We start from the raw sequence: 60,948 nt of genomic DNA on the forward strand, positions 1-60,948 counted from the left end.
ATATATAGACTTGTTCAGAAACATTCACAAAAGCCTCGGACAAGGACTGATAACTTGGCACGACATCAGCAAAAGAAAATGGACATGAGATTTGGAACATGGAATATTAGAAGTCTTTATAGGGCAGGCGCGTTAAAATCTGTAACGAGTGAGTTAGAGAAATACAGGATGGACTTAGTAGGAGTTCAGGAAGTTAGGTGGGAAGGAAATGGATCTGAGAATTCCGGAAATTTTACGTTCTTTTACGGGGAAGGAAATAAAAATCACCAGTTAGGAACAGGGTTTTTCGTTCACAAACGAATATTACCAGCAATTAAACGGGTTGAATTTGTTACTGACAGACTTTCTTTTATTACTCTTAAGGGACGGTGGTGTGATATTATTGTTTTAAATGTACATGCTCCAACTGAAGATAAGGGTGACGATATAAAAGATAGTTTTTACGAAGAAGTGGAACGGATATTTGACCAACTCCCGCGATACCATATGAAGATTCTATTAGGGGATTTCAATGCGAAGGTAGGACGAGAGGATATTTTCAAACCGATTATAGGGAACGAAAGTTTGCATAAGGAAAGTAATGACAACGGTGTTAGACTCGTGAACTTTGCAACATCCAAAAACCTAATCGTGAAGAGTACAAAATTCCCACATCGCGACGTTCATAAATACACTTGGACATCACCAGACGGAAAAACACATAATCAAATTGATCACGTTTTAGTAGATAGAAGAAGACAATCTAGCATAATTGACGTCCGGTCGTTTAGAGGGGCTGATTGTGACACTGATCACTACCTGGTAGCAGCGATAATACGGGAGAGATTATCGTTGAATAAAGGTAATACTCAATGTCCGAAAACGAAGAGATTTAATTTAAAGAAATTAGAAGAGAGCCAGGTAAGAGAGGAATACCAGATTGAAGTTTCGAATAGATTCTCGGTTTTAGAAGACTCGGAGTGCACTAGTGTTGAGGATACTTGGATTGAAATTAGAGATAGCATTAAAAGTTCAGCAATAGAAAAACTGGGACACGCGGAAATACGTAGGAACAAACCATGGTTCGACCAAGAATGCATTAAACTAGTAGAGAAGAGAAAACAGGCAAAATTACGGTGGCTACAAAATCCGAATGAAATAACTACACAAAATTTCGCAGATATCAGGCGGGAAACTTCCAAAACTTTTAGAACAAAGAAACGGGATTTTTTGAAAGCTAAAATTAAGGAACTTGAAGATAACAGTAAAAATAAAAATATTCGGGACATGTATAAGGGGATCAGCGAATTTAAGAAAGGCTATCAACCTCGTGCTTATATATTAAAGAAATCTGACGGAACAGTTCTCACTGATACGGATAGCCTCTTAAATAGATGGAAAGATTTCTTTGACGATTTGCTGAACACGCAGCCAAAAACTAATGTGCGTGTAGAAAAGGAGATACACACCGCAGAACCGTATATTCCAGAACCCAATCGAATAGAAGTGGAAGCCGCTATAAAGAAATTAAAGAAACACAAATCTCCGGGTGTAGATGAAATTCCGGCTGAGTTAATTTTAGCTGGAGGCGAAAAATTGTGGAACAAGATACACAAACTCATTCTCCTTATCTGGAACAAGGAAGAATTGCCACAAGAGTGGAAAGAGTCAATCATTGTTCCAATACACAAGAAAGGCGACAAAACTGACTGTAATAATTATCGAGGCATTTCTCTTCTGTCAACATCCTATAAAATCCTTTCAAATATTCTGTTAGCAAGATTGACCCCATACGCAGATGAAATTATTGGAGATTATCAGTGCGGATTTAGACGAAATCGATCAACTATCGACCAAATATTTACCATTCGCCAAATACTCGAAAAGAAGTGGGAATACAATACCCCGGTACATCAACTATTTATTGATTTTAGAAAGGCTTACGACTCGGTTAGGAGAGAAACATTATACAACGTTCTTACAGAGCTTGGAATACCGAGAAAGCTAATTAGCTTAATTAAGATATGTTTAAGTGAATCCCAAAGTAAAGTCCGGGTAGGAAAATTTTTGTCCACGAGCTTCCACGTCGAAAATGGCCTGAAACAAGGAGATGCGTTGTCGCCATTATTATTTAACTTTGTGCTGGAATACGCCATAAGGAAAATCAAAGATAGCAACCAGGGCCTAGAGTTGAACGGCATTCACCAGGTTATGGCATATGCTGATGATGTAAATTTAATAGGGGATGATAGGAGAACAGTAGAAATAAATGCAGAGATATTATTAAACGCTTGCAGGGACATGGGTTTAGAAGTAAATGCAGAGAAAACTAAATACATGGAAGTGCGTCGGGACCGTAATACGGCAAATTGTGGAGGCGTTAAAATATTAAATAATACTTTTGATAAAGTGGATACTTTCAAATATTTAGGATCAATATTAACAGACGAAAATCATATTCACGAAGAAATTAAATGTCGACTAAAAGCAGGGAATTCGTGTTACTATTCGGTTCAAAATCTCTTGTCGTCGCGAATTCTGTCGAGGAATTTGAAGCTTAAAATATATAAAACGATAATCATGCCTGTTGTTCTGTATGGTTGCGAAACATGGTCGCTTACTCTGAGGGAAGAACATAGACTGAAAGTATTTGAGAACAGGATGCTGAGAAGAATATTCGGACCCAAGAGGAACGAGAATGGGGAATGGCGGAAGCTTCATAACGAGGAACTACATAGTTTATACGGTTTACCCAACATTGTTAGGGTCGTCAAGTCTAGGAGGCTTAGGTGGGCAGGTCATGTAGCTAGAATGGAAGAAAGTAGAAACGCTTTCAAAGTCTTGACTGGTAGACCCATAGGAAAACGACCATTAGGAAGACCTAGGCGCAGATGGGAGGATAATATTAAGATGGATCTCGCAGAGATAGGAATACAAAGTAGAAATTGGATCCAATTAGCTAAGGATAGAAGTCACTGGAGAGCTTTTGTGAACGCGGCACTGAACCTCCGGGTTCCATAGGCCATAGAGTTAGTTAGTTAGTTAGTTATATATATAGTGTTGTAAAAAAAACGATTTTTTTCTGTGAAGTTTTTTTCAATAAAAAACATTGTTCTTTTTCATGTTTTTTTTCAAATGTCTATTTTTTCTGGTAACTATTATTTATTGATTTATGTTGCAGAAATAATCAACAGAACTTGAGTCGAAGCCCTCGTAACTTACAAATCGTTTGTTTCTTTGTACCTATACGAGCAAAATTATGTGATTATTCCTTTCGGACCCAGGTCATTTTTGGCGTTTTCCTACATTTTCAGTTAGTGACTTATTCCTCAAAAACCATTCATTCGATTGATATGATTAAGGCCTTGTTTTTTAGAAAATGGATGTGGCTATGTGGCTAAGTTGCATTGCAGTGCTGCCAACGGGTGGAAAATTATTGAGGGAAATGTAAGGGTGAAAATTTCCCTTCTATTCTAACCGAATTCAAAAATTTTTTGTATCTAACACCACTGCTGCTATACGGATTCAAATCACCTAAAAATTTCTTTGGTATGTTGACAAGGTACAGTGAAATCCTGAACTCGCTGGTTTCCATTCAAAGAGGGAAAGAAAAAAATTCTCTGTCATCATACACACGAAATTTTGACACTTTTTACGCCTCAGAAGCAAAAATCAACAGATATGTCGGAGCTACAGCTTCTCTAATTATCCCATTGAAACTTTTTATGGTGCGTTCTGTAAAGCAAAGAGGAAGCTTTCAGATAGTGGTACGTTTGTTTCAATGTAGCTAGCAAGAGGGTAATAATAGAGGGGAAAAGAGAAATTTTCCGAAATTTTCACCTAAAATCGGGAATTAATTGTTTTGGCTAGAAACACTGCCATCAGACAGACGAAAACTATCTGAAAATAAGCCTTAGTACTCCAAGAATATATCCTACAAGAATCTTGACAATATCTAACAAAGTAAGCATAATTTTAAAAAAAATCTCATTCTACCTCAGAAATTTATCATTTTCTTACCATTTCCAGAACATAGTTTATTATAAACCTCAATTGTACTTCCCCTAATTATTCTAGTGAAACTTTTTATGGTGAGCTGTGTAGGCTAAGGACGAGGCTTTTTAGACACTGGTACGTTTGTTCGAATGTAGCCAACAAGAGGGAAATAATAGAAAAAAGGGATTTTTTTTTCAAAATTTGACCCTAAAATCTGGAATTAAAATTTTCTGTAACTGGCAACATTGCTATCAGACACACACACAAACTATCTTAAAATAAATTTTGGTATCCCTCTAATATATCCTACAAGTATTGTGACGATATCTAATAAAGTAAACATGTCAATAAAAAATATCTCATTCTACCTTTAAAAAATCACAGTTATCTTTCCAATTAGAGAACAAAGTCTACTGTAAACCTCAACTGTACTTCCCCTAATTATCCTATTGAAACTTTCTATAGTGCGTTGTGTAGGGCAAAGACGATACTTTAAGATACTGGTACGTTTGTTCCGATATAGCCAACAAGAGGGAAATAATAGAGACAAAACACATAATTTTCCCAAAATTTCCCCCTAAAATCTGGAATTTAAAATTTTCTGTAGCTAGCAACATGCTACCAGACAGACGCAAACTATCTTAAATTAAACATTGGCACACTACTAATATATCCTACAAGTATTATGGCGATATTTAAGGAACAAAGCTTCTAATTACCAAAAATATATTACGGTAAACAGAAAAGTAGGGAAAAACTAGAGAAATCAAGGGATAGAACCTAAATACGAATTTTTCGTGCGCCCCTAATTACCCTATTGTAACGATCTGTACTCGCGTTTGTTAAGTAAGGACAAATGTTCGATTGGCGTAAGTTGACTTGCACTCGGACGTATAGGTACGAATTTATAAACAAAAATTTCGAATTTTTTGCCCAAATTTAGGGAAATTTTAATTTCCTTCACTGGCAACACTGCGTGCAGGCCAGTCCAATTGATGTCAACAGTTAGGTGTGCATTCGAGGTATCTACCGGGCAAGTCTTAAGGAGGTCTTTCTACTGCGAAGGAAGCTACAAGGAAGAAAGAAGTAAAGGAAATTCGAAATTAGAAAATTCTCGAATTTTTGACTGGGGTGAAATTTGAGAAGGAAATTCGACACTAGAAGAAAAAGAAATTAATATGATAACTATGGTCGAACCATATTTGGCAAGAATAATATCCCGATATCTTAATTAGTGTTCACACAGGAGCGGATTTAAAAAGTGACACACCCGTGTGTGCCACTTTGGCCAACTGGGCCACCGAGTGTACCTTTGATTACATTTCTTGACTACTAATCCGTGTTGTTGTTGTAGTTATAGTCTCGACTAATAATAATATCGTTGTTGTAAAGTTATTACTTTATAAGGAAAATTTTCTCTCCTTTTTACATCTTAGTTCCAACACTGTTGGTGAGAAATGCAGGGTGGTTCAAAAGGAATATCAGGATTTAAGTCTTTGTAGTACTTATTATATTTTACGTACAATTATAAGCAAGGCATCAAGTAAAAGAGCACTTCAAACAGTCTTTGCTACAAGTGTTCGATGTGAGATTCATTCGTCACACGACGCACATCTAGTCGATAGGCGAGAAAGGTCCATAAACTTTCCGCCATATGGAACAAAACACATTCAATTTAGGAGAATCTCGTTTCAACTGTACCATCTCCTGAGGATTTGCTGACCGCCAGGTACAAACATTGTGAGTGTTCACATTAGCTCTTAGGTGAAATGTCGATTTATCACTGAAGACGACACGATCCAGAAAATCTTCATTGTTATGCAGCAATATTTCACTTGCAAAATAGGCACGTAAACCGTAATCTGTAGGCTTTAGACTGTAACAACTGCAAACGATAAGGACATAGTTGCAAGCGTATCCTTAATATTCTTCACCCAGACGGTTGCACTGTAACTGCAGATTCAGTCTTTATTAAAACACAAAAAGCTTTCTGCTCTCTAGTCTCCATCTTTGCTACTTGCTCTTTCTAACGGCAGACAGAAGAAACAATGCATGTGCATGCGTGCGTACAAAACTGTTTGAGTTGCTCTTCCATTTGATATAATATTTATAATTGTAAGTTAATTGTAATAGATACTACAAAGTTTCACAACCCTAATATTCATTTTGAAACACCCTGCATTACTTCAAATTGTGTCATCCTATAGTCATGTCTTGTATATACATATCATCAGAGCCGGCCCTAGGCAATTTGTCGCCCCGTGTAATGACATAATTTGCCGCCTCCCCCTTTCTCCAGAAAGAACAAATCTTAAAAGTTATGATTTTAAGTATGGTACTCCAGCATGAACAACGAAGGGGAGGGTAAGTGCAGTTGCACTCAGAAAGGCTTAAATACTTACCAAAAACGCAATCCCGTTGTGTCGGTTTTCTCTTTAAATATTAATCTATTATGTTAGTGAAAGATAAAACAAACACACCTGCAGAGGAAACATGGTAATCCTTTTAATAGAATTCAATATCGAGCTTCAATCTCAATGTATCAGTTTGCAATTCCAGTGCAAGTAGCTCTTTCATCTTTATTTCTTGATTTTTCTTCTATATCTGTTAACATTTTTTTTTTTAAAAAAACTTGTTTCTATCTTCAATGATAAGGAACCTGTTTCTGATAAAAACATGACTAGTTGTCATATCAAAACTATGATAACTTACTAAATGAAACAGATATTCGCTACTATTCGAGAATTGAATTCTTGCATTTGACAACAATCAAGCAATTTATGCTTGGATTTATTCGACCATTTGCTTTAGCATTGTTCATGTGATCTTAAACTAATGCAACCTAAACATAATTTATGAATGTAGTATTCAAATAGAAGGTCAGGTTAGTAAATGTAACTATCATCATCGTGAAGTCTGTTTCCAACAAGAAATATCTAATTTAAATAATATACTTATGACAGATTTTGCTGTACCCTCCAAACTTGCCACTCCACGCAAATGCACGTGTTGCATATATGGTAGAGCCGGCTATGCATATCATATATATCTAGTCGACAAATTATCTATATATGAGAGTTAAAAAATACTATTAGGCAAATTAGTATTAGTTTTTACCTTTAGACAAGTTATTTGAATTTTATACTGTTCGTGACATTATTTTCGTATTTATTAAAGGCCTGCTTTCACGAAAAAACAAAATTTCATTTCTACTTTTATTTCTTAGTTGATATTGATGAAAACTGCTGAAGCCCGAATTGTTAGTAGGTATGGTATTCATGTAAATTGTAAAATATTTGCAGCGTATCAGTATCTAGCGTTTAATTTATGTTGCATTTTACGGTGATTACACCTACATAAAAATATTTCATACTTAAATAGACGTAAGATGCATAACAAATGACTATTAAAAAAAACGAAATTTAGAAAAAAAACGAGAGGCAATGTATTTTTTCTAAAAAAACGTACATTTCTGAAAAAATACGAACGGTTTTTTTTCTATTTACAACACTATATATATATATATATATATATATATATATATATATATATATATATATATATATATATATATATATATTAATTTAGCAATAATTTCAATGCGACTACTCTCATACATATTTGATAAGTATAATTTATCAATCTTCTTTCCTTGAGATCTTACGCAAGTGAAAGAAATTCCTCGTAAAAGCAGTATTTTTGGTGTCACTTGTAAAAGTAAACGAAATTAGTTAGCAATATTGCTTCTCTGATCCGCAATGTTGACGTTTACAAATATATATATGATGCATAATACGTAGCTAATTCTGGTGATGTAAGGTCTGTAATGTGAGAATATGGATCTGTATCCACGTGAATGGATGAACACAGGTTATTGTGGACCTGACATGATCTGAATTCGAAGTAAATCGTATGACATTTGAGGAAATGTTGATGAGAATGGTGTCGCTCATATGATCGTGTGCTACATTATGGTCGGTGCTCTTCACTGTTATTTTTTGCCTAGAATACTTATAGCCATACTTTATTAAGCGTAACTGGTCAATGTCAATGTAACGTTGGAGACGAATCGATACATATTCTCCCTGTGTTTGTATGACAAATGTGAATGAAGGCGATATCGATTGTATACTGAAGAAAGTAGTGCAGTAAACTATAGCAGAACATGTAACTCTAATTACTTGCTTGTAGTTGTATTGCCTTCTGTAAGGTTTAAATCTTCCAGGCGTAAAGAGTCGAGCACATATTTTAATGCATATTATTGATCCTAACATTTTCTAACAAGCTTGAAATAATTTTATTTTTACTCTTTGTTCCAGCTAGGAAAGTACGAATAGTAGCTGTGTGAAACACAAAATTATAAGAAAGAAAGCTGATTAATTATATTCTAGCAAAAGCTTCTACTGCTATATCATACGAAATGGAATCAAGCACTATCCGTCTTTCTATCCTTTAAACAAACTTTTCTTCAACCTAAAAATTACATTATAATCAGTTTCAAACAGTAATTAATTGGTGGGTAATCAAGAATACATTGTGTGTGATTATCTTAAGGGCACTCTGTTTTGTAGTTCATTCATTTATAGTGGGAAGTGCTTCTCATTGGCTTTGAAATGGACTTGAATTTCAGTGACTTCATTTTATTGCTTTTTCCTTAAAAATCTTTAATGCTGCTTGCCTTATCAAAATAAAATTACAATATTTAAAATGTTAATATCTAATGAGCAAGTTTTAATTTAAGTAAGATTTAAAATGTACTTGTATATAAACGCAAAGGTATTTTGACAACTGGGATATAAATAAATTTGAGGAAGAAATCAGTAAAATGAAAGCATTAAGATCTCTGTCCTTTCAAAGCAAAAGTAAATACTTTTCCACATAAATTAACAACTAAAACACACAGAAGATGCAGCTGCTTAGCTGCAAAGAAGATAGTTTGTAATCAAGTTACAAATCAGATTCGAATTTTTGTATTCACCTTTTGGTTTCACTGTTATGTCGAAAGGAAGTTGGTTAAGCACAAGGATAACACTAGCGACTCAGTCGAGGATAATTAGCTTGATTGGCAGAGGTGACACGGGAAGCCACAGCTTCTCTTAGCGCTAGCTATTTATCCAACACTATGGCTTAAATAATATGTAGTTTCACTGCCACAGACATTAAACTTGAATTTTATATTCTGTTAAACAGATCCAGTCAAGACAGCTGATTATCAACTATGCATAAGTTTCTGCTTTGTGTTATCCTAGCTACTAATTGTTGGTCGACCCAAATGTCTCTTTTTCTCTATGCAACTCAAACATATTGTCCATTGAGCGATGCGTTCTGCCCAGTGTTGAATTCAGACATTTTTACCCGGGGGAATGTGAACTCCTCGGTGGGGGGAGGGTTGTTTTTCTGTATTTTTGCAAGAAAGCATCATATTTAACAATTCCATTCACATGCACATCTTAGCTAATATTGAGACTAATTGCTGATAAATATTCAATGTGAGATTATAATAAAAAACACACAATCGTTTAATTTTATCTAAAACATTAAATAAAGACTGGCAAAAATATTTTAGACTAAACTTTAACTGCTATTTACAGTAGCTATTTTAGTTATTTTTTCCTATATTCAGTAGTTACTGTTTGTTACTAATGTAGAGGTTTTTAAAAAAGATTTAAATTAACTCAAATATTTTTTGTCCTAAAACAAACATACATAGGAATATCTTAACAAAAAGTGATCATTCTTTCTCACATTTCTGATTCTAAATCAAGTATATTAGCCTTGGTTTCTTCACTGCATACACATCAATAGTTTAGTTTACAAAATCTTCAGTAGGATTAGTGCTGTGTGGTGGAAAATCAGCGCTTGGGGCGAGAGTATACCTATACGACAACACCTCCGTACATACGAGTGAGGTCGACAGACCAGCTGTGAAAGGTGAGAAAATTTTAAAAAGTAAACCCTGCTTTTCCTTGATTTTGAGCACTTTTTATTACTTTTTCCTTTCATTTTATATATGTGCATGTGTTTCATTCCTCTCTTTTCTCTTTCCTTCTTTTCTTTTCTTTTTTCCTCCAGAATCGTGCGCCCCTTACTTCGGTGCCCGGGGCCGACGCCCTGCTTGCCCCTCCTTCGTCACCTTCAATAGCAATCTTTCACTTATATACTATTATTATATTGATAAATTCTATATAAATCTCTAACCCAGGAGGGATAACTGTTCCTCCCTGATCCTCTAAATGACGCCCTCTGAATCTCACCCTTTAACTGACTTATTTTTAACAATCGTAAAATTTAATACTTTAACAATCATAAAACACATTTACGTCTGTTACTTCCGATGCGAGAAATGGGATTTAGGCGCTCTATTTCAAATAATGCAAGAACTGTACATTGTCAAGAACTGAAGTCTGCTGACATCAGAGATCATATGAAATGATCAAAAGATCTTCTCTATCTTTCCTTTCCTATCTCAATCTGTGCTAGTGCTTCCTACTAATATATAATATAGGGCTAGAGTATAGTACCGACTAAAATACAAACCTTTCTTCAACAGTTGACAATTTCATGTTCTGCCAAACTCGGTCATAGCGTTAAGAAATACAGGTTTTATTGACTATTTTGGTATTCTGTCTTATTGATATCTACATGTTTAATATTTATATAGAATGGATCTGCGTCATTTATATGCATATTGAGAGATCGGATTTCGTCTGCACGTGCATGGAAAGAAAAACAAATAATTGGGTGAAGTAATTTCCACATTTTGTGACTGAAATTTCGGGAGTTTTTCCGGGGGAAATGAATTTTCTTCGGGGGGAGATTCCCCCCGGGCTACCCCCTGAATTCATCCCTGGTTCTGCCCAACTTAGACATCTCCACTATATTATTCGCATTTCTTCGATATTCGTCGCGAATATACCTGTAAAAAAATGCTCATAATAGTAATACCAATTTCCACCATTCATATATTTTTATTAGGATCGCATTGTGGAACTTGTCAGATTATGCTGCTAACATGTCTGTTCGTCCATTACTCCAATCCCAATTTTGAACGAAAACGAATTCTGTTTATTCCTTTCGAGCGACGATAGAAGAGAAGAAAGTGTGGTGAGCGAGAAAAATATAATAATTTGATTCCTACTTCTAAAATCAAGAGCAGTTTACTGAAGGGGCAGCATTAAAAATTGCAATTTACTCAAAAACAGTTCTAACGATTTTGTCTAAATTTCAGGCATCAATATTTCATTAACATCCGCATACTATAGTATGAGTCATTTCTTTGAGGAAAATCCACAAGCGGTGGTTTGCTCTTAAGGATAAGTTCTTTTTGATGATTTTTATCGTATTTCATTAATAACCCCATAATGTGGCATAGGCGATTTCTCCTGCAAAACCCACAATGAATAATTATTCTTGGGTTGAGTTTTCTCTAGGTGATTCTCTCAAAAGCGAATTGATTTATTTTATTCATACTTCATAAATAAATGTTTCATTAATTTATTTTTTTATTTATTTAACAATCACCAGATACAGTTCAGAGGCCATTTTATAATGCATATCTAACAATAACAACATTAGCAATGGAAAGGATTTGGGAAGGTATCGGCCAGGGCCGGTTTAGTAGGTACCATCCTGGCATTTGCCTGATAGGACAGAGGAAAACCCCGGAAAACATCAGTCAGGATGGTCGGTATCGGGAATGGAACACACGACTTCCCAAATGCGAGGTCAACGCTCTACCACTTGGGCTACCTAATACAGAAACGGTATAACTCATTGTCATGAAAAAGTCCACAGAATGTAGTTTACTCTTAGGGATTTTTACGGGTTATTTTCTCAAAAAAGAATCTCAGTCATTTTTTTTTTTTTTTTTCAAATTTCTTAAATATAAATGTTTTACTATTGACCTCAAAATGCAGGATACGTAATTTCCCATGAAACAGTCAACATGGGCTAGTTTATTCTTAGGAGTAAGTTCTTTTTCAGACTTATTTTTTCAAAACTACTCAGACAACTTTCTCATTTCTCAAATATTTCATTAATAACCTATAATATTGCGTATATTACTTCTTATGAAATAATCTCAAGAAACACTTTACTTCTGAGGTGAGTATGCTTTCGAAGAAGTTTCCCGAATATTTTACAAATAAATGTTTCAGTTATAGCTGCAGCATAACTTGATTTAACTTAAGAATTTGAGGGGGTCAGGATGTCTCAGTGGAACTGCGCTTACCTCTGGTGCATGGGTTTCCCTTGTTCGATCTCTGGACAAATAAGTTTGTGGTTTACGACATCGTGTCCGGTGGTGTTCTCGAGCTACTCTCGTTTCCTCCCACATTATCAATCCACTAATTGTTCCATCATTCACTTACCTTAATCATCCGTCTCCCTTAGCCTAAAGAACGTAATCATGAGGTGTTAAACTGAAAGAAAAGTATTTGAGGGGAAAGGTTAGTACAGTAGTCCATACCTTATGTTTAATAGTTCAATCTCTAGGAGAGACACTTCCCAACCCAAATCGCTACAGTGTATGTTTCACTGTTCTTTTCCTCGCTTTCCACGTATTCTATATAGTTAAAAGCAATCAAAATATCACTACCATCTACCTAGAACATTTCCGTGATAATTTAAGATTATCACATCTCCATCCTAAACAAGATGCAATCTAAGCTTTCTTTCTAAAAACACTGTTCTCTGTTTCCGAAGTCAAATCACCTCGGTCATCTTCATTTCATGCAAAAACGCCATTTTTGTTCGGTTAAACTGTTTGTAATAATCTTTTTTTTTTTTTTTTTTCATATTTTGCACATTTTTACATGTTATTAAGTCTTTGGAATTTTTATGATAAATTTTGGAAAAATAATAAAAGTAACAATTAAGGATGATCCAGGATTTACGTTCCCACATCAAATTTGATCCACGTGGTTTACCTGACCACAAGCTACTGATCTATTTAAACTCTCTTTCACATGCAATCGAACGGATGTACAAATGGGATTTAGATATTGCTTTTAGGTTATGTTGTAGGAAGAATAAAAAAGTATCTTTCCACATTATGTATATTTTCATACATCATACCTTCGATTTAAAAATATTTTCAAGCTGAAAAATGACTTGCTCTGTGTTCGAACCCGGAGACGATCTATAGGGAATCGCAGAAGATTCTTAACATTGAAAGGAAATTATTTCTACAGATTTTGTGAAGTGCATGACTACACCAATGAACTTCTTTGAGGACGATTGTGGGCGATCTCAGGAATTTGTTATTTCATCTATTTGTTAACGCTACACGACGTCATATATATATACACAGAGATGATCTCAGGGGTAACCCGGGGACGAAATTCTCTCTTGTCGGAACCACATCTCTATCCTAGTGGGTCTACCTAAGAGCAATGGGGATTTCAGATTACCTCAGGGGGAACTTCCAATAGAGATACGGTTTCGGCGAGAGGAATTTTCGTCCCTGGGCTACCTCTGAGATCATCTCTGTATTGGGGTGACTTAGTACATACAATGCCGGATTTTATTTCACATGATAATAGAATTATAATTATTTGTAATCTCTTCTGGTAGAAGTTTCAGTAGTTTTTGCCACTCAGTTTCGGAACTCTAATCTAAAAAAAAAAAAAAAAAAAAAAAAAAAATACAACATGAAGAATCTTGAGGATTTGCTTGAGAATGTCAAAGGTTCTGTCATAGAATGCCTACCAGCGATACGACTTTACTGTGACGTATGTTTGGTTACGGCGTATCTTTTCATGCTTTCAAATGCTCCGGACGGCTTTGTAAGAATATGGGGAAATGTCCTCTTTTTGGAGATAAAAACAACTGCCCATAATTTTTATTCTATGAAATGAAATGAAATCTTCCCGTTTAACGTCCCACGATTATGCCCTTTAGGTTAAGGGAGACGATGATTAAGGCAAGTGAATGAAAATGGAAGAATTGGTGGAATGAGAAAGCGGGAGGAAACGAGAGTGCCCCGAGAAAACCCACCAGCATGTTGTCCACCACAAGCTAACTTGGCCGAGGATCGAACTAAGGACCCAACGCACCAAAGGTAAGCCCTCTACTACTAAGCCAAGTTTTTATTCTATATTATTGAAGTAAAAAATAATTAAATGAAAGTAATTAAATAGATGAATGAATAAATGAATAATTAAAGGAATGATATAATTATATTACATTTAAACTTTAGTTGAAAATTATACAACAGATACTGACCTAATACGCTACATTACATTATGTAAATAAAAATTAATGTAACGATGTTTTATCAGTTACTTCTTCTTGACCACTCCACCGATTTTGATAATTCTTGGGATACCAGTGGGCACCAGCCTACTTAGCTTTTAGCTTATCTTCGACAAGGGATGGAACAGATAAGGGGAGCATTTAAAAATAATCAAGAACGACCAAAATTATTATCCAATCCATAGTTTAAGAGATGTCTGAGAGGAATAGTGACACAGACGATGACGTGTAAGTCCCAGAGAGATTTCCTTCTCTTTCAAAAATGTTTTTTTATATTTAGTTAATGTTCACCTTTACACACTAATATTTGCCAAAACTTACAATTTACTTCTTTCTTTTTTAATCTTTGCTAATGGATAGATTGCCTTACTAATCTCACTTTTGGTACTTTTAATAGGCCTAAAGCGGTATACAGTTGGTGCGTGCAATGCACAATTCCACCTTTTGGTCATTTTATAATACTAAATATTTAAGATCTCCTTTCAGAGCTGGGGCCGCGGTCGCTCAGTTGTAGAGCGTTCACCTCTGGTGCTAGGGGTCTCGGGTTCAAACCCTGCTCCCGCCAAGTGAACTTTGTGGTGGACAAACACCGTGTGCGTGGGTTTTCTCGGGGTTCTCCCATTTCCTTTCTCCACTTTCTTCATTCCACCATTTCATTCATTACTCATCATCACCGTCTCCTTTAGCCTAACCGGCATAAGCGTGGGACGTAAAACTCAAAAATTTCATTTCATTTTTCCTTTCAGAGCTTAAACGATTCATGTCCTAATACTATAAACAACTCTTTAAAAAAAGTGACACTTTTTTCTATCTATTTATGCGTAACGTAGAAACTTTATGTTTCTTTTCCTTGCAACCCTGGTAATTTGACTATGTTTTGTGCTCTCAATGTCCAACATGAAAAAGGAAAGTACGATACATTCCCTAACACAGGTACTTCTTTCTCTTCTCCTTCTCTTTTACCTTTAATTACTTAATGCTTACCCATAGAAACTGTAATCTTTGCCACATTTAGTATTTACCCCTTAGCAGGCGTGCACCTAGAAATTTTAGTTGTTAGGGGTCCAAGCTTTGGGTAGCGGAGCCAAGCCACTACGTCTATGTAGTATAAGACGGGTATCATTCTGCACCTGGAAAGACGATAAGTAATTGCAAAATATTTCCACCTATATTTCCAGAAAAAAAAGGGGGTTTTGATGTTGCTTTTATAAGGGAAAGAGTACAGATGAAGTGTATGATCAAATTTTCATGCTACATCAAACATTTCCCTGTTAAGCAAGTATAGTTTTATTGAGAAAGTGTACAAATGTATGTTGAGTTAGGAAGTTTTGGAGGAGCCCGGACTCGCTGGATCTCCTGTGAGGGCGCTCCGTCTCCTTAATTTTTCTACTTTTGTTAACCAGAAAGTATAACTTATCATTAAATAATAAATAAATTTCAATGATGTGTTATAAAATGAGTAAATATATTTCAGTTACAGTGTTAAAAAGACAAAATAATAATAATAATAATAATAATAATAATAATAATAATAATAATAATAATAATAATAATAATAATAATAATAATAATAATAATAATAATAATAATAATAATAATAATAATAATAATAATAATAATAATGAAAAATGTTTGTCAAAATAGCGCTTTAACAAGTACCCTCTACCACTGTCACATGTGGACCACGTGAAGAAGTTTAGTTTGTATTGCGTAATATTTTCTCAATTATTATTAAATCCGGAAGTGATAGTAAGTGTATACCATTTCCGGTTTTAATTAAGACATAAAAGTGGAGATGGAATATATTAATAGGAGATTTAATTGATTGTAGAAATCTACTTTTCGCTATCTATTGCCGTTTTCAATCTATAACGATCAACATTAACACCGGAAGCGGTTGATTTCTGCCACGTCCGATTTGAATAGAGGATTAATAGAGACGATTGTACATACCGGTATTCTTAGAACGTTAAATTAATTCCACGAAACTTCTTGTCATTATCTGTTATCATTTTCGTTCTGTGTGTATGAATATTGAAACCGGAAGTTGTAGTTGAGAAACTTACGGATGGAGATGTAATATATTCTTGAGACCACTGGCTCAAATCTCGTGACTATGAGAGGAAAATGTCCCCCAAATCTTCGAACTGGGAAGATTGACTCCCTATTAATCGGATTTAAAATATGGTTTTTGGGGGAGAAATGTGATGATTTGTATCGAATTGCCACAAAGGAAAGTGGATGAAATTGATGTCCCATCAGAATAAGCTTTGAATCTGCCCGCCTCCCAATGTTGAAGACAACTCTGCTCCCCTGATCCTCCATAGCATTGCTTTTCAACTTCATAAATATTTTGAACATCCCTTGAAAGAAATATGGGAATGGTCTTACCCCTCCCCTCCAATGTTGAAGGCAGATTTGCGCCGCTGCTTGAGACGCTGTTACAATTTATGATCTATAGTAACCATCGTTAAAACCGGAAATGGTTAACTTCTTAACCAATTAAAGCTTTAGCTTAGGTTGTAAAAGCGAACTCGATTACTAACTTTGGCATTCTACACTGTGATCAAATTTGGTGTCGATTAATGATGTACTTCTTGAGATTTTTGAATTCCCGGATGGAATAACTAACAAACAGAATAAATATATAAAGGAGATTTTGTACAACAATTTAAAAAAAAAACAGTTAGAGGTATAAGTTACGTCACATATATTCTATTTCACAAAGTTGCACAATTCTTGCGTGTAAATACATAGTGGTGGTACGCTTTACCAACAAAAAAAGGATTCATGTACTCTCGTTAAATAGACCTACATCGCTAACTAGAAAATCCATATCTTTTTATTATTATTATTATTATTATTGTTATTATTTGAAATCAATGTTTATTAAAAACAGAGAGAGAGAGAGAGGCAAAATTGTTCTTATTGAAACAAGACAATCATGTAAAAAATGCCAATCGAACACGAATCCTAATATGTATTCTTCCGCATTCGACACAAGCACTATTTTATGAATGCCATGCGTGATTATTGCCCCTTTTCTCTTCATAACTCGGAGCGATACACATCGGTAGTTAGTGTGCAAGGAAGAAGTTGTGTGGACATTGACTTTTTACTGAAATCAGTAAGTATTTATTTAACTATAATATATCTTGAATTATAATTGTTTGCATATTTTAAATAGGTGTGAACTGTATTGTAAACCCTAACTAGTTTGTAAAACTCGATCATTTCATATTAAATTTTCAAGGAGCGTTTCCTCGACCATTTTTTTTTTGTGTGTGAGAGTGTGTGTTACCTGACGTCCTGAAAAAAAATATCAGACTCTTTCATCTGCCCTCATCTTGATTTTAGGGTCAATCCAAATAAGATCAACCAATTTCCAGGTCAAAAGTTGCTGATTATTTATATTTTTAAATTTTTTTTACCTAACATTGTACCACATTCAGGGAGTTAAAAACGGGTATTAATTTATTTTTTAGCCGCGCAGGTTTGTTTGTAGCGGCCATTTTGTATAGGCGCGTGTTGCGTATTTTGCACTTTTCAGAGGATTCCGTTAAAAACGCTGTAACATTTTAGGTTTTACAGATAATGAGTTCGAACCAAAACCATATGAAACATAATGGAATGAACAACATTCTGTGTTCTGTGCACATTGAGAAGTACTTTAGAACGTCGAACCAAGAATTTTACGAATGATCAAAAAAATGCATCAAAACATTGCGTTCTTAACCAATGATTAGATCTTGGATTAGGGACCACAAAAGTTTGGAACGGCCCATAAATCGTGTTTTCGTACATTTTTACGGAATAAGTACATCATACTGAGTTAAGTGATACTTTGGATTTGGCTACATTATGTGTAGTACTCCAGATATAAGGCGCACAAGAAAAAGTTTGATTGCATGAAATATATTGAATTTTGTGGATAAGGGACCACAAAATTTTTGAACGGCCCCTAAATCGAGTTTTCGTATCTTTTACGGAATAAGCACATGATAATGAGTATATTGTTAGTTCTCGTTTGGCTAAACTATATGAATGTAGTTCTCAAAATATGGAGCGTACAAGAAAATGTTTGATTGTATGAAATATATTGAATTTTGTGGATCAGGGACCACAAAATTTTTGAACGGTCCCTAAATCGAGTTTTCGTATTTTTTACGGAATAAGCACATCATACTGAGTAAATTGTTAGTTTTCGTTTTTGTGTACTGTATGTAGTTCTCAAAGTATAGGGCGTACAAGAAAATGTTTGACTGTATGAAATAGATTGAATTTTGTGGATCAGGGGCCACAAAATTTTTGAATGGTCCTTAAATCGAGTTTTCATACCTTTCACGAAATAAGCACATCATACTGTGTAAATTGGTAGTTCTAGTTTGGCTATACTATATGTAGTTCTTAAAATATGGATCGTACAAGAAAATGTTTGGTTGTATAAAATATATTGAATTTTGTGGATCAAGGACCACAAACTTTTTGAGCGGACCTTAAATCGAGTTTTCGTTTTTTTTTCTTTTTTTTTCTTTTTTTTTTTTTTTTTTTTTTTACGGAATAAGCACATCATACTGAGTAAATTGTATGTTTTGGTTTGACTACACCGTATGTAGTTCTCGAGATACAAGGCCTGCAAGAAACTTTTTGGGTGTAATGTATTGAATCTTTTGATCCAAAAAGAAGCTTTGAACATTGAGGTTGGAAACCTAGAAATGACCATTTTGGAATGTACATTTTGAAACGAATAAATAAGACTCGCCTTCAATTCTTTGTTTACATAGAGACTATATAATAGACAACGTCCCAAACAGGTTTTAGATCTGAGAACTATATACTTGATTTTTTTGGAAATTTTTAAACGTTGCCAATTTTCGAAAATCATGTATTTTCATCATCAATTACCTCAGGAAGGACAGAAGTGAAAAAAATTAAATTTGCAGAAAATAGACGATAGTTGTGGAGTAACAAGTGGGTAAAATTGCATCACTGAGATTTGAGTAGATTTGAGTTATAAGTTGTTGGAGTGATGTGAAATTCGGAATTTTAAGAGCTAAACAGATTAACAGGTTTTTTTTGTTGATATAGTTTCTCAAGCATACAATTTATATAAGTTTCATCAGAAGAAGTGCAGTCAAACAGCAAGAAATTCGAGATTTGCTAGTTGTAAAAGTATTATCAATACCAGATTATATCATAAATTTGTACCTCTGACACAAACACAAATCAGATGTTATGAATAGTCACAATCAGATGAATTTACTGATTCCAGTACTTCAATATTCCAGAACATAGTATGTTGTCATTTGCACCTAATGATACCGTAGAATGTATTTATGACGAGAAATGGTGGATTGGTGGAATTGAAGACATGAGTTAAGAAAATCTTTTTGATCACTTTTTCCATCCCCATGGCCCAAGAACCTTTCTTAAACTATCTACGAATGGCAAAGTGTGGGTGCCAATCACTAAGGTTCTCCGGAAACACACATCCACAGAGTTCACTACTCCTACAGGTCGTACTTTCAATATCAGTGCCAAACTCTGTACACAGATTAGTCAACTATTTACCTCACTGATGTCTTAACAGGGACGCTACAGGCAGAAAAGAAATAACAGACGCATTTCGTTTTTAGTACAAACTGTGATTCTTAAATTATGCACATTTTATCTATTTAACATTACTGTCTTGTTATTTTTACTTTTGCTACAAAGTTTACATCCACGCCTAAGTCCCAGTATAGCAAACCCTTATAACTCAGAAACTACTTTAGTCTCAGTAATGCAACTTTATTCATTTGTTACTGCACAACTATCGTCTATTTTCTGCAAATTTGAGATTTTTCACTTCTGTTCTTCCTGAGATATTTAATGGTAAAAGTACACGATTTTCGAAAATTCGCAATGTTTAAAAATACCCAAAAAGTCAAGTATACGATTCTCAGATCTGAAACATGTTTGGGACGTTGTCTATTATGTAGTCTCTATGTCGACAAAGAATTGAAGGTGAGTCTTATTTATTTCGTTTCAAAATGTAAATTTCAAAATGGCCATTTCTAGGTTTCCAATCTCAATGTTCACAGCTTCTATTTTCAACGTTATAAAGTACGTCTCAATATGCACAGAACATAGAATATTGTCCATTCCATTATCTTTCATATGGTTTTGATTTGAACTCATTGGGCCTTATGCAGATTCATTCTGACGCGTGATTAGTATCATATTAAAGAGTTCGACTAACATATGTTTCATGCAGTAGTCAGGCCTTTAGCATTACGCTAATCATTCGTCAAAACGACTCTGCATAAGGCGGATTATCTTTAAAACTTAAAAAGTTACAGTGTTCAACGGAATCCTCTGAAAAGTGAAAAATACGCACACGCACCTATACAAAATGGTCGCTACAAGCAAACTTGCACGGCTAAAAAATGAGGACCCGTTTTCCTGAATGTGGTACAATCTTAGGTAAAAAAAATTAATAAAAAAACTAAATTTTGACAGCAACCATCATTGGTCGGTTTCATTTGGATTGCTCCTTTAGTCTCATTTTCCTTCACTGCCACACGTGAAAATAGGTGTTTTCATTTATGTAAAGAACAAGGTGCTGCAAGGTTACAACTAAAGATGGAAAGCTGCTGTTTTTAGAGTACATGTTTACTTTCGGCGCACCACTACAAAGCATTGTTAAAAAAAATATAATTATTTTACTAATTTCCTTCTTATTGTCCCCTAAAACGTTTCCACTGGGCGTCATGAAAATATCTCACTTAACATAGATAAAATTCAAGGGGGCCAGCAGAAGTAATTGTTGAAAAATTCCAATTATCTTACGATTTGCGTATAAATATGGATTTCAGATGTGTAGCATAACTATTACGGTGCAAAAAACACAAACCAATATGTACTAGGTGGGTACTAAAAGGCACGAATGCTATCTATGTGAGTCAGCACAGGCCGAAGCTGGTGGACCGGCATGATAATCCCGGTTGCATCCGAAGGGACGGGCGATGGTGGGCATGCGCGCAAAGCGGTAGTGTAAAGAAGTCTACGAGTTTCAATATAACGTGTCATGGTTTCATATTTTAACCCTAAACTTGTAAATATAAAATACAAGTTCTGTACACTGTGCAGAAATATGTTGTCGGTGGAAAATTTGCATACTGATTATCGGTCGAGTCTACTGGTTCACTGAAGAAGTGTAACATTTAACAAATTTATTTACATGCATAGCGCCATACCTCTAACTAAAGCAATATGACAGCCAAAATATAAATAAAATAAAGAGTTTGTTTGTTTGTGTGTATATGGTGTTGTGGTGTGTGTGTCTGTGTGTGTGCAGCCTGGGGACCGGCGTTTACCGAGACCGGCCTGGGAACCAGACAACTTGAGCGAGAGTTACCAAACTTTGGTCACGGATACCCTGGTCCAGGCCCCAGACCAAGGCTAAGAGTATTTGCCAAAATTCGAACCAGGAGGTCTCAAGGGGGTGCTTACCGGGACATGTAAAGGTAGTAGAAAATGACCGATATTAGTGTCGGATTCATAGTTTTCGCGGTCGCTAAGATCAATGGTGACACTTCCATTATCGATTACTTTCAAATTCAGCTTCCATTGCATCCAGGCCGGAAGTCACCGGGGGAGAGGATACCGAGACATGTAAAAGTAATTTAAATAGACCGATATTAGTGTCAAATCCATAGTTTTCGCGGTCGCTGAAATAAATAGTGATGTTCCCACAGGCGTTGACTTCCAAATACAGCCCCCATGCGAAGAATGGGTATATTCAGCTAGTATTAATATAAACATCATTACAATTAAATATATCGTATGGAATATAATTACAAACAAATTGAATTCTCTCATACCATTATCAGTTTGAACTTCCCAAACTATTTTAAACTCACATTTGCTATAAACAGTGTTTCCTAAGAACTTTCTGTGACCTGGCTCTGTTGATACATGCCTGCTCTCGTTCGCTATAACTTTCCTTAATTGACCGGCCGACATTATTTTTATATCTCTAACAAACCGAATTAGATGTTGAATGATACAAAATCTCTCTACTCTTGATGATGAAATAAAAGTGAAGATAGTATGTCTTTGTTCTGTAAGATATAAATGTCTTCATTTACTGACTACATCATAAGTGGCTATTAGATTATTTAAATCACATGCGGTGTTTGGTCTGTATAACTAGACACTGCGTTAAAATCTTCATCAAGAATACAGAGTGATTTATTAATGTACAATGTCTGAGCAAGGTCTGTTGCAACAAAATGATTCCGCGTATGAGAGCAGTCTGAATAGGCATAGACATCATATGTTGTAAATCTCCCCTTGTAATACTTTCATTTGGTCATTGTAAAGATTCAACAAACCCGAGATCACTGCGATGAATAATGGCCGTTCCTGATGCAGTTTCCATGAATCTAGTTATAGAAATATGATTGGGAATGTAATGGAAATTTGGTACTAAAACCTCCTGGACAAACAAAACATCATTATTTTCGTTTCTACGAGTAATAAATTCTCTGCTTACATAGAGTTTGAGTAAAGAACTCAACTTAATTAAATTTACAGTGACAAAATAAAAAGTAAACATAAACAATTATGTATGATAATAATAATAATAATAATAATAATAATAATAATAATAATAATAATAATTATAATAATAATAATAAACAAATACCGAATCATAAGAAATGAGTAGTTGCCCTCACTGCAAAAGTAACAATAATTGCAGGACAATTTTAAGTATACAACTCTCCTTCTGAACGAACAACGAATTTCACCTTCTAGTAAAAGCTTCTTTTTGCCTCGCACTCGTACCCGATGAGGTGTTTAAAGCACGGATTCTTGCACTGAAGACACTTTTTTTGACATTTTTGTTTTCGTAGTTTATGTTTATCACTGATAAGGATGTCAGAATTAGTCACTTACAGATTTACTAACTAGAGATTGTGTCTTTACATGCGTCTTATATAGCAGCAGATGAGAGGTCTTGTAAATCATGTAGATCACTGAGAAACTAGGAGAGGTTTGACGTTGTTTTTCAACTAAACCAGTATTAATTACCGTAGGAAGTTGCTGAAGGACTGGAGAAGAAACTGTCACGTTGGTTTGCATCAAGGGGACTTAGTCAGATTTAGGAACATGATTCTCATCTATCTCCATGATAACACTATGCACAGGACATCCTGAACACTCAACACAATGAATGGAGGGATCGACGGGCAGGGTTTTGGCTTCCTCCTGCAATGTTGAAGTAGATAATTTCGTCGTGATTGATGAAGCATCAAAGAAATACTGTAACTAGGATTTATTCCCGTTCTGCCTAACGGCCCTCCAGCATTCTGTAGAAAATACTTTAATGATCTTATCTTTAGGCAGAACGAGAATTCCCGTTGTGCATAATCTTTCGAGATGGGGAATTTTATGCGGGATGGATCTTTTAGGGAAATGCAGCACTGACATGCCTGACTCCAGCATTTTTTATGCAGATCGGAACTTATGTTTATAATGGCTGTAATAATAAAAGTGAGGACAAAATCCAAGAAATATTCTAACGAGACGGACAAAATCCAAGGGTCAGACTCATAGGAGTATTATATTGGATGTACCAGTGTATATGATTATTTTTTCTTCAATTGTCATATATTCTGTGATGTTATCTGTAATTTTTCAACGTACCGAATTATGTTTTCTTTTCTTTCTTTCTACTGGAAACCCAATAAAACGTAACAATGTTATAATAAAAGGTCAGATTGGCTTTAATTAGTTTCACACACACCCATATGAAAAGTTTTGGGTACTCCTATTTATTATACATTTAAATACGTGCAGCATATTACCGCAAGACCATTTATTTTAATTACGAAAAGCAACTGTGATGTTATTTAATTTTTTAAAATTTCATTCTTATGAGGTAACATATAGCAGTCTTTTATTTTGAGTGTTATATAAATAATTATTTATTTTAATTCTGAAATATTGATCATTTTTTTTTTCAGCAAAGATCAAGATATGAAATATATAGGGTCTACTTATTATAACAGTCTTGCATGTTTTATTGGGTTGTCAGTATTTTAAAAAAAAAGTATTTCAATAAAGTTAAGAATTACGGGCAATATTTTAGATGTACGACAATTGAAGAAAAAATAATTATATTTTTATTAGGCTGCTTCGACATCACTTTATCAGCGGATTTGTCTTCTCTAAGTATTAGCAATACAGTCACATATTACTTGTATGTTTTTGTAGAGTTTCAATCAAATCAATATGTCAGATAATCGGGGAAGGAAAGGGATTTGTAAGATGCTGTTTCAGTTTGCTACTTTTGAAGGTGATTACCTATTGAGTTCACCAGTAGCCAAGCAGCGTTCAGAACATGAAGCTTCCGTGTTAATAGTGGAGGTAGCCAGGGCCGTGCTGGGATACTAATGAGGGCGGTGGACAAGTCTACTAAAAGGGGCCCATACAAAAGGGAACACACACACACATATATATATATATATACAGTGAAACCTATCTTTAGCGGAATCGAGCTGGACTTGCAAAACTTTCCGTTAAAGTCAGGTTTCTTAGTAGAGGTAGACTTTTCCTCTTTTAAAAAAATACATGCTTATAAAGGGGCATACTGAGAAAATATATTGCTGTACGTACATTGTTCGATTACAGTACTTCTTTCTTCTACGAATAAATACACAAAAAAATAAAACGAATACAAATTATGCTATGCACACGTTTTCTTTATTTTTCTGATAGCCAAGCAGGGTTTTCTGTGTACATTGCTGCTTGGCTGCTTGACTTTCCGCATACACTTTAGCCTGAGAAATTATACTAAGTGAATCAGAATCATTTTTCGTAAGGCAAATTTTTGCAGTTCCTTTAAACTTCTGAGAGAATCTTGATATGTATTTATTATATACTCTTCTTGGAACTCGGTATCGTATTCCTCTTCTTCCTCTATCTCGTTTTCTTCTTTCCGACATTCCGTATGATTCTTGATTAAGTTGCGGTTATTAAGGACAATTTGTGGGGCTGAATATGAGTAGTGGTTGGGGAAGGTCAACACTGTCCAGAAATATTTAACAGAAGAACGAACATTTTATCGCAGACAGTGTAATGTATATGTCTCACAGAATGTCTAAACATCTTCTAAACGCCGTAGTCCGGAACTCAGAATTTTCCGTTAAATATTTATTTTTTTCTTTTCGTTGTCCGCGTAACACAGTTTCCGCTTAATGAAGGGAGTTTTACACGTTTTGTTCTCCAAAATTCATGGGGCCGTGAAATATTTTCGTTTAAGACAGTTTTCCGTTTAATAAAGGGTCCGTTGAGGACAGGTTTTACTGTATATATATATAGAGAGAGAGAGAGACAGAGAGAAAGAGAGACTTTGAATAAAGTATAAATGCCATTTTATATAAAATCACCACCAAATTTGCTTTAGTATTAGCGTAAATAGCTAACTTCGAATCGAAATTCTCTTTACTAGAGGAAAAACTTTTTAGTTCCTGTAATAACATTTCTGTCAAATAAAAAAAGGCTAAATGTATCAACAATTTAATATAGCTCTATGGCCTATGGCCGCAGAAGGTTCAGTGCCGCGTTTACAAAAGGTCTCCATTGATTTCTGTCCTTAACCAACTGGGCCCAGTTTCTACTTTATATTTCAATCTCTGCGAGAACCATTTTAATATTGTCATCCTATCTGCGCCTCGGTCTTCCTAACGGTCGTTTTCCTATTTGGATTTCCAGTTACAACTTTGAAAGCGTTTCTAATTTCTTCCATTCTGCCTATCTAACCTGCCCATTTGAGACTCCTAGACTTGGTGATCCTAACAATGTTTGGTAAACGGTATAAAATTATGCAGTTCCTCCTTATGAAGTTTCCGCCTTTCCCCATTTCCGTTCCTCTTACGGTTCGAATATTGGTTTAAGAATTTTGTTTTCAAATACTTTCGGTCTGCAATTTTTCCTCCGATTCAGTGACCATGTTTCGCAACCGTACAGCACAACAGGCGTGATTATAGTTTTATATTTTGAGCTACAAATCCCTCAACAGAATTCGCGACAACAAGAGATTTTTAACTGAATAATAACACGAAATCCCTGCTTTCAATGGACATCAAATTTTTTAGTGATTATGGTTTTGGTCTCTTAATAATGATCCTAGATATTTGAAAGTATCCACTTTGTCGAAAGAAAATATTATTTGGTATTTAACGCATCCATAAAATGCAGTATTATTATCCCGACAAACTTCCATTTATTTAGTTTTCTCGGCATTTACTTTTAAGCCTATATCCCTGCAAGCGTTAATTAAGATTTCTGCATTAGTTTCTATTGTTCTATCATTCCCTATTAAATTTACGTCATCAGCATACGCCATAACTTGGCAAATACAATTCAGCTCTAGGTCCTAATTGCTGTCTTTGATTTTCCTTATAGTGTTCTGCAGAACAAAGTTTAATAATAATGGCGACAACGCATCTCCTTATTTCAGGCCATTCTCAACGTGAAGCTCGTAAACAAGAATTTCTCTACTCGAACCTTATTTTGGGACTCATTTAAACATATCTTACTTAATCTACCTTTTTCGGTGTTGTAAATTCTGTAAGCATATTGCAAAATGTTTCCCCTCCTACCCGAGTCTAAAGTCAATAATTGATGTTTCAGGATATTGTGTTCTCATTTCTTTTCAAGTACTAGTCGAATGGTAAATATCTGGTCGATAGTTGATCGATTTTATCTATATCCGCTCTGATAATCTCCAACAATTAAATCTGCGTATGGAGTCAATCTTCTAAAGAGAATGTTCAAGAGAATTTATTGGATGTTGACAGAAAAGAAATGCCCCAATAATTATTATATCTGTTTTGTTGCTTTTCTTCTGAACTGGAACAATGATTGATTCTTTTCACTCTTGTGGTAATTTCTCCCTGTTCCAGATAAGGAGAATAGTTTGTGTATCTTGCTCTTCAATTTTTCCCCTCCAGCTAAAATTAAATGAACCAGAATTTCGTCTACACCCGGAGATGTGTTTCTTTAATTTTTTAAATAGCTATTCCTATTTCTGTCTGGTTAGGTTCTGGAATATACGGTTATGCTGCATGCATTTCACTTTCTCCACGCGCATTAGTTTTTGGCTATGTGTTAAGCAAATCGTCAAAGAAATCTTTCCATCTATTTAAGATGCTATCTGTATCAGTGAGAACTGTTCCTTTAGGTTTCTTTAATATATAAGCACGAAGTTGATAGCCTTTCTTAAATTCGTTGATGCATTTATACATGTCCTGAATGTTTTTGTTTTCACTATTATCTTCAAATTAATTGATTTTAACTTTCAAAAGTCGCGTTTCTTTGTTCTAAAAGCTTTGAAAGTTTTCTGCCAGATGACAATGAAATTTCACATAGTTATTTCGTTCGGATTTTGTAGCCAACGCTGTTTCTTCTGTTTTCTCTTCTCTGCTACTTTAGTGCATTCCTGGTTGAACCATGGTTTGTTCCTACGTATTTCTGCGTGCCCCAATATTTCTTTTTCTGAAATTTTGATGTTATTTCTAATTTTAACCAAGTATCCTGAACACTAGTGCACTCCGAACCTTCTAAAATCGAGATTCTATTCGACACTTCAATCTGTCTAACCTCTCACCTGGCTCTCCTCTATTTCTTTTTAATTAAACCGGTACGTTTTCACATATTGAATATTTCCTTTATTCAACGATAGTCTCTCTTACTGTCACAATCAACTCCTCTGAACGACTGAACATCAGTTGTGCTAGACTGTTTTCTTCTGTCTACTAAAACATGATCAGTCTGAATGTTTTTTTTTTTTTTTTTTTTTTCATCTGATGATGTCCAAGTATATTTATGAATGTCGCGATGCTGGAATTTTGTAATCTTCAGGATAAGGTTTCTGTGTGCTGCATAGTTCACGAGTCTAAGGCCAGAATTTTCATCTGGTATTGCAGGAGATGATCAAATACCCGTTCTATTCTTTCGTAAGACCTGCATGTTTTATCGCCTTCCTTATTTTCTGTTGGTGCATGCGCATTTAAAACAATAATGTGACACCATCGACCCCTAAGAGAAGTAAAAAAAATCTATCATTAACAAATTCAACCCATGTAATTGCTGATATTGCGTATTCGTTTGTAAACGAAAAGCCCTGTTCCTAGTTGGTAATTTTAAATTCGTTCCCCGTAAAAGAACGTAAAATTTCCCGACTTGACTCCTCCATTTCCTTCTCATCTAACTTCCTTATATCCCACTAGGCCCATCTTCTATTTCTAAACTCATTCTTTACAAATTTTAACGCGCCTGCCCTCTAGAGACTTCTTATATTCCATGTTCCAAATCTCATGTCGATTTTACTTTGCTGAGTTCGTGCCAAGTTATCAGTTTTGATCCGAGGATTCTGCGAACTTATCTGAACAATCCTTCTTTTTTTTCACAGGATGAGGTTGTTAGCCCCACACCAAATCCCCAAGTTGGAGAATCCGCCCTTTGTGTCCCCGACTGCTTATTCAGTACATTCACAGCTAACCTCTATATCCCAGAGGCCTTCTCCTCGATCCACACCCTGAGAACCCGCCTTGTCGTGGTGACAGGAATACCATATTTTACGGAAATTAATATAGATATATTTCAGAAATACAATCGGTACTGTTTATCCGAACACTGCTTTAAAACACACAGGAACAATCAATATGCTCAGATATATGGATGCATATTAAGACTGAAAGCTTCGATGCCGTAAAAATCTAAATTACAGATTAGTGTCAGTGTAGTATTACATAAATGCATCGTACGTTTCACTATCCGAACTATTCTTGATGTATCACATTGTTTCGTTTTATAGCTACATAACTTTATAATATTTTTGTAAGTGATTCTACTCTTTACCTGTTGTCTGCCAATAGCAACTGTATGCATTTATAATACAAAACTGAAATACAGAAGAATAAAATTTTAAAAAAATGTGATATTTCGCAGGGCATCTTATGTAAAGGGCGCCTTGTATTCTTCACAGGTTGTGTAATACCAGTCAGTATTTGAATTTATTAAACAAAGCTGGTATACAGGATAACTAAAACCACTTATCTATGATGTGATGCTTCGTAGGGCGCCTTATGTAAAGGGTGCACTCTACCTTTCACGGGTTCTTTACTAACAGTAACTATATGTATTTCTTGTACAGAACTGTGCTATACATAAGAGTAAACAAAATCATTCATCTTTGATATGGTCTCTCAAGGGTGCCTAATGTAAAGGGCGCACTGTGCCTTTCACGGGTTCTTTACCAATAAAACTGTAAGAATTTATTACTAAAAACTTGTACCTTTACTGTGATATTTGGGAGGGCGCACCGGGACACGTCCCGGTGTCCCGGTGGGCCAGCACGGGCCTGGAGGTAGCAAAGAAGTTGAAGGAACCAAAGCTTAAATATAAGTGAGCTGAACAGATAATCAAAATCATTGAAAAGGCTGGAATCATGTGTAATGGACTTGGTGGCTTACATAGATGAGGCTTCAATACTGTTTAGATTTAGAACAATGATGATGAGATTTTGTTTTAAATTGTATTGAGTGTATTGACGTAGAGTGGTATTTGGTAGTGTTATTTCCAGGCATAAATCTAAAATTGAAAAAATCTCATTTATCCGGAAGGCAGAATACTTAATAATAATAATAATAACAATAATAATATTTATATTGACAATGTAAATGTATATGACATAATTCAAGTAGTATAGAATCATGTATAGAAGACAAATCTTCTGATCAGGTTATGCCGAAAAAAGGAGTTGTAATGTAGAAGACAAAGTTTCTTTTTTGTTTTGTAGAAGACAAAGGCAAGGCCGCCTTATGCATTCTCTTGCATTGTTTGTTTAATATATATGGCCAAACATGTCTTGAAGATGTGTAGGTCTACTGTGGCACTTTTTAAGTACGGTACTGCTGGAGATAAACTACTGAAAACCCGAATAAAATTTTGCTGTGGAATGACTTGTTATTAGACCCAATTAAGTCTGTTCGTGTTCGTTTCAGTTACAATGTCAAACGACTTTCTTGCAACTGAGTCAATCAATTGGAGAAAGGAGATGTGATGTAGAAGACAAACTCTCTTTATTAAGAGCGTCTTATACATCCTCTTGCATTGTTTGTCTAATATGTGGCCAAACATGTCTTGAAGATGTGAACTGTGGCATCTTTTACGTACTGCGAGCCTAGGCATGTTGAAGGTGATCTACTGGAAAACTGAATAAAGTTTTGTTGTGAAATGACTTAATATTAGACCGAAGTAAGTTTATTTTATGTTTCTTTCAGTTACAGTGTCAAACAGATTTCTTGCAAATGAGTCAACCAATTTTCCATTTCTATGCAAGTATTTTTAAAAAATACGTACATTCATTTTTACTAAAATAAATGTGAACAATGCTGCTGATAATTTTTCTCACCATATCAATTAAATTCATAAAAAAGATATAAAGTGAGCTCGTAGTAGCTTACCAGCTTTGTCAATGGCTGGATTGTCTGGTTCATGCCTAAGAAGGTTTACCAGGAATTCCAGATCATTTCTAGGAGCAGATGCAGTAACTGGTGATAGGAACCGCGCTTTTACATGAACTTTAAAAAGGAACGTACACAAAGTAAACAATACTTTTTCTTCTTCATGAGTAAGTTTGAATTGCTCCCAAAATGGCTTTTTTTGAATACGTACAACGCCTTTGTCATCCACCTGGCGTGATGAATAGCTCTGGGTGCCGCAAATCTCACTCCACAGGGCGAGATTCTTCCTAGGAAGATAATAGTTCCAATAATTTACGATACTCGTTCTTCGGCTGGCTACATTGAAGATGGCTATGTGCGAAATCTATACGTTCATCCTTGATATTGGCCAAATCTATATTTCTTTCTGTTGAATCATAGAGTTTGATCCAAAGAGTTCCAAGTTACTTAAGAACGCTTAAATATTACTACATCTGGACCCGAAGATACACTTCCGCGCATACATTTCTTAAAAACTGCAGCCAAATCTATCTCCAGTTTGTTGTGACGATAAGCTAAATACAAAAGGCTTTTCGCGATTTCCCGCTCTGTTATTACACAAGCGCCGCTGTAGCGACCTATATTGCTGGCAGTTCTATCGAAACGCATTGCATTTACCTGGTCAATAATATTCAATGACCTCAATGCATCTAGCACGGCATCAACTTTAGCTTGTCCAGTTCCGGATTTCGGTTTTGGGCTCTGAGCAATTGAGTTTAGCCTATCCCAGATAGGATAGGTGATTACAGTTACTTAATCTACGGTTTCTTTTCCTGTTATGTCTGTCAGAATTCTGCTGGCTGGATTGTCTGGTTCATACCTAAGAAGGTTTTCCAGGAAATCGAGATCATTTCTAGGAGTAGATACAGCAACTGGCGATAGGAACCGCGCTTTTACATGAACTTTAACAAGGAACGAACCAAAGTAAACGACCCTTTCTCTTAATGATGAGTAAGTTTGAATTGGTCTCTAAAAAGCCTTAATTTAACTGCGTACAGCGCCTTTGCCATCCACCTGGCGTGATGAATAGTTCCGGGTGCCGCAAATCGCACTCCACGGGGCGAGATTCTTCCTAGGAAGATAATAATTCCAATAATTCACGATACTCGTTCTTCGGCTGGCTACATTGAAGATGGCTACGTGCGAAATCTATACGTTCATCCTTAATAATGACCAAAACCAAATTTCATTCTGTTGAATCATAGCGTGTGTTCCAAGGAGTTCCAAGTTTTTTTAAATCGCTTAAATATTACTAAATCGACACAGGAAGATACACTTCCGCGCATAAATATCTTAAAAACTGCAGCCAAACCTATCTCCATTATGTGGTGACGATAAGCTAAATACAAAAGGCTTTTAGCAATTTCCCGCTCTATTATTACACAAGCGCCGCTGTAGCGGCCCGTATTGCCAGCAGTTCTATCGAAACCCATTGTATTTACCTTGTCAATAATATCAAATGACCTCAATGCACCAAGCACGGTATTGGCTTGAGCTTGTCCAGTTCCAGATTTCAGTTTTGGGCTCCGAGCAATTCAGTTTTTCCTATTCCAGACACTATTACAAGTAAGCGATCTACGTTTTCCCTTCCTGTTATGTCTGGCAGAATTCTGCTATCCCAATGGGCAACATGGGCGCTTGTTGCTTGGAATTTGTTCTTTATGATGGCAGCTTTCTCAAGACGATTGCGCTTCCGAGCACGTTTCATAGATGAACGTCTGAGGATAACGTCATCCAGATTGTGGCCCAAACCATTAGCCGTTACTGCTATAATGAAAGTTGCTTCTCTGTCAGTTATTTTTGATCTATGTAATATAGAAGCAAGTTCGGGAGTGGCAAGTTTCGTCCGGGTTTTCCGCTTTCGTTTTGTGTCTGAGGACTTCTGCAGGGCATTTTTCTGCATGAGTTTGTATTCGTCATCATAGTGGTTTTTACTTTATTCCAAATTACTGCCACTGTCACTATCGCTCGAAGTAATCAACGTAACTCCGAGAGAGGCAGTGTTAGCGCCAGTACTTGTTTCAATCAATTCATGTTTTCGTTGCTTTTTGTTTCTAGTCTTGGCTTCCTTATGACCAAGAGTTCTGTCCACCGCCATACAACCACGTCGTCCCTCTTCTATCTGAAAAATGAGTAGGTCCTTGTTTTCCTTATTTCTTATTAACCTAAGAGCTTCCGCATGTGTTATATCAAATAATGTATCCAAACTATCCACAAACCTACCTTCATTCTCTTTGTGTGTGGTAGATTTTTGATTCTTGCTTTTCTTTAAATTTTCTCATTGGTCCTCTAATTTTTCGAGTTTCACAATTGCAGGATTTTCCTCACTTATTGCAATACGAGCCCTTTCCAAAAAATTTACATTTTCTCGTATAACATCTCAAGCACTATCATGAATTGTTTTTAAAGGTTGGACGATGATGGAAAATACACGGAAAATATCCTCATTTCTAGGTAGTTTACTTCCGGTCAGAGTTTCCTTATCTGTTCCTAGTAAAGAAAGTAATCTTATTTCTTGTGGTTTTTGCCATGGCCGTATTACAGTATTTATCAACTTCATCACAAACTCACCACCACACCAAAGTGCAAGTCAACACTGCATCACCACTCTTCTCTCTTTAGTTTTGGTAAAGAAACGGGAACAATAAGCCGCTAAAATTCGGTATTATCACCTTAATACCACCAAATGACTTACCGACTGCGGTGCTTCTGGATTATATTTCTGAAACAAATTAATACAAAATGCATGATAAATACATAATGCAATGAATGCATCAAAGGGAATGAAATACCATATAAAATGATAAAACAACCTTTGTTGATAATTGTTGGAAAAACATTTCCTATAATGGAGTAGTTGATTTGTAATAACTAATGGCATAAACTGAATATAGGAGAACAAATGCACAAAAGCAGAGTGTACCGAATTGTCAGTACAGCGACAATAAAGCACTAATGTTGTTAAATTTTAGGTCGATTGCTCAACCACTAAATACTGAGCTATTGATTTGAAATTTTACATGTATTATTTAATTGTAAGCGAGAACAAATTTACGGGGTGCCACGGTAACATTTCAACTTTTCGAAATTTTGGACCACAATAATACCTATTAATTATTATGGAAAGTGGCTTTGTGTCTACTTAGCGTATTTTCAAAAATACTATTGCCGACGAACCTTCTTCACTTTTGGAGACACTGGAGAGGCAAACCCATCACACAGATTTATAGGCACGGAGCTGCAGGTAGCCAATCAATATTTCTCTTTTGGTACCATATAAATAAAATTCAGAAAATACATATAAAGTGAGCTCGTAGTAGCTTACCAACATATATTTATGTTTACTTTTCTCAGTAGATAATGTCTGTGTTGTAAAATACGAGACCGGAGATACGGGATGTATTATTACATTACGATGTAGTCGAAGTAAAAAGGAAAATATGCTAAGATTTTCACTAATCGTAACCTAAAAATTTAAAACGATTTGTATAAACTGCAAACGAACTGGGTGTGTGATAAGCAGGGCCCGGATCTTGTTGACAAGTCAACTTTTTACTCTTACGCATAGGACATGGCGAGTTCAAATAAAAACGTTATCTGTCAACTCAAGGTTCTAAAAGTATATTTTTTAGGGTCAACGTTTGGTCACTTTTTGTTGTTTTGAAGTTTCAGGTCATTTTTTAAATATTTTAAGGTAACTTTCAGGTCACTTATGGTCTTTTTAGTCTTTTTCTTCTACAAAAGGAAATTTTAAAATGTTTACAAATTTGAAAAATACAAAATTAGATTATCTATTTTTCTGCTTTCTGACTATCGAGATGGAAAACTGCATTCCTAAAAAGCTAATGAACACTAAGCGGTAGCTGTAGCTGTAGCATAGAAGGCGGTATATCTAAAGCTTATAGCACAGTGGGGTAACGTCGAAATTAAAGTCCATGATAGATGGCTGGAGATAAGAGACAAGGAGACCTTCGTCCAGCAGTGAATTGGCAGTAGACTATGATGGTGATGATGATAACCTGAAAGGAATGATTTTGTTCTTGGCTATGATAATCTATGCTGTTATTGTGTAAGATAATACAAAATATTAAATAAATGTTAGCTTTCATTTGTTTTAATATATACCTAGAGACTCATGTTTGAATTTGCGTGGGTAAGATTGGCCATGCACCACAGGGAATAACGCGCAAGTATCGCTATTTCTCATCATATTCATTATCTTGTTCAAAGCTTCTCCTTTATCTATGAATAATGTTTATAAAACTTACTTTAAAACCATTGTAGAGAGTGTACTAAGTTAACAATAGAAGCCCCGTATATCAAGCAGGTATGTTTCTGGATCAACCTCATGCATTTGATCTCGTATTGGACAATTCTGACTCTTAGATTTCATCGAAGTTTTCTCAATTTTTTTCAATACACGAATTATATCTTTCTCATTCATTTCTCTATTGCTTTGTTTGTTGTAAAAGAGCTCCACCTCGGTTATATGTTTCATGCACGCCTCTTTGGCAATAGATACCAGGGTTTGATTCCCAGTGGAGACTTATGTATTTCGGATCTCACATTAAACTATATGTCCAAGTCTCACATAACGTCACTGCAGAAAATAACGCTAACTCAAGTCCTATCTACATTTTCAATAATAAAACAAGCAAGACACTGTAAAAATGGAAAGAAAATATTGTATCATGGATGTTTTTCTAGCAAACTCATTGCAGTTGACTGACGCAAAAGGGAAACCCTAGATGTGGTAAAAAAATGTACAGCCACAGATCACAAATGAATGAGGTATAGTTAGATGTGAATGGTAGGTATACATTTTAAATTAATGGATTTATCAATAGAAAAATGAAATGTTTAAAGTTGTATGAGTTGCTTTTAACTATCAAGGTTCAATGTGTATTGAGACAGATTAATCGGCTCTGTTCGTCTCTGTCATTTTACATATAAATATTATTGAAATATGAACTTACGTATGCTTTGACAGGCTGCAGATTGTCCGTTCATAGTAAGGTCCTGTCTTCCCATCAGGCTCCTGCCTATTAGAATATAAGGCGACTGACTTAAACGTGGAAGAGAATGGAGGTTATGACTCTATAAAGCAAGAAGGAGATGTCGACAACAAAACTTAGTCGATACCAATTAAATATCAGTAAGTATTTATTCATAATTATTATATTTCTGAAGTTATATATTTTGAAATAGTAGTAATTCATCAATTAAGAACTTATATATCGAATTTTACATCTGCAACTCAAGCAAACTCTAACATTGGTCTTTCCTTGAATAAGAAACGGAAATTTCAATATTTTATCATTTGCTCCCTTTATACTTGTAATCCAGGAATTTTCGTAAATACTAGGATTCAGTTACTTATAATAAGGAATTATATGTTGAGTTTCAGTTTCCTAACTCACGTATCCATGAGATACTACTTTCTTTTACAAAAATCGATCTGCTTTTCGTCTTACGATATGTACTAGCATTTCTTTCTATTTAACAGTTCTATGTGTGTATATGTGTATGTAACAGTTCATTTCTAGTCAGTTCTATATGTTGTTTGCATTCAATAAAAACAAAAGACACTGTTCCTTCCTGCAGCTTGCGTTACGCTAGTACAGCCACTTTATTCTTCAAATGCTAAAAATAACAAAAACAAAAATGCAATGTACTATACAACCTTCTCTATTCGGACTAATTGGGACCAAAGCCAATTCGGTAAATTGGGGTAATATGGGCAATAAGCAAAACAATTTCTTAAATAAGCAAAGTTACTGAGAATCCAAGGTCAACCAAAATCAGAGCTGTTAATAGCTGGTGAGTCAATACACTTCAACAGCCTGTGACACCGTGGTAAAGCTTTCTTAAACTCGACAAAAAGCATTTTATCTACAATATAAACATAATTTATTGTGCAATTTATGTAGGAACTGTAGATTTAATGTTTGCCGTACTTACGTTATTGTTATTATTTATGTGAACATTAAATCAAAAAGTATACAAATTTGAATCGGGGATAACTACAAACATTATGTTTATTTGTTCACTGCACTCTAAAATTATTAGGGGAGGTTACGCGGGGAATTTATAACAGTAGAAATTGTATTGTATTTGGGGCCTTTGTGCTTCCCACGGGGCCAAGTCGGAGTTGAATTTGTATATTCTGTGTCACTGTTATCATTTATATAAGGCACAAATATGTAACCACTAATTATTTCTTGATGAATTTTACAGTTATTAGGAAAAAGTATTTATAAAAGTTCTTGTACCATTCTTCAGTTCCAATTAGAATTACATAATCCGTATAAGCCCTTTACACTATTGCAACGTAAACATAACGAGTATTATTACGCATTAGCGTACTCTTATCTATTATGCTACAACTATTGAATTTTTGTAATATAATCTTAAAATGTTTTGCACCATTCTCTAATCCGGTTTAGAATAAGGAAATAAGTATTGTTCGTTCACTATACCTAGTACAACAATCTTCCGATAAAGAGCGTTATAATGGTACAACATATTATAAATATATAAAGCACAATTATGCAAGAACTATAAAGATAGCCAATAAAGTTCTGTCGTGTTTTCACCCACAACCTTCGAACTTTGATATGTCACCTAAGACCTACCTCGAAGATCAAAAATAGTCCCCGTCAGCATCGACGAAATTCTCCTAATGTTCTGGAAGGTCATGGATTTCATCTCGATTGAGATTGGGGGGCTGTGAACCGAAGAAGATATGAAGTGCATTTTGCATCTTCACTAGGGATTTGAACCGGCGTCCTCTGAGGTTATTGTTCAAGGAATGGAATAGGTGATAATCGGACGTTGCAACGTCTGGGGAGTATGGTGGATGCAATAGTCCTCAAAGCGTAGAATGGTCTGCCGGGTCATCCTAAACATGTGGGACTTCGTGCTGTCCTCTAACACGAGAACCCATTTGCGATTCAGATGTGCTGGCTCCAGACTTTTGAGTTTTTCTTGAACACGGCTCAACCGCTGACAGTACAGAGTTGCATTGATGCTCTGACCAGCTGGTAGCAGTTCCCGATACACGTTACCGCGAGCAGTCCACCAAACACACAGGAGGACTTTTTTCTGCTGCAGTGCTGGTTTCGGCTGTTTTGGAATCGATTTCAGGGATGCTACCAATTATGACAGCGCCGTCGAGCTTCGCACATGACCCACTTCTCATCACATGTGAACACCTTATCCAGAAATGGCTTCTTCCTCAGACGAGACAGCAAAGAAACAAACGTATCTGTTCTCGTTGCATTCTGGCTGGGAGTCAAATCATGTGGGACCCATCGACCCAACTTATAGTGCTTTGCTATTTGATGCAGTTGCTGCCGAATGGTTTTTCCACTCACACGTAATTGTAGTCCCAGTTCGTAACATGTCTGGGCACTGTTCCCCTCAATTGCTGCCTGAAGATCTTCATTTTGGACATGTGTTGGTCTTCCGGTTCGTAGTGCATCTTCGAGTATTTCGTCACCGTCCTTAAACTTGTTAAATTACCGCTGCACTGTCTGCGCAGTCAATACAACCTCACCAAATCCTGGCATATATTCCACTCCGCTGCAGCATCGTTTGACTCCAGTATGAACTCGTACAGCATACACATCCTTAAGGCGCTCTTTGAGGATCCCATGTTCCCTATGTCCTTATGCAACTTTACGGTGTAACTGAACTGCCACAACCAGGTATTATGTTGAATATACCCACACAAACAGCTAACCTTCGGCTTATGTCCATTTGCATTCAACTTACGTGTGAGGGCCAATTCAACACAGACCTTCACAAAAAGCGATAAACTTCCTCGGTTACTTTTATAAGTGTTTTTGTAATGCATTTTACGGTTATTAGCAAAACCATGTATAACATTTCTTACACCATTCTTCAGCACAAATTAGGATTAGAAAATAAATATAAGCAGTTGACACTAGGCAAGGTAAGCTTTGTTGCTAAGAAATAATTGTTGCATTATTATGTGTAATAGAATCCATTAGGTATCCTATACCATTATAAAGCTCGTTATGCAATATTGTAGTGGCGTGTTACACCTTATTATTAAAAAAATTTAAAAAATTAAGTATTATTTCTTAAATTTAACAATCATCAGTTTTTTAATTATGTAAGGCGTTTCATATCAAATAACGGCTCGTCTAAGGTGACGTTATTTAAGAAAAATGAATAATTTGATTTCCTCATTTAAGATGTATTGTATCATATGATTACCCTATTAGTCGTTGTTTTTAGTGATGATAATGTAAATACCAAACATTTTCCAAGTTAAAAATTATAACTTAAATTAAACGTTTATTACTTTCTCGCTATTTAAGATGTATCGTATCAAATAATGGCTCGTCAAAGATGAAGTTATTTCTTATTTGATGAGAAAATGAACGCTATGGTTAAAAGCTGAGCACTAAAAAGTAGAAATTGAATCGTATTTGAGGTCTTTTTGCTTTACATGGGACCACGTCGAAGTTGAGTTTGTATATTGTATTTATTGGCTATATATATCATTTTTTTAAAAATATATTCCTTTTTCATTCTAGCTCTGAATGTTTACACAGGGAACATAAATAGTATGTGACAAATATATGAACTGCAAAACAGAAAAGAAATTGCTCTCAACTTAGAGCTGAAATTGAAATAATGTTTTTTATTTTTGTTTGGGAAGATAAAGAAAGCAATTTTCATTTTTTGTATTCTGTGCCCTGAGGTTGACGATATATTAAACACATACACTTTTGTATTTTATAATCCTACCAATTCAGCGCTGCAGCTCATGTTAATGTCTCAGTGGTCACACTTATTTTTTGTGTCACTGAAGTCACATTTTTGTTTTATTTAATGTTTTAAATATAATTTTTGCATTTTTTGTTTTTCTATAAGATTCTATAAATTATTTTCCTCATTCGGAACATTTTTGTCGATCAACTTCAGTCCGTATGGTGGGCCCCTGGGGTACAGTGTCACATACATGTAGTATGTTTTAGCAGGAGACAGATAATACAATTTTTGCATTGAGGTGAACTGTATTATGACGCAAGTTACACCATCTATTTATAGTTATATACTGAAATAATTTTTATTTTATTTCCAGGCTGGTTGTTCTTGGTGCTGTTGTTAGCGGAAAAGAACGTTGAGGCTTATCGAAAAAAACTCCCAACCATTTTTATGTATAATCTATTAGCGAAAAAGGTTGTTTTCTATATTGTTAGGGTTGAAAAAAGGCACACACAGGCAGGCGCTCAATGGAGACATTTAATATAATTACTGAAGCAAGACAGTATTATAAACGATTTAAAGACAATGGTAGATTAATAACTATAGAAATAAAATCTCCATCCGATGGCAAAAACCCTATAGAATGGGTGGAGCGATGTATGCGTGATCTAGTAATGCATCTAATGGCGGAAGTAGTTCCCCACCATCAAGTAGGACTCACTTTCATTAACCAAAGCCATCCCGATAAACCGTTCTTTCTATCGTTTAGAGCAGCTAAAAACATGAATGCCGATAATGTCTGGAGCGCCCTCGAGAAAGTGATTCAATCAAACACCACATTTCTTTATCAAGATCGGTATGTGGTATATTTCCACCACGTTGAACTACCGACCGGTGAAGGACGTGTAAAGCAAAATTTTGCCACCACTTCCGAATATTTATCACGCAATAAAGGTATTGTGACTATTAAAAACCGCGATAGTAAATGTCTAGCTCATGCCTTGATTGTAGCAGTAGGTCTAATTGAAAATAGTAATAATAAGGAGGAGAAACAGAAGTATCGGGATCAATATCCCCTATTTATGGCCAGTAAAGTTCATGAATTATGTCAGAAAGCAGAAATAGATAGAACTCCTGGTGGGTGGGGCATTCCTGAAATGCGAAAATTTCAGGAGAAGCTACCCGAATATAAATTAACTGTTTACGATGGTTTAGCAGGGGATAACATAATTTTTGAAGGTCATGGCCCTGGAAAAAAACGAATTAATTTGCTATACAGCAATAACCACTATGATGTAATTACCAGCCTACCTGCGGCATTCTCTTGCGTTTACTACTGTGAAGAGTGCCACAAGAAATTCAACACAAAAGATAGGCATGCAGGAAAGTGCAAGTCTCTGTGTAGCAAATGTCGAAATAACCCCCCATGCACCGCCACCGACAAGCTAATTTATTGCAAAGAGTGTAACAGAGGTTTTTATGGAGAAGAGTGCTTTGACCATCATAAGCATAGTGCTTTATGCGACACTCTGCGCATTTGCAAGATGTGTTTAAAAGTTTATGTTGTGAAAAAGGGACGAAACTCTCACGTTTGCGGGGAAGTATTCTGCACGGTATGTTGGAATATTTTGCCCTTAGGACATTACTGTTACATACAGCCGAGTCGGATGAATATTCCCCGCAAATGGATAATAATATTTTATGATATTGAGTGTAGGCAGGAAAAAGATGTATCAGTAGCCGGAGTAAAGGAACACGAACCGAATCTGTTGGTGTCAGCAAATATGTTATAGTTGTAACAACGAGGGTGTCCAGTGTGCCGATTGTGCTACAAAACAGCAGATATTTTATGGTGATGAGTGTATTGAAGAATTTCTGAATTATTTATCTGAAAGAAGAGTCGGCATTAAAAGAATCATCTGTATTGCTCATAATGCCAAGGTCTACGACGCCAATTTTATCTTGCGGAGTATGATGGTTAAGAAAGAGTGGACACCCCGAGTAATTATGCAAGGGTGCAAAATTATAACCATGGAGTATCTCTATTTAAAGTTTATCGACAGTCTAAACTTTCTTCCCATGCCGTTGAGTGAACTAAGCGGGGCTTTTGACATACCTATGGCTAAGGGCCATTTCCCACATCTGTTTAACACCGCTGGTAATCAACAGTATTGTGGGTCGTTGCCCGGAATAGCTTATTATGATGTGGGGCACATGAAGAAAGAACAACAGGAAGAGTTTGAGCGATGGTATATGGAGGAGAAAGAGAGGCTGGGCGATAATGGATTCACATTTAAGGAACAGTTAATAAAATATTGCGTCGATGATGTGAATTTGCTTCGGAGAGCGTGTGTTAAATTCATGACCGAATTTCACGCACTAACTGGTGTGAATCCGTTCCTCGAGGCAATAAGTATTGCAAGTGCGTGCAACTTGGTGTTTCGCAAAAAGTTTCTGAAGTCGAATACAATTGGTATAATCCCCCACAATGGGTATCGGTGGCAGGATACCCAGTCTGTAGGAGCTGTACAGTGGTTGGTCCACGAGGAACGCAATTTAGATATTAAGATCCAACATGCCGGCATTGGCAGAGAAGTTGTGGTCCGCGGTGGGTTCAAAGTAGACGGATATGCTCAACACCAAGGAGTAGAGCATATCTGGGAATATGAGGGCTGTCTTTATCATGGGTGTCCCCGTTGTTACCCCACAGCGCGTGATAACCCGGTTAACAACGATCCCTTCAGCACTTTCAACACGCGTTATGAGAGTACTTGCGCTAAAATAGCGCGATTGAAAGAGCTAGGCTACATGGTGCACGAAATGTGGGAATGTCAGTGGCGGTACTACATTCGCGAAAACCCCGACGTGTATGAGTTTGTGCGATCCCACCCGGCGACAAAAAAATGCCCCATTAGGCCGCGGGATGCCCTGTACGGCGGCCGGGTAGATGCTACCAAGCTCTACTATAAAATAAAACCCGGGGAGAGAATAAAGTATACGGATATTATATCGCTTTACCCCTTCTGCTGTAAAGTGAAGAAATATCCCGTTGGCCACCCAAAAATTTACGTTGGCAATAATGAATGTCCCGAAATTAATGCATTTGAGGGAATAATAAAATGCACAGTATTACCGCCTGAAAAAGAATACCATCCAGTTCTCCCCTTCCGCACCGGCGGGAAATTATTATTTCCTCTGTGCAGAACGTGTGCGGAGACTCACAATTGTGATGAGGAATGTACACACACTGATGAGGAGCGATCTCTGACCGGTGTTTGGGTAGTCGATGAAGTGAGGAAAGCGGTGGAGAAAGGATATAGGGTTCTTGAGAAACACGAGGTATGGAAGTATGAGGTCATGATGTATGACCCAAATAAAAAAGAAGGTGGGCTCTTCACCGATTACATAAACCTCTTCATGAAAGTAAAAACGGAGTGCAATGGCTGGCCAACAGGGTGTGAGACAGACGAGCAGAAAGAAGCATTCATAAATGAGTACTATGCAAAGGAAGGGATCCGATTGGATCCCAGTAAAATAGCAAAGAATAATGCAAAAAAGAGTATAGCTAAACTAGCCCTAAACTCGTTATGGGGTAAATTCGCCCAGCGCGAAAACCTAGAACGCACCAGTATTATTAAGAGCCCTGAAGAATTTTTCGATAAATTAACCGACCCTAACGTTGAAGTCAAGTCATGCATTCCAATAGGTGATGTGATTCGTTTGTTGAACTGGAAAGTCGACGACATTGTTGGAGTATCGTCAAAAAACACTAACGTAATAATAGCTGCGTATACTACGGCCCACGCAAGGCTAGAACTATACAAATACTTGGAATTGCTCGGCGATCGCGTATTATACTATGATACGGACAGCATTATTTACATTCAACGGGATGGCGCTCCAGATTTAGATATCGGTGTTCATCTTGGCGAATGGAAGAATGAACTGGAGGCATACGGGCTCGACGCATATATTAGAGAGTTTTGCGCCGGAGGCCCTAAATGTTATGGTTATGATGTTTTGAACCCGGCTAATAATGAAAGTAAATATAGCTGTAAGGTTAAAGGTATAAGGTTGGATAATGAGACATTAAAACATATCAACTTTTGTGAAATGCGGGATATGGTCGTGAATAACCTTCCGGCAATTAATATTCCGACGGGGAGCCAAATTGCCCGCACCAAAGACCACCGGGTAATAACTAAGTGTGAGACGAGAAAAATATTCCAGGTTACGTCAAATAAAAGAAAACGTATCGCCAATTATGATACTCTTCCCTATGGATATAAAAGAAAACGTGTAGAATAAAATAGGGTATTGTGGTGAGTTATAGTTTTTATAATAGCGAGAGAGCAAAAAATGGATAGGCAAATTTTAAATCACTATTAATATTTTAATGAAATTGAAATAGTCCTCGTTCCCACTTCAGATGGTGGGGAAATTTTCTGTAGTTATTACTTTACATAATTACTACGCACGTATACACTTGTCTCTTAATGTCACTTCTTTAATATTAACAAAATTAATAATTCAAATCATGATCTAAAAGAATCGAGAACATGTCAGAATCCAACAATTTATTTCGTATTTTAACCTGAGTTCATATAATAATATACAAAAATTAAACTTAAGAACCTTAGATTTGGTTCTAGCGAATGTTATAGCATAACTCGTACAAGATGAGTCTCCCTTAGCACCTGAATATGTTAATCTTCCTAGTTTATCGATTTCAGTACCGTCAATCAAACATGCCTGTAAGGCAACACAAAGAATATATTATAATTATAGCAAAGCTAATTTTTACAAATTACATTGTATACTGCATTATTATTCCCGAAAAAACCTATATGATTTGGAAAGTGTTGCCTTAGCTTCGAACTTTCTACATAATTCATTATATAAATGTTTGGTAATTGTATACCAACATGTACGCAAGTTAGGAAGTCCGGATATCCTTCATGGTTTACCAAAGAAATAACTTAAACTATTTAAATTAAGAAAAAAATGCTAAAAAGAGTAAATTATCTAGATATCATGATAAAAGGTTTAGGAACTTAGCTGGATCTCATAATGAATACATAGAACTCCAAATAAATGTCAATGATAATATAAAACGATTTTGTCCATTCCTAAATATCAAACGGCAACACAACATAAGAACTCAAATGTACACTTTAAATAACGAGAACTTTTCCCAAAGCAGTATTTCAAATAGTTTTGCAAAATATTTTTCTTGGGTTTGCAGTGAAACAAGCATTAGTTATAAAATAAATTATCCTCTTGCAGGTTTTCCAATTATATATCACAAACGTGGTGTTTTGCATTTTAAGTATGTTACCACAGACGAGATTAAAAGTGCTATGGATCATCTCAAACCCAAACAATCTTGTGGCTCAGATGGAATTCCCTCTTACATTATTAAAGCATGTGGAGACGTCCTATCTCGACAAATTAAATTTATTAGTCATTGAAAACTAAAATCATTCCTCAAAATGGAAAGAAAAAAATAACTCCTATATTGAAATCAGGAAATTCAAATGTTATGACAAATTATAGACCAATTTCAATAATTAATTCAGTGTGTAAAGTATATTAATACCTAGTATATACTATACGTTAAGTTGTTTAATCATGAGAAAATTTTCATTGCTCCAAATCAATATGTTTTTTCGTAATTGATTGGCACTAACATGTTGGAACTTTCACAGAAGATTTACAATTGTTTGAAGAAAGGAATAAATGAATGTAATATATTTGGACTTTGCTAAGGCTTTTGACAAAATAGATAATGAAAAAATTAACCAAGTAACTTATAACATTTAGATTATCCAAAAATATATTTATGTTGTTTCCATTTTATTAACAAAATAGAAATCAATATGTAGGTTACAACAAGAAATTTGTTGTCAGATTGTAAGGTCATCTGGTGTTCCGCAAGGTTCCAATCTTGATTCCTTGTTGTTTCAGTTCTAATCAATGATTTGCCTGAAGGCGTAGAAAATTCCAATTGTTTGTTATTCTCCTACAATCTAAAGATTTATAAATCAATTATAGTTGAAGAAGATAATATAATTTTACAACAAGACTTGAATAAAATCATATTTTGGTGTGATTTACATAAACGGTAACTGAATATAAATTAGTCTAAATTGTAAACTTTAATAGAAGAAAAACAAATTTGTTAAATATGTATACAATATTAATAATATTCAAATAGAGACTGTTACATCGATTAGAGATCTTGATGTAATTTTTGGTTGTAAATTAACATTTGGTAATCAATTTAGATAATATTATAAACTCAGCAAATAGAGCCTTGGGCTTTGTTATCAGAAGTGCAAAACTATTTTCACAACTATCAGTACTTATTAAGTTATATGCAAGCCTCGTTAGAAGCGAAATAGAGTATATGTCAATAATCTGGATCCCCACTTTAAGAAAGACGTCAAATCATTAGTGATTCAAAAGAAATTTTTCAGGTATTTATATTATAAAACATTTTAATCAAATTCGACGAATAAATATATTGACAAATACAATTTATAATTCAACACTGTTACAAGATATTGTTTTCTATGTAACAAGATATCGCCCCAGAAATCAAAATATATTTACATAACTTTAGCATGTTGAAAAATTCAACTCTTGCACTTACCTGTGATACGAATGCTGAAAGTCTAACATAAATAATAGGATAGATCTATTTTCAAATGGGAATATTTAATTTGTTAAACTTTTGTACCAAATACTGAATAATGATCTCGTGTACTGATATAGGTATACCATTTTTCTCATGGTTCGATTGTACATTCTTTCCTTTTTATTTTTATTTTTTCCTTCTATCTTTGTTTCTTTCTTTCTTTCCATGTTTTAGTTTTTCTTTATTGTAAGATTCATGTTACCTTCAATTATGTATGTTAAGAAGGTATGATATGGGTGTATACCTTTCATATAATTAAATAAATAAATAAATAAGAGCGCTATAATTTTCTATCATATTTCCTATATATTGACGGCAATTTTAATTCAACTACATCGAGAGTGCTGCCCACCAAATTTTCTCCTAGCGCTAACTTTGATGTATTATCATCAGATCAGCAATGTTTTATTCTTTCATCAAACGATGACAATAATGGTAATGTAAATTTTAGTGTTTATACATAGAGAAAACTATATCTTTATCAGCCATGTATTCAATGTGCAATACCTCAATACGAAAGCGCAATAGAATATGTTCAAGAATGTTTAAAACAGACTCCTGAATTTACCACTTCTAGCACTACTAGTCTGTCTAATCAAATTGCACTGGAAGTATCGACATTTGTAAATCGTAATAATAATAACACTTTATAATATTCTTATTTTATAATATATTACAACACGGAGTTTCAAAATCATCTACGTGCATTGTCGCATGGGCCGACGGCATGTGGAAAGACTATTTTCTAAAAATATTTCTACATTATTATGCTGAAAAATGGAAAAATTTAGTATAGTATTATGGTGAGTGGCAGCCTTTGGACGATACTCTATCCTCATGTTGTAAATTTAAAGAAAGAATACCATAGTTAATGTATTTTTAGGACCCCATCTTGTAATTATATGCGATTTGGTGCGTGAATGTAATAATCGGGTTGTGGATATTTTCACAGCAAAGAAAACTTACTTACATAGATCTGCTCCCGAACTAATTCATGCATATAATTTTCGACCATATAGAGCGCATCAACTTCTCCCATCCACTCTATGAACCGAGATACATTTCAACAAATGCGGAATAATTAATAAAACACCATACTAATTTTAAAGTAGCAAAATATAAAGGTGATACTCTGTGTATTTCCATGGCAAGGCGACATTTTGAAAAAGTTACAAAAATGGACATTGGAAATGCTTAAAATAAAACAAATACAATGTAAGGAAAAGTGGTGTATGTGTTAAAAAAATTTAATGGTGATGTAATTGATGGTACATTTTATGAAGAGGAATTACAAGGAATGCCCTTGCCTAACTTTTATGAAAAAGACGAAATTTTAGAAGTTAAGAGTAAACGTGTACTATTTCGTTGGAGGGATTCCGTCCTTCATTTAATTCATGGATTCCTGTATCATATTTAAAGAGTAGTTAGCAACAATACCATATGATAGTCATGTTATATTTGGGTATATAGCAATAAAAATGAATGGTCCTATTTTCGATATTATTTTTATCAAACAGGTGGTGGCTATAATGTATATAGAAGTGCACCATACTAAGACGGATATGGTACTGTTAATTTTAGAAGGTTTATTTTGTATTGTATATCCATTATTAAAACAAGTGCTAGAACAGTAGGTAAAGAATTATTACATCAGGAATTAATGTAGCTGGAGATGTGTTGGATGATAATATATCTATTGATGAGGCTTTAAAATCATGATGTCAAGAACCAAAATTAATTAAAAAATGAAGCTCAAAATAAAATTATGTTTGTTTGTCTCCAGTTAGTTTGAACTGTGTGAATGTTAGCTAGTTTTGGGAAATGGTTCCCACACTGTTTAAAACCGCAGTCCGTCTGCTATATCTATGGTCATTTTCTTGAAAGTACCTTGCTGACAAGCTACAAGAAACAATCTTAAAATAAATAAATGGTCTGTTTCGTATCAGTCAAGGAATTGTCTATGTTAAAATTCCTCTCCAGTGTGGTAAAGATGCTACAGTCTAAAATTTCATGGAGAAACCACGAAACTTGCAAGCTTATTGCCTATTTTTTCTCGTGTGTGGCCGTAAATTAATGAGGACTATCTTCTTTCTATTTTTAAGGAGAAAAGAATTGGATGTATGCAGCCGTCTTGTTTATTTTTTAACTTTAATGAATGTAGTTAATTAATATATATAATTAAGCAATGAATGTAGCTAATTAATATATATATATATATATATATATATATATATATATAGGGTGGGCCATTTTAATTAATCCACGGAAATATCTGAAAAATGATAAAACATAGAAGAAACGTTTGAAGTACACGTTATATATTGCTAAGAGGGAAAACCAATTCCGCCAAAAGTACCCCTCCTCGCCTCCCGTAAATGGTGGTAACGGGGGGTAACTTTGAAATGTCAAATGGGAACATGGGTCGAGTAATACCTCGTTCGAAAGGTCTTGGAAAACTAAGTAACGCTGTACCAAAAGATGTTTCATATTGTGCACCAGTTTCAAAATGGCCGCCATGATATGGTTCGGAAACTCCAGTACCCGTAGTATGGAAACCATGGAAGGTAAATGAATGGAACAAAATTGAAATACGTAAATATCATAGGATGATCCATGTGATCCCAGTGGCCTCCCTGAAGGGCTCTTGGGAGCTAACTTCAAAATTTCAAATAGTAACATGAGTCGAGTGGTACCTCGTTCGATAAATCTTGCAAAATCAAACATCTTGCAGGAGAAAACGATTGAGGTGAAATGGCAGTGTTCTCAAAAGGCCGCTAATAGTTACTCAAAATGTAACTGTGGCCATCCGCATTAACTCAGTGCACCAATTCTCTATCCATGAAGTCTGCCTTCCAAACAGGATTGGGTAGGTCAAGCGTACGCCCGAACCGTTGTCCGGTCGGACATTGAAATTTTGAAGTTAGCCCCCAAGACCCCTTCAGGGAGGCCACTGGGATCACATGGATCATCCTATGATATTTACGTATTTCAATTTTGTTCCATTCATTTACCTTCCATGGTTTTCATACTACGGGTGCTGGAGTTTCCGAACCATATCATGGCGGCCAATTTGAAACTGGTGCACAATATGAAACATCTTTTGGTACAGCGTTACTTAGTTTTCCAAGACCTTTCGAACGAGGTATTACTCGACCCATGTTCCCATTTGACATTTCAAAGTTACCCCCCGTTACCCCCATTTACAGGGGGCGAGGAGGGGTACTTTTGGCGGAATTGGTTTTCCCCCTTAGCAATATATAACGTGTACTTCAAACATTTCTTCTATGTTTTATCATTTTTCAGATATTTCCGTGGATTAATTAAAATGGCCCACCCTGTATATATATATAATTATGCGTATTACACTGTTTATTAAGAAGGATGCATGTTTTTGTAAATCTGCGCATGCATTTGAAAGATCAAGAACTGTCATCTGTTCCAAAGGCTCAAGGAACTTACTGTAAAATATTGAAAAAAATGTAAAATACGCATTACGTTTCTTCACTACAAAAAAAATCTCGAATATTAATATGTGCCAAGTCAGTTTGTGTAGTTTCTAAATCTGTTGTTAATTTTTCCTTTCTAGTTTTTAAATGTGGTGTTAAAATAATAATAATAATAATAATAATAATAATAATAATAATAATAATAATAATAATAATAATAATAATAATAATAATAATAATTAGTTCTTCAAAATAAATGATTTAAAACTGCAACACTCAATTCGAAAAATAAACCTAACTATTAGAACTTCATTTTTTAAACTCCTATACTTCTCAATATTATTTTGTTACACAGTATAGAAGTTATTTAGAGAAAGATTTTTTTCATTTTTAAGATTTGTTTTATTACAACTGCTCGTATGATTATTACGTGAATAATACAAAACCAGTTAATGTTGAACGGAAGATACAGAAATGAAAAATGCGTAATTAGAAGCAGACGTAATTTGATGATTGAAATTTCTATCCTTTTTTATTTTGCATTCAAATTTATAGCAGTTTCATTTTGCTCCACTACAAACACGAAACTATATGACAATTTGGAAATATTCATATTATTAGGCGCAAGAAAAAAGTGTGTATACACAGTGCCGTACCGTAGGTAGTTGGGGCCCCGGAACTGATTAACAATATGGAGCCTCCTCTCATATTTTTGTCTATAAACAAATGACAAGAATCAACCATATACTAAAATAAAATGTCGTTTTTCCGGTGTCAGTGTTTACAATTAAAATGTGGCAATAATTTATTAAACTTTCAAAGTAGCTGCATGTAAAGACGTGATATCAGGGACGCGCAAGAGGTGGATCCTGGGGGGCCAAACTTCCTCTCCCTTGAAACCTTAGGGACGATTTTACAAATTTTAATAAATTTCTCTTCATATTGAATTTGGACTACTCCGAAAAGTTTTGAACCCCCTTCCGTGAAATAAATTTCTGCTTCCAGCTCTGCATGACACGATTGAAATTCTTTGGTTAACCAGAGCAAAATATATATATATATTTAATTTTTAAAACCTTTCTATACTTCACATAAGCTACTGCGAAAAATAGCATGAAGAGTTTAACAAGATATTTGCGAAAGAAAACAAATTCGTGTTTAGTCTTACTTTGTTGAGTAACAATAACTCTGTGGGCTCACAAAGCTGATTTCGTTGCCACCGAGGGGTGACATTTTTCCTGGCATATAAACAGATAGGTCTGCAGTATCCATAGCAATTTATTCAAATTATAGCACTAAATAGTTCAATTCCTTAGGTATTATCCTTTATACAGTTTTCAGAGTAGAGATGCACTGCCCCAGTTGCTCCTCCCTAATTACTGCACTGGATATATGCTTATGCAATGCATTGCGACCTTATGAACTTTATAAGAAACAGAATGTACTTAAAGTGAAACGTGAACTATGCGAAACATGGGACTTTGAATCTAACTTGCTTGGTGATCCAACCCAAGAGCACACATAGGAAAGATGAGTGTCGTAGCTCCCACCACAAGGTTCAAGAAGTTCGTGTTATAAAGTGTCAATTAAATACGGAGATGTGAAACGCTAATAAAGTATTTGATCTATTTAAAACAAAATATATTGTAGTAATAATTTACCCTATTTGTTAAGATAATGAACGTTATATTCTGTTTTTAAAATGACAGTCAAAGCAGAATGTATTGGATAATAAATACGAAATTGTAAAATTTCACAATAATCTTGAAGTTTGCTGGCGTCTACTATAAATCCAATGTTCTCGGGATTGCTGCCAGAGTGAATGTTGCTATCTTCAGAGCAATCCCGAGAATGTCGGATTAATGTAAAATTCCAGTTTCCGTACGATTAAATACAATAATGCTGCTATGTGTTGCGTTATCCGTTAGCAGGTATTGAACAATTCTGATTCAAAGGTAGAAAACAAACTAGTGTATAGTACTGGAGTTAATTTAATAGAGTTTAATTATATAGGCAGGAATGAGGTTATATGAGATAAAGTCAATTGCTGAAACTGAAATATAGGATACTATTGGGGTTTTATCACAGGTATGATATACAAACAGATAATTGAACCTGGAACACATACATGGAAATTATTAGCGCTAGCAATGAAGGGGTACACCATACCATAATTCTAAGTTAAGAATGAAGGCAAAAAATAAGAAGCGGAAACGACAGACTTACGATAATAATATTTTCCCAATTTCAACTTCACACTATTTCAAGACATTTGAGACGAGACTTAGACCGAGATCGAGACAAACATCTGTTGATCAAGACGAGACCAAGACAATGATTTTTGATTCGAAACGAGATCGAGATTGCCACTTTATCAACCGAAACGAGACCGAGACTGTACAAAATCTGGTCTCGATACCATTCCTTGTTATACTACAGCTTTCTTTATCCGTGAAACGGTAATAAATATTATTAGTATATTTGGAAATATTCTAAAATGAACTTGTATAATATACTTCAACAACAGCTGTATCTCACACACCTTTCCCTATCACAAGACTATGAGGTAGTATAACATGGCAAAATATTCCATAGAACTGGTCCTGGGTAATGTGGGATAAAAACTAGTAAACTGGTCTACATTTAATTCATTAATTAAAAATATCCCCCTTCCTCTTAATTTTTATCACCTGTTTGTGCAAAACGAACCTTCCTATCCTACCAATATCTGATTTATTTTATTTTGAGCTTCATTTTTTAATTAATTTTGGTTCTTGACATCATGATTTTAAAGCCTCATCAATAGATATATTATCACCTAACACATCTCCAGCTACATTAATTCCTGATGTAATAATTCTTTACCTACTGTTCTAGCACTTGTTTTAATAATGGATATACAATACGAAATAAACCTTCTAAAATTAACAGTACCATATCCGTCTTGGTATGGTGCACTTCTATATACATTAAAGCCACCACCTGTTTGATAAAAATAATATCGAAAATAGGACCATTCATTTTTATTGCTATATACCCAAATATAACATGACTATCATATGGTATTGTTGCTAACTACTCTTTAAATATGATACAGGAATCCATGAATTAAATGAAGGACGGAATCCCTCCAACGAAATAGTACACGTTTACTCTTAACTTCTAAAATTTCGTCTTTTTCATAAAAGTTAGGCAAGGGCATTCCTTGTAATTCCTCTTCATAAAATGTACCATCAATTACATCACCATTAAATTTTTTTAACACATACACCACTTTTCCTTATATTGTATTTGTTTTATTTTAAGCATTTCCAATGTCCATTTTTGTAACTTTTTCAAAATGTCGCCTTGCCATGGAAATACACAGAGTATCACCTTTATATTTTGCTACTTTAAAATTAGTATGGTGTTTTATTAATTATTCCGCATTTGTTGAAACGTATCTCGGTTCATAGAGTGGATGGGAGAAGTTGATGCGCTCTATATGGTCGAGAATTATATGCATGAATTAGTTGGGGAGCAGATCTATGTAAGTGAGTTTTCTTTGCTGTGAAAATATCCACAACCCGATTATTACATTCACGCACTAAATCATATATAATTACAAGATGGGGTCCTAAAAATACGTTAACTATGGTATTCTTTCTTTAAATTTACAACATGAGGATAGAGTATCGTCCAAAGGCTGCCACTCACCAAAATACTATACTAAATTTTTCCATTTTTCAGCATAATAATGTAGAAATATTTTTAGAAAATAGTCTTTCCAAATGCCGTCGGCCCATGCGACAATGCACGTAGATGATTTTGAAACTTCGTGTTATAATATATTATAAAATAAGAATATTATAAAGTGTTATTATTACTACGATTTACAAATGTCGATACTTCCATTGCAATTCGATTAGACAGACTAGTAGTGCTAGAAGTGGTAAATTCAGGAGTCTGTTTTAAATATTGTTGAACATATTCTATTGCGCTTTCGTATTGAGGTATTGCACATTGAATACATGGCTGATAAAGATATAGTTTTCTCTATGTATAGACAATAAAATTTACATTACCATTATTGTCGGAAAATAAAGAAAAAATAAGATGCTGCATTCATTCAGGTTCTTGTTATTCAGCTGATTATTTACATTGTTTTCAATGACTCGCAGTACGCGGAGTCGTCTTCGCGGGGAGGGGGGCGCTCCAACACCGATTGTACCGTCCCGATTTTTTGTTAAGATAAACTGGCAACCCTGCTTCAGACTCGCAAACAAATTTTAATATTTCTTCACCACATATCGCTAATTTACGTTACTTTTGAACAAACTATCATTAGTTTCTCAAAAATACATTATTTATCTGAGGAATAAAGTTTCCCACCAGATATGAAAGTAGCCCGCCCATAAAATTCGTATAATTTTCCTATTTATAATGTTAGTTCATCTTTAGTTTACTTTAATTTTGCTAAAAGTATCGTTTCCCCCTTTCGCAAATATGCACCTTTTATTCGATACATAAAATTACCCACCAAGCGTGAAATTAGCCAGCCAGTAAGCAACTGTTATAATTAAAGGGAAGAGGGGTAAAACAATGGTAACACTCATTTTAAAAACGAATCAGTTGAGTACAGAAAACCAACGTTAATACTTGAGCTCAACTAAGAAAACAATTCAACTCAGTTTGTAAATGTTATCATTATTTCTCTGTACTCAACCATTCGTTTTTCAAATGTGGGTTGTTATTGTTTTCCTTTTTGCCCATCAATTTTTCACATCATATCGTTAGATTATCTTTATTTTGAGTTAGTTTTATTAAAACTATTGTTATTTTCGCAAAAATACTTTTTTTTTATTCGAGAAATAGAATTGGTCACCAAGTGTAAAATTAGCCCGCCCGTATATAATTTTCATAATTATGTACATCGTATCATTTGCTAAACTATAATTATTTTTGCAATACTACATCTTTCATTCGAGAAAAAAAGTTGCCTGATAGGTTCGAAGGTAGATTGTCATAAGCAGTTTCCATAATTTTCCATCTTACATCGTTGGTTTATCATTCATTCACGTTCGTTTTGATGAAACACTCGTTAATTTCTTAGAAAAATGCACATTTTACTCGGGAAATGAAGTTGTTCTAAAGTGTGATGTTATCCTGCACATAAACATTTTCGTAGTTTTCCACCTCGTATCGTTAGTTTACGTTAGTTTTGTTAAAAAATATCGTTAAGTTTGCATCACTATACTTTTTATTTAAGAAATAAAGTTGCCCGTCAAGTGGGAAACTAGCCCACTTATAAATAATATTCATAATTTTCCATCTCATATTATTATTTTCTAAGTTTTCCTAAAACTATCGTTTTCATTGTGTAAACACACCTTTTATTCTAAAATAAGGTTGTCTACTAAGTGTGAGGTTAGTCTGCTCATTAAAAAAAGTAAAAAAATTCACCTCATTATGTTAGTTCACTAAATAGTTTGTGTTAAATATAGCATATACAGTATGTATTCTACATATTATTGTCGTTTCGTTTAATTAATATCGTAACAAATTATAATTATTGTTATTTATTTCTCCTACAACACTGGTACGAATTGTTTGTAGCTATATACAATATATATATTGTATGCCAATATCGGGAAGTATATACTAATATACTCATTTTGTTACTCTTTATATAAACTTCGTCTCGTTGGATTGCTTTTGAAATGAAGAAATACAGGATGGGCCAGAAGTCAGATGACAGTCATCTAACAGGAAAGTCTGTTGGGCTATTTTTTTTTTTAATTGGAATGTGGGCATGCAGCACGTGTTTGATCAGGTGCAATGCAGCTGTCCGCTTTGTCACATCACTAACCGTTGATGAATTATGGCCTGTTTTATCCCATTTTATACCATTCAAACACATGGTTGAAATAACCACCCTGTGCAACAATGGTGTTTGTCACACTCCTTTTCCACTCCTCATGCACAGCCAGCAATATCTCTGGACGCACAGAAGCACATGCATCCTTAATCCGCTGCTTGAGATCTTGTAAAGGATGCGAGGACAGCGACTGTAGTTTCCTCATCTGTAGACGTTTTCGGATGACCACTACGATGTCTGTCGTCCACAGAACCTGTCTCCCAAAATCTGCTGACGAGTTTGGCCACACCATTGTGGGATATGGGCTATCTTTCGGGGTATAGCACATTAAACTTCGCAGCCACCAAACGTGAGCTGCGATTTCCACACATCAGGATGATCTCAATATGTTCCTGGGGCGTCAGCACCATTGCTCAGTCACTGGAATTTGTAACGATAAAACAAGTCATAATTCATCAACGGTTGGTGATATGACAAAATGGACAGCAGCACTGCATTCCTGGTTAAAAGTAGTCTTGAAACATCTACGGCATGCCGACCTTAAAATTTTTAAAAATTAAAGTGGTATTCAAAATGGCGGACTTCAAGGTGGCGGTTGTGGTGGTCATGTGTGTTTTTAGGTTTTCTCACCCCCTACTCATCATCTATGGCCAATGTGGACCTCTAGCCCAACATACTTTTCTGTTCCTGGACTCTCACCTGACTTTTGGCCCACCCTGTACTTATATAGTTTAGCAAAACGAAATAAATATTCAGGAAGCAAGACCAAGTGCTAACTTTGCCGGCCCATAAACAATGTATATTTTTCCACTTCATTTCGTTAGATTACCAATACTTTACGCTAGTTTCCGTAAAATAATGGAGTGGTTTAAAAAACTAAATATTTTATTTAAAGCTTTCCTTATAGTATGAATTTGGTACTGGATACGTATTTATTTTCAAAATAACACATTTCAATGAGTACTTTAAAGTTTGTATAACTATTTTTTGTTTTTATCTTACGTGTAACAAGAATCTTTTTTACGCGTATGACTTTGCTTTTCTATATTTTGAAGTTAGCATAGTTACGTTTAAACTTTCTCCAACCTTCCGAAATAAGCTTGTTGTTTGGGGTTGAAACTCATGTAGAGTAAGAAGGTAACATATCCTTATAATGCAAGTTTGAACATATGCATAAAATAATTTTACAGGATAAACTACGTAAAAGTTATTGAATTTTGAAAGAACATGGCGTATGTCTTTAGGAGATTTTTATAATCCTCACAAATTGAGATTAAAATCTATCAAAAATAGAAGAGTGAATTTACCCACCCCCAAATTAAAAACAAGTATCCCACAATAATTTTAGTTTAAAAATGTTTGATTTTGATGCAACATGGTGTATATTTTATTTGAAGCATTTTCTCTGGATGGAGCAAAAGTAAGTGAAGAAAAATGACGTGAATTATCTAGTCAGATTTTTAAAAAATGTTCGATAACTTTCGTAAAAAAAAAAAAAAAAAAAAACCATTCTGATACAATATTATGTATATTTTTGGGCTTTTCCATAGTTCTCTGTGTTTGGGATTAAAATAGGAATGAGGGATAAACTTTCTTCTTAATGTGTTTGATATCATATGGGGCATATTGTTTGGGACTACAGCTATCCTTACTCACTGCATTTAAAATTAATCGTAAACGAGAGAGTGGATTCTTGTCTTCCTATGGCAGGGCAGCCTTTACGAACGGGACAACCACCCGGGGAGTTGCGCATGAAGGAGCCCAGCACTTCAGACTAATACTCTTGATTTTGAAAAGCATTTTGGAACAACAGCTCATGCGTCATTCAATAAAATTTTGAAACTACAAAATCCGAAATAGTCAAACTGATTGCAGTTCCATAAATTGCGCATCTGCAGAACACCAACTCATACACTATGAATAAAAAATATTTCCATTATTCTTTCCATCTAAACGTTCAGTGTATTACTGAGTTCCCTTGCTGTTTGAATCATTCTCTAGTGTTTCTATAGATCAGTACCTATCATTAGATTAGTACCTAGAGTGCTCTATGATGTCATCAATACATACTTTATAGCTCCGAAGAGGTTTCGAAGCTTGGGCAGAGCATTCAGCTGCGGGAGAATCTGGTGTAAGATTGAAAACAATTTTATCAATCAAGTAGGAGAATTATGTAAAAATAATAGCAAGTTTACGCTTTGTATATACAATGTACATCTTTCTGTGTTTCTTGAGTAATATCATTGGTAAAATCTTAGTGCTTTTCTTTCCCAATTTTCAAAACATGCAACCTGCTCAGTTGTGTCTTAAACTTTGACTAGCGAATGCAATATAAAATCGTGAATGCAGGAATTATGCTTGATAAGGAAGGAGTACTTTTATAATATGACTGCTATTGTCATAATCGATTCTGATTTTCCCACTTATCTTACATAACTCGATTCGTGATTACATGGTTAACATGGGAGATTGGATTTAATTCCCACTGAAACCCTACTCCCGCCAAGTGAACTTTGTGGTGGACAAACACTGTGTGCATGGGTTTCCTCGGGGTTCTCCTGTTTCCTTCCACTTTCTTCATTCCACCATTGTCATTCATTTCTCATAATCACCATCTCCTTTAGCCTAACCGGCATAACCGTGGGACGTATTCATTTCATTTCATTCAATTCCCACTGGAAGCTCATGTGGTTTGTATCCCATATTAGGGTGTAGGTCTAGTTTCATAGAGCCCCGGTGATAAAGTAATGTAAAATTTCAAACCAACTAACCTATTTACCCTGTAAACATGAGCTGTTAGGTATAGTAAAGAATTAACTAATCAAAATAATAATAATTCAAAAAAGATTGCTTTTTTCAAATGAGTTGAAAAGTATAGAGTGACTCAAAGCATACATTATATTCTGTAAACAAATTATATTAAACATAGTGAACCATTGCTATCCACTGGTGGAGGGATGTCTCTCAAATTTTTTCCCACAATCATCTTTGGTAATTCTTTTCCACGTTACTTCAGTGGCTCATTGACTTTTTTCAAACCATCTTGTGTGCGGACGTAACTTAGGTCACTCCTTGTCCCTTGGTATCTAATCAAGGCTTGATTTTTCTCTATCATCATTTCTTCTTGCAATATATTCGACATGTTGTCATTGAAATACCTTTTTATCTTCATTGTGACCTATTCAACCATGTTCAACACCAAATATTGTTACCTTTACAAAATGATGTGATTGTTCATTTGTACGTTTACTGTTGTCCGATCTCTGAGAAGAGACTTTAAATACTAATTTGTCATTAAACAAATGATGCACGTTACGGAGATCAGCACTAGAAATAACTCGAGGTGATTGAAAGTGTATCTATTTCAAGTGATATTTGTTTTGTTGGCCGAATTTATATTTTTAAAATGTTTTTCCAAAATTGTAACACGATACTTATATACTAACTAAAGACTTGCCTTGTGTATAATTGGTAGGTTACTTTACTTATAAAGAAATCAACAGAAATGGAGATTGCTGTTACCTGCAAGTTTTATGGAGAAAATCATCACGATATCAAAATAATAATAATAATAATAATAATAATAATAATAATAATAATAATAATAATAATAATAATAATAATAATAATAATAATAATAATATCGGTATTTTAAAATAATCAATTACTTCTTGGATTTATCCATGTAATAACAAATTGTAAACAGCAGGGTCAGATGTTTGACATTTTTGTCTTCTTTCCTTTCCATTATAAACTTGAAACTTTTGGTGTCTTCACAAACAAAATTGCCTTAAATTAGAATAGTCAGATTTTCGTTCTTTACTTTCGAGAGACGACAGGAGAGGAAAAAGTATAGCGATCGGGAAAAAATCAAATTCGAGATCTTAACGGATATACACGTTTCATGTCCCCTACATGTCAAAAAACAAAAAAAAAACGTCTGTTCGTTCCTTCGTTCTGATGTATATGCATTTGCCTAGAGGCTTTATTGTTCAACGTATCCAAACCAAATTTGAAGCGTAAGGTTTTTGTAAGATTTCCCAGGAGAGTCTTTCAAACATTTCTCCCACCCCCAAAATAATAGCAGTTTACTGAAGGATGTAAATAAAAAAATAGATTTTCTCAAAAACGGTTCTAACGATTTTGTTTATATTTCACATATGAATATTACATTACCAACCGTTAACTGTGGTATAAGCAATTTTTGTGGGAAAAGTCCAGAAGTGGTAGTTACTCTTCATATGATTTATTTTCGGACGATTCTCTCTAAAACAACTAAGGCAATTTTGTTTGTGTTTCATAAATAAATATTTAATATAAATATAAACTAATAACTTGATAATGTGACAAATTTATCCTGAAAAAATCCGTTAAGGTAGTTTAATCTTGGGATGAGTTTTTCCACACGATTTTCTCAAAAACAACTCAGGGATTTTTTTTTTCATTTTTCACACTTCACACTATTAATATTTCATTAAAAATCTATTAATATGGCGTAACTAATTTGTCATTTAAAAATCCACAAGGTGCATTTTATTTTTGGTTTGATTTTTCCAAGACGATTTTCTCAAAAATGACTGAGACAATATATATTATAAACTGAACAAAACAATATGCATGAATGTTTCACTCGTACATAGTTTCCAAGGAAATGGAGAAAAAGTAATTAATTTGTAAACGTGAAAATAAATGCAGAACGAGAACCATTCCACTTATTGAAGTGAATTTGATACTGAATTATAATAGTTCTTATTAAGCTATTCACTATGATACTGGGAAGACAACAGTACTGCATTGTTTATGAGATATTGCTTAAAATTATCATAAAATCTGAAATTTTAATTTCTGTTTAACTAAAATATTATCTACATTTAATGCATATACAGTCGATAAATCGAGTGAACAAGATAAGTAAATTCTAATGTGTAGTTTTCGAGAAAAGACAGAAAGTAACTTTTGTGGCGCTAAAAGATGCTATTCGTTTCCAATAATAATTAAAATTTTCTGTTTTCTAAAATAAATAGTTATCCAGTGGCCTATTTGTGTACTGTATATGGATTAAAATAACGTGTTAACTAGCAGATAGTTGTCTTTTCCTAACGATGACATACATATTCTTTACGCACATACTACTTATAAATGTTTCACTAACAATCTGGCAATATGGCATGATTCATTTTATTTTCTGAAAAAAAAAACAACAAAGAATAACTTACTCTTTAATGATTTTTCTCAAAATAAAGCATACAACTTTGTTCACATTTCAAAAAAAAAAAAAAAAGAAAGAAAGAAAAAGAAAAGAAAAAAATCATTAATAAAGATTCCTATGAAGATCATAAATCGCTTGTTATGAAAATATTCACAAGAGGTTGTTTACTTTCTGGGGTGATGTTTTAAACGACGATTTGCTCAAAT

The 60,948-nt window shown here is 34.8% G+C and overlaps 1 protein-coding gene across 1 annotated transcript; it reads left to right on the forward strand.

The window, feature by feature from the left end:
- The first annotated feature begins 17,283 nt into the window (after nt 1-17,283).
- Nucleotides 17,284-46,502, forward strand: LOC145669276 (uncharacterized). The gene is made up of 3 exons (XM_081737594.1): nt 17,284-17,356; nt 35,779-35,943; nt 39,907-46,502. The coding sequence occupies exon 3, from the start codon at nt 41,502-41,504 to the stop codon at nt 43,836-43,838; it is 2,337 nt and encodes a 778-aa protein (XP_081593720.1). The 5' UTR covers nt 17,284-17,356; nt 35,779-35,943; nt 39,907-41,501; the 3' UTR covers nt 43,839-46,502.
- The last annotated feature ends 14,446 nt before the right edge of the window (nt 46,503-60,948 follow it).

This window comes from Thermobia domestica, chromosome 13, assembly GCF_964235325.1.
Source record: "Thermobia domestica chromosome 13, izTheDome1.hap1.1, whole genome shotgun sequence".
NCBI classification, from domain to species: domain Eukaryota; kingdom Metazoa; phylum Arthropoda; class Insecta; order Zygentoma; family Lepismatidae; genus Thermobia; species Thermobia domestica.

What these genes read in the sequence shown, in the direction of transcription:
- LOC145669276 (XM_081737594.1), top strand. Translation starts at nt 41,502, where the DNA reads ATGATGGTTAAGAAAGAGTGGACACCCCGAGTAATTATGCAAGGGTGC.